The following is a 72,089-nucleotide window of genomic DNA, read 5'->3' as shown; positions in this document are numbered from 1 at the left end:
AATCAGCACCTCACTTACTATTTTATGCAGCAGTGTGAAAACATTTCTCTTTTATTGTGGAAAAAGTAATAAAATTTACCACAAACTAAAACAAAAAAAGTTTCTGTACCACAAAATGGTGCCACGGAAAAATACCACATAACACAACCCCTCATACAGTTAGGTCCTAGCCGTACTTGGTAATTTGGCTTTGGCAAGTTCTATTACACAGAACATGTATGTCCAAAATAGAGAAAAAAAACACTCTCTGCTTTAAGTATAAAACAAAAAATTGGACTGATTCTTACTTGCTATTTTGATATGAGCTTTTCCTGCAGAGCCTGGGATTATAGATTGGAGATGTAAAGAGACACATCTGAGGGCATGAAGACTGTACTGCACAATGAGCTGCTGCAGAACATCACTGTGTTCTAGACTCCCAGCAGCTGTTATGTCATAGGGAAGAATTCTAAGATGTCATCAATAAAGAGAGAGGCCTAGCAGTTGCCTAGCAATATTTATACTTTAGGAGTTCCACTTCAAATACAGGGCCCCATACCAGTGGCGTAAATAGAGTCCACTGGACCCCGGGACAAAATTTGGAACGGGGTCCCCATCCTATTATACCCAATATAAAAACTTATTCCCAGTGGTAAAACCTGTAACGGAAAAAAACGTCCAAATTAATTGCACTTTTTTGCCATTTTGCAACCGAAATTTAAATTAAAAAGTGATCAATGGGGCATATAGGCTGAAAATAAAAATGGCACGTCCTGCAAAAATTACACAGTATATTTAGGTCCACACATCAAATTTAATTTTAAAAAAAATCTATTAAAAATGAATAAAACCTATATACATTTTGTATACCTGTGATGGTACCAACCCAGAGAATAAAGGAGCGGTGTCATTTAGAGCGCACATGGCAAGATGTAAAAACAGAGCCATCAAATTCACCACAGTTAGAATTTTTTTACCACTTCCCAATACACAGCATAGTATATAAATATAAATACCGTCACTAGGAAGGACTATTTGTTACACCGAACAATATGAAAACACCAAAAACTAAAGAGGTCATCTGTGGAAAGTGGTTAATTCGTTCTTAGTAAGAAACCCTTTTTTACATGTGCCCCATTTTTTCCCCTATCTTAGTTAGTGCCTTCTTTTTAAACTCTTTCTTGCCACACTTTCTACATACTTTTTTACCCATACTCTTATTATGTGCCCCTTCTTTTGACTCATTCATAAGTGCCCCTTTTGTCACCCTTCTATTATTATATGGCCATTTTCTTGTCCCCTAAGAGAAGGGGCAAGAAAATGGGCACTTAATAAGAGTCCTCTTAGTGCCCCTCTTCTTGCTTCCCCCTTCTTTTTTAATGCCCCTTTTTGATTGTGGTGGCTACTATAATCCTGCTCCTACAAGAATATAACTATATAATACTAATATATATACTATAATACTGCTCCCGATGTACAAGATTTTTACTACTATAATACTGCCCCCTATATATAAAAATATAACTACTATAATACTGCCCCCTATGTACAAGAATATAACTACTATAATACTGCCCCCTATGTACAAGAATATAACTACTATAATACTGCTCCCCTATGTACAAGAATATAACTACTATAATACTGCCTCCTATTTACAAGAATATAACTACTATAATATTGCCCCCTATGTACAAGAATATAACTACTATAATACTGCCTCCTATTTACAAGAATATAACTACTATAATACTGCCTCCTATGTACAGGGATATAACTACTATAATACTGCCCCCTATGTACAAGAATATAACTACTATAATACTTCCACCTATGTACAAGAATGTAACTACTATAATACTGCTCCTATGTACAAGAATATAACTACTATAATACTGCCCCTATGTACAAGAATATAACTACTATAATACGGCCTCCTATTTACAAGAATATAACTACTATAATACTGCCTCCTATGTACAGGGATATAACTACTATAATACTGCCCCCTATGTACAAGAATATAACTACTATAATACTACCACCTATGTACAAGAATGTAACTACTATAATACAGCTCCTATGTACAAGAATATAACTACTATAATACTGCCCCTATGTACAAGAATATAACTACTATAATACTGCCCCTATGTACAAGAATATAACTACTATAATACTGCCTCCTATGTGCAAGAATATAACTACTATAATACTGCCCCCTATATACAAGAATATAACTACTATAATACTGCCTCCTATGTACAAGAATATAACTACTATAATACTGCCCCCTATGTACAGGGATATAACTACTATAATACTGCCTCCTATGTACAAGAATATAACTACTATAATACAGCTCCTATGTACAAGAATATAACTACTATAATACTGCTTCTATGAACAAGAATATAACTACTATAATACTGCCCCCTATGTACAAGAATATAACTACTATAATACTGCCCCCTATGTACAAAATTATAACTACTATAATACTGCCCCCTATGTACAAGAATACAACTACTATAATGCTGCCCCCTACGTACAAGAATATAACTACTATAATACTGCCTCCTATGTACAAGAATATAGCTACTATAATACTGCCCCTATGTACAAGAATATAACTACTATAATACTGCCTCCTATTTACAAGAATATAACTACTATAATACTGCCTCCTATGTACAGGGATATAACTACTATAATACTGCCCCCTATGTACAAGAATATAACTACTATAATACTGCCCCCTATGTACAAGAATATAGCTACTATAATACTGCCCCCTATGTACAAGAATATAACTACTATAATACTGCCCCTATGTACAAGAATATAACTACTATAATACTGCCCCTATGTACAAGAATATAACTACTATAATACTGCCTCCTATGTGCAAGAATATAACTACTATAATACTGCCCCCTATATACAAGAATATAACTACTATAATACTGCCTCCTATGTACAAGAATATAACTACTATAATACTGCCCCCTATGTACAGGGATATAACTACTATAATACTGCCTCCTATGTACAAGAATATAACTACTATAATACTGCCCCCTATGTACAAGAATATAACTACTATAATACTGCCCCTATGAACAAGAATATAACTACTATAATACTGCCCCCTATGTACAAGAATATAACTACTATAATACTGCCCCCTATGTACAAAATTATAACTACTATAATACTGCCCCCTATGTACAAGAATACAACTACTATAATGCTGCCCCCTACGTACAAGAATATAACTACTATAATACTGCCTCCTATGTACAAGAATATAGCTACTATAATACTGCCCCTATGTACAAGAATATAACTACTATAATACTGCCTCCTATTTACAAGAATATAACTACTATAATACTGCCTCCTATGTACAGGGATATAACTACTATAATACTGCCCCCTATGTACAAGAATATAACTACTATAATACTGCCCCCTATGTACAAGAATATAGCTACTATAATACTGCCCCCTATGTACAAGAATATAACTACTATAATACTGCCCCTATGTACAGGAGTATAACTACTATACCATGATTAAGGGAGATTATTCTCCTGAAACGCGTTGGTCTTTGCTATGGACTTTTTAATTTAAATGAAATAAAGAAGAATGGATTTTTACTACTGATGCTGAGCTATTCCTTGCATTTGAATTATAACTACTATAATGCTGCCCTATATGGCTTATTTAGCACTATATGGTACTGTGTTTTGCCAGTGAACAATGAAAACCACTCTGTGCTCATTCCCAATTACATAACATTTCATTTCATAACACAGTGCATTGTATGAACACAATCTGAGGGCAACTTCACACACTACGCTTGGAGGGTGCGATCACCATATTATCACCATACATACAGGGATAAATATTACCACCATACATACAGGGATAAATATTATTTCCTTACATACAGGGATAAATATTACCGCCATACATACAGTAATAAATACTGTATTATCGCCTTACATACATGGATAAATATTATCACCATATATACAGGGATAAATATTATCACTAGAGATGAGCGAGCACTAAAATGCTCGGGTGCTCGTTACTCGAGCCGAACATTTCCAGATGCTCGAGTGCTCGTTTCGAGTAACGAGCCCCATTGAAGTCAATGGGAGACCCGAGCATTTTTCAAAGGGACCATGGTTCAGGAATAAAATGTGTTATTTAATTGAAAAAGAATGTCTTCTGATAATTTGCAAACATCTGCGATCTATTCTTCACTGTTCCGCGCGTATATTATCTCCCGACAAGTTAGCAGATGTAAAGAACAGTGAAGAATAGAATAAAAACAGTGAACACAGTGAACACAGTGAACACAGGATCATTTAAGATAAAAACACAGTGCAGAACACAGTGCAGAATAGATTACAGATGTTCGGCACATCTGCTTACTTGTCGGGAGATACGCGCGGAACGGCGCGAACAAAATAGCATGTGAAGAACAATATATATGTGTGTGAAGAACACATTGCAGATGTTTAAATACATCTGCAATGTGTTCTTCACACATATATATTGTTCTTCACATGCTATTTTGTTCGCGCCGTTCCGCGCGTATCTCCCGACAAGTAAGCAGATGTGCCGAACATCTGTAATCTATTCTGCACTGTGTTCTGCACTGTGTTTTTATCTTAAATGATCCTGTGTTCACTGTATTTATTCTATTCTTCATTGTTCTTCACTGTGTTTTTTTTAATTAAATGCTCGATCTCGAGCAGGGGAAATACTCGTCCGAGCAACGAGCCGTCTCGAGTACCCTAATGCTCGACCGAGCATCAAGCTCGGACGAGCATGTTCGCTCATCTCTAATTATCACCATATATACCGGGATAAATATTACCACCATATATACAGGGATAAATATTATCACCATATATACAGGGATAAATATTATCGCCTTACATACAGGGATAAATATTACCACCATACATACAGAAATAAATATTACTGCCATATATACAGGGATAAATATTACCGCCATACATACAGGGATAAATATTACTGCCATACATACAGGGATAAATATTACTGCCATACAGTGAATCATCTTCATTGCCTTGAGTAATACACTCCCTGCTTTGCCAATAACACAACGGCTCTGGGAAATAGTGGCAAAGTCACGAATCAGAACCACGCTTACTGTCATTGTTTACTTTTAGCCACAATCACTGCGAAGTATAAAAGGTCCACTGGCTAATGGGTGGTCTCTGCTGGATTGCCCAGGAAAATGGTGGAGTGACTATAGGTTTTTAATTATTTTATATGAAATTCTAAAACAAGTATGAATAAGCTTCCAGCAGCCAGTATTCTTGTGGGCATAACTGCTGTACTCACATGGTGGTCAGCAGTAAAGGAAACTACAATTCCCAGCAGATTCATAGATTCATTAGGGCATGTTGGGAGTTGTAGATACACAGAGGAAAAGAAGAATAATAACCAGATATGGAGTGTCAGCCTCTCCTTTAGGAAGTTACTGTCAGTGCTGCTCCCATAATATTAAAAGTGTATGTGCTGTATGCTGGGAGCAGATACTCAATGTCACAGTAACAGCACTGATACCTGTAGTAATGCTTTGATGGTAGGCATGCTGCGCTGGGAAGGAAGGTCCTGGAGGAAATAAGTCCTTAAAGGAAACCTACCACTTGTAGTGGCAGGTTTCCGATGGCAATACCGAGCACCAGCTCAGGGTGAGCTGGTGCCGGAGCTTATTTTAGTTAGTGTTTTAAACCGCGGTATCGCGGTTTAAAACACTTTTTAAACTTTATAGCCGGCGCAGGCAGGTACGCGCTCGGCGCTTACCATGCGCGCGGCTCTCATTCACTTCCTATGTAGCCGCGCGCACGGTAAGCGCCGAGCGCGTACCTGCCTGCGCCGGCTATAAAGTTTAAAAAGTGTTTTAAACCGCGATACCGCGGTTTAAAACACTAACTAAAATAAGCTCCGGCACCAGCTCACCCTGAGCTGGTGCTCGGTATTGCCATCGGAAACCTGCCACTACAAGTGGTAGGTTTCCTTTAAGTCCTCTCCCCTCTCTGTACTTGTGTCATATGCTGCTGTGAGTAGTAGCAGCGGAGAGAGTGGTGCCACAGGACACCAGAACAGTCAGGGGCATAACTTGAGGGGGTGCAGAGGGTGCGGTCGCAACCGGGCCCAAGAGGCTTAAAGGGCCCATAAGGTGTCACTTTCCCATATGAGAAGACTAGTACTATAAACCAGTGGTGGCGAACCTATGGCACGGGTGCCAGAGGTGGCACTCAGAGCCCTTTCAGTGGGCACCCAGGCCATTGCCCCAGCACCCCAGACTGGATTCAAAGGATCTTTCTGCAGTTCCAAGGAACTTAAAAGATGCTGCCTTCAGTTATTACTTCACTGCTTGCGACTGTAGGAAAAGGGAGAATGAGAAGACAGGGATGAATTATCTTTGAAAGACCTTCTGCTGGACCCACGATTCTCTGTGTGCAGAGGGACACTGGACATCTTGTCCTCAGGAGGCCAATATGATCGAAAGTTGTTGAAGAACAGGGAGCAATACTTGGCCTTAATATTAAGGACATACCTCATACATCCTTGCCACCCTGTCAGGATATTTGAGATAGGTCCTTGGCAGGGAATGGGTTAATGGATGAAGATAAATCCTGGAAAAATACCTCTTGATAAGCTCAGTGTGTGAGGAAGGGCTTCCCCCTCCATTCTGATGCTGATACAGTACAGGAGGATGAGAGGGGAGGCACCAGAAGAAGCCTCATGTGACTTGTAAAGGTCAGAGGGCACAGACTGCTACACCAGAATTCATCATCACAGTGATAAATCTGGCGCAGCAAAATCCTAGTGTTTTCCAGCTAGAGACTGGCGGAACCTGAGACACATTGTTAAGTCTCAGGTTCCGCCAGTCTCTAGCTTGAAAACACTAGGATTTTGCTGTGTCAGATTTATCAATGTGATGATGAATTCTGGTGCTGTATAAGACTGTCGGTTCCTACATGGGACCTACTTTTAGTTGGTCTAAACCAGGTGTCCCGAAACTTTTTACATAGGGGTTACTTATTTTTTCGTGCTTTGTTTTTACGACGTTCACTGATAATAATCAAATCAAAACGGAGGTGAAACTTAGAATGGTCAAATTTTGTCGGTTATACATTTACATTTAGCCCTAAAATTTACACATTTCCAAAAGATAAAAAGAGAATTTCTCCTGAGTACAGAGATCCCCCACATGTGTCCGTTACTTGTTTTATAGGCGCACAGCGAGGCACAGAAGGGAAGGAGCGCCCTGCAGCTGCCAGGATTTTAGTTTTCCCATTGATCCCTTTTGTAGCATATAACATTTTTGCTTTTTCGTTATTGGGGCCATGTGACGGCATTTTGTTTGAGGGATGAGATTCTTTTTCCAGTGTTACCATTTTGGGGTTGTTATCCTCTATTGTTGAAAATTTGGGAACGTTAGGAGGACAGGAGTAGAAAAGCATCAATTCTGTACAGGATTTTTTACTCTTTTTTTTTTTGGTGTTCACCATATAGCCTAATAATCATGTTGTCTTTATTCTATGGGTCGACATAAATATTGTTTCTTACGTTTTACTAAATTTTGCAAATAAAACCCTAATGTGGGAAAAATCTATCATTTTTGCATTGCCTTCTTCATAAGTGGCATAACATTTGAAATTTTTTGGCTATGGAGCTGGTTGATGGCTTGTTTTTTTTTTTTTGGGACATGTTGTACTATGCAACAGCATCATTCTGGAGTACATATGTTTTTTGATTACTTTTTATTGCATTTTTTGTGGGAGTGTGATATAAATCATAATTTTTGGCGGGTTTTTAACGGCGTTCATCATGCGGGATCAATAATGATTTACTTTAGTTCTACAGGTTGTTACAGAGGCGGTGATACAATATATGTGGGGTTTGTGGGTATTTTTATTGATATATTACTTTATTTTTTATTGAATAACATTTTTTTTAAACTTTTTTACTGTTTCCACCATGGGACATGAACAAGCAATCATCTGATTGCTTGTTCATGATAATACTCTGCAATACTGATGCATTGCAGGGTATTAGCAGTGTCAGCCTATGCACATGCAAAGGCTGGCACTGTGCCTTTAAGATGACGTCACAGACGCCATCTTTCAGGCCGTGCCTACAGGCAACTCTGGGTGAAAGACCCCCCAAAGGCAGGTTAAATGCCACGGTCGCACTGACTGCTGCATTTAACGGGTTAAACACCTGCGGTTGGTGTGGGGTTGGATTGCGGGTGTTTAATCCGTTTATACACTGAGGTGTCGGCTATTAGTTACAGCAGGCGCCCAGTGTATCCCGATGCCGGTTCAGCTCAGAGCTCAGTCCCATATATCGGACGCAGAGCGCTAAGGGGTTAAAGTGTTTGTACCTGTGTTTTCTCTGTCTAACTTTGCACTAGAAAGAATGTGCAACCTGCTTATACATGTATTTATAAAGTGTCTGCACCAGTTTTGTTGTGGCTGCAGTGTGTCCAACAAGATAAAAGTGCAATATGCCAGCACAGTGCCGGTGGCGCCAGTTTCATGAAGATAGTGCACCACTATTTATGTATCTGGCACACTCTGTCCACTATACTGGAAATCTGCACACATAAATACATTGAGGAGCATTTATTATTTTTGGCGCTGGGTGGCGCTGGAACCGTGCTATATTTTTCAGTGGGATATAAGTTTGGGGCGCTCGGACTAAAAGGTCTAGAATTCCCTAGACCAGTGATGGCGAACCTTTTAGACACGGAGTGCCCAGACTACAACCAAAATCTACTTATTTATCCCAAAGTGTCAACATTTAAGTACAATTTAAGCAGTAACTTCTTGCTGTTATGGCTTTCAATCGTATCAGTATCGTAAGAACACCAACACAGTAGAAAGAAAGGGTTCCCCTGAATAGGAGGTAATTTCGGGCCTGGAGCTGAAGCTACAATAATATTCCAGATCTATCCACCCCTTCCCATTCCTCCTGTAGTCTCCGGCAGCACTGTCTCTTTAAGATAGCACTGAGCGCAGAAAGTCCTGGGCCTTCTGGGAATCCATGAAAATCCCTTGTGTTCTCTTTGGTGATGGCCTGGGTCAGGGGCGTAACTAGGAGAGGCCGGGCAGATTTTCTCATGGGGCCCCCCTTCCCCTCAAAAAATATACATATTTGTAAAATTACACACATTTATACACTCAAATATACACACATTTATATGCACAAAGTTCTATACTCATACACATATTAAAGGGGTTATCCGGGTTTTAAAAATTTTTTATGGCCGGGCTGGGGAGGGCTAGTTAAACATAATAAACATGGACTTACCTCCTCCGGTGCTGCCGATGTCCCGCGCCGCGGTCCCTTCGATCCGTGCCCCTGTTTGTTTACAGGGGCACAGAAGCCGCGCACGGGGAGATTCCAGTCCGCGATGTGGACGGCTCCTCCCATCCGTCCCTATCTCTCAGCGTTGTAAGCGCTGGGAGATGGTGTCGGATGGGAGCTTCCGGCCGGCCGGAAGCTCCCTGTGCGCACTTGTAATGAAACCGGAGGAGGTAAGTACATGTTTATTGTGTTTAAATAGCCCGGCCAGAAGACATTTTTTAAACCCGGATAACCCCTTTAATACACTCTTACACATGTATAAACTCATACACACATTCTTGTACTGATGTATGTACACATCCAATATATATATAAATCATATACATATATACAAATAAACATAATGGGGCAGATTTTTCAAGGTGTCTGAAAGTCAGAATATTTCTAGTTGCCCATGGCAACCAATTACAGCTCAGCTTTCTTTTTACCAGTGCTCATGAATATTTTAAAGGGGAGCTGTAATTGGTTGCTATGGGCAACTAGAAATATTCTGATTTTCAGACAGCTTGATAAATCTGCCCCAATATTTACACTTATATACGTATATATTATACACACATCATATACACACATTGGGGCATATTTATTGGCAGAGCCCCTGAAATAATCGCAAATGCTAGCCTATTCCTAGCACTTTTGACTACAGAAATTACACACATACATAAAGTATATAGATATTATGAACATATACATATATTATATACACACAATACATCATATATGCCTCATATACACTTATATTGCATATACATAAACGCACACATACAACAGATAGCTATATATAAGATAGATATATAGATTGATGATAGATAGATATGAGATTGATGATAGATAGATAGATATGAGATAGATAGATAGATAGATAGATAGATACATACATACATACATACATACATGGAGGGGAAAAGGCAGCTGCAGACTTACCAGTAGTATCCTCTCTGTGTTGGGGTTCTGCACCTCTCTACTCCAAAATAGCAGATAAGTTGGGCCACTTCTAAACTGGGGGTTTGTGACAGTTGCATCCCACCTGTCACTGCACACTGATTAACCTTTACTTTACATCTTTACTTTCTCTGCTTAATGTCAGGGCACTATTCAGAGGAGAGGGAGTTCAATTAATTGTCAACAAGCAGAGGTCTGTTAAAAATCTGAAGAGAATCTCCTGGCTGATTGTTGCTGTACTCGGGCTCCTCCTCCTAGGACCCAGTTCCTGGGATAGTGCAGCTCCCTGGCCGGCCTGTACTGCATGCTGTGTAGCAGGGGATTCCCGAGGCCCTGGCAGCTCAGGATCGCTGTTTTCAGTCAGTGCAGCAGAACATGGCCCAGGGATCCGTGCTGCTGCAGTGTGGGCTGATGTTCATGGTGGGGATCCTGCAGGGCCCATGCTCCGAGGAGGAGGAGCGGTGGCTAGAGGGAGCGCAGGGCGGACTTCCAGCGCACAGACTCGGTGGCATCATCACCTTTAACAGCCCAGGCACCTGCAGTGCTACCTCCTCCACCGCTCCCTGCAGGACTATGTGTCCGGCCTGGAGGGGACTTTCATCCGAGTATGGAAGCGGCGTGGAAATAAGATAATTAGAACCTGGCTATGGGAGAACAAGTTTGCGCCATCTGGGGGTGGGGGAGAGCATAAAATTATTAAGCAACACTCCCCATCGCCTGTCGGGACCCTGTAATGAAGTAGCCCACCGACAGGGCTCCGAGTGCCACCTCTGGCACCCGTGCCATAGGTTCGCCATCACTGCCCTAGACCATCTTTTAGCTGCTTTCTTTTTTCGCCACAAGTAGTGCCAAACAACATGTTGGAAAAACTGGTGGATTCACAAGCGGCGCCAAAATTTTGCAGCCAAAAATAGAGTCAACTCGGGCTCAAGAGACGCAGAAAGGGAAAAAAACACAGCCAGTTTTCAGTTTAAAAGGACATAATATATGACCCACATTATGTATAGTATGTATGGGGCCCTCTGTGATAATACTGTATTATTGCACACAGCCACATACAAAGGGTATGTACAGGGCCCCAAAAATATCCCAAACTCCATTCTCCACCCGGCCATGCGCAATGCCCATAATATGGTACAGGCAAGCAGGTGGCCAAGAATGAACTCCAAAGTATCTAAATTGGCCCTGTGTGATGGTGTCTGCTGAGCTGCCATTTCTAGGTCTTTCATGTGTGATACTGTCTTTGCAGCGAAATCCAATGCCTGTTTTGAGTGATCTGCATGAAATGTGTAGCCAAGCTCCTTACCTGTGAAACACAGGGGCACATGTATCCAGGCCGGTTTTGTACATCTGGGTTCTTTTCCGCTGGTCAGATGTATCATAGTGGTTTCTCCTTTTTCATACATGTGGCATTTGGCCTTTAGTGCATTTGCAACTTTTTAAAACAAAAGTCCCAAAAAATCTACAAAAGTCGCAATCTAATTTCTAGATTTGTATCAAAATTTGTGAATTTTTTAAAAAGTCGCAACTTTCCCATCTGGATTCAGGTTATAACTCAGGGAACACTGCAGAAAACTAGACAATGGTGAATTTTGAAAGATGAATGTCTTAGGCACAAAAGAATTCATAAATGAGACCACGCACCATGAAAAGTCACAAAAAATAAAGATAAAGGCAAGCATAAAGTTTGGTACATGTGCCCCACTGTAGAATTGGTCTAAAACCTTCAGTCAATGTTGCGCAGGGCATTGCAGGTGCAAATTAGTGCAGTTTTTTTTTTTTTGGTATAGACCGATTGATACATCTCCCCCACTGTATTCTTGCACAAGGGTCCACACATATTGAGAGAGATGTATCATGTATCTATGACTTGGTGACAATAAAAGAAAAGACAGCAACCTCTGTAGATCATAAGAAATAATGTAGGTGGTATACGCAGCCTGAGATGCTGGCGTGCAAAATCCAAAGTCCATACAAAAATAGAAAAGGCCACAGCATCCAGTGAGGTGAAGAAGGCAAAAACCTTTATTCACACAAGCACAAAATAAGCAACTCGCCATGAATCTTTGTCAAAGGGCTGTTCCCCGTAGTCACATGGCTACCTACAATAGTACCAGTCCTGTACCCAGTAGTGAATGCTGCCTCCAGTAATCACATTACTGCCCTCAGTGGCCATTGCTGCCACAGTAATCACAGTGCTGTCCACAGAAGCCAGTGTTGCCCTTAGTAGCCAGCGCTGCCCCAAGTAGCAAGTGCTTTTCATTGCTTCTCATGGAGCACCAGTGTTGGCCTTGCGATCTGGTTAATTTCAAGGGGCCCGCGGCCTTGAGCTCCCATAGTTTCAATTATAATCCAGTCCTGGGTTCAGTGATTGTCTATATGATGCGCATGCAAGCCATTCTATGGACAGCGCTAGCAGTGTCGTATAGTACTTACCCCTAAGCTGTTGGGCATTTTTAAGATGCAGGAGCATGGTGACATCACTGCACCCTTGTGTCATCTACTTGAAGCTGGGCGGGAAGAGGAGAGGACATGGTGGCAAGTGCTGGAGGTGAGTATTAACTTAGGGGGCACCCCTAAATAAATTACTATAGTTGGGGACCATGCCTAATAAATTCATAAGGGGAGTTACTTAATGAATTACTAAAGGCATGGGGGGGCCCTGACTAGTAAAAATAAAAAGGTGGAGAACTGCCTAGGGAATTATTAAGGGGGAGTCTTGGCAATGAATTACTAAATGGAGACCCTGCCTAATAAATTATTAAGAGGGAGCCTTGCCTAACGCATTATTAAAGGGGGACCCTGCCTGGTGAATTATTAAAAGAGAGCCCTTCCTTGTGATTATTAAGGGGTGATCCTGCCAAATAGATTATTAAGGGGGGACCATAGCTAATGGATTATGAGGGAACAGTGTGGTCAGTTGTAGTGTAATAGGTATGTATGATATATATAGGGGTGCATAGTGTGGTCAGTTGTGGTGTGAGGGATATATATGATAATGGGGTGCATAGTGTGGGGGTCAGTTGTGTGGAGTATATAGAATGATGTAACCATGTCAGTTTTATAAACCTTCATGTGTTGTGGATGAAAAAAGTCGCCTGGAAGATCAGACAAAAGGAAAGAGACAAAATCAGGGAGAAAAAGAAAAAATGGCTCACCACCTCCAAAATAGAAGATATGTCCATTATCCAGGCAAAAAATGGAAGCTATAAAATCTACTTTATTGAATAAAACCTTTAATAACATACAGGGACGTCACTATAACATCTTTCTGGCGCGTTTCAGACCAACGAAGGTCCTTGGTCGTAGCCATCAGGGACGTCACCTGTAAGTCATTGGATTACACTGAAGCCTCGGTGCAGGACTGCTGTCTACTACTATATAGTCACAATAAGGATATTGCCCTTTGCATGTGGTGTTTGTTAAATATTTTTTTTTGTATCTTTGTATAGAGTCTTGTGTTCATTATCAGTATGTTGGAATTTTATTTATGTTGTGGTAATTCCGTGGGTTAAAAGGGGTTATTCGAGTGTTATAAAAATTTAGGAGCCGGGCTGGGGAGGGCTTTTAAAAAAAAAATAAAGCTGTACTCACCTCCTCCACTGCTCCGAGTGTCCCACGCCATTGTCTGTCAGAGCAGTGCACCCGTATGTTTACAGGGGCACTGATGCTCAGGTCCAACAACTTCCAAGCGGCTTTACAAATTTAACCGTCTCCTGTCGCAGAGCCTAATACAGACACCTGTTACCTCCAACAATGTGGTTACAGAGCTTGGTGAGTGCCACCTCTGCATTATTGGCCAGTTAAGGCACATTTATGAGCGGCACTCTCCACATCAAATCTTCTGTTTATTACCGTTCCATTAAAATATATTTAACTGGAGGGATATGGAGGCAGGGGATGATGGGCAAAAAGACGTTTTGCGCCGCACGTGAGTTTTCTCTGGCTATTGAGCACCCCAAGATTATTCTTTTTCACCTTAGCCTGCACCAGTCATTACAATGCGACAAGAAGAAAAGGATGGTGCCGCTCTTGTTTTCTATGTGAATGAATATTCATTGATGGACTGCTTACATCTCAGTCCTGTTAAGGGGAACCTTTCATCAGGAGCAGAGATTTAAAAAAAATGGATTAGCTCAACACCTATTCCTTTTAAGCTCTGAAGCCCAGACGTCAAACTATTGTTCTGTATGACTGTTTGTACTCTGTAATGTAACATTATATTTGTATATGTTCACTATGATTTGTAATGCGCTATGGTATTTGATGACGCTACAAACGGGTTGTGTAAACAATTTCATCAGGAGCCCCTTTTTCTGTCTCCCCTATGTCAACACAGAGAATAGTGTGCACATTGCCAAAGAGTTTTTATTAAAAAACTGTCTTTTTCCGATAGATGAAAGTTTACTTTTCTCTCTGCAGAGCAGTGTCCGTCCTGTGTCCCATGGGAATGGCCAGTGGCCATCCTTGAGAAACTGTTCGGTAATGCGCCTATTTGGGCATTTTTTTCTCATTCAAAATAGAAGCATTTTTACATTGCAATAAAGAATACCTCTTTGTTTGACACTAATACATCATCCACTGGCTTTGGATTGTGACTTGTAGACAACAGGGTAAGAATAGAATCAGGAACCATTGGGTGAGCTGGAGAATCTTTTCATCTTTTTCCAACTTGCAAAGTTGGTACAACACCTTTTAAGGTGAATAAGGTTGAGCTGCAATATCGAGCATAACCACTATACTATGTTTGAAAGTTTGGTTGGCTAGAACTGAGGTGACAATGATATAAGAGCATTGCAGTCTCCGTTTTTTTTTGTTTTTTTTTAAATTTCAAAAAACCCTTTAAAGTAAATTTATCTATAAATACTATTATCTTTTAGGGGTATTAACAATTAAAGCTATAACAGATTGGACAACAGCAATATATCTTCTTTTACTGGTCATCAATGGAGTATAAATATATATGAACATATATGTAATGAATACACATGGCATCAACATAAAAAATCTAGAAATAATTATACTCTATAATAATGACAAGATCACGACAGTATTCCAATAATCAAACTGGTGTTGTGACATGAAACAGTATACCATGATGTCATGTGTCATATGAGCAAGTTAAATCGGTCACAGTTAATTATAAAATGAATGGAAAATAGCAGATTGGGTAATAACAACATACAGAAATATACCACTGTAGAAATCCTCCACAAAATTGCAGAATATATATGAAATATGCATGAAAAAATGCAGAATGTCTTATATTAGTTTAACTTCTTGGGTAAAGTTGGAAAAAAAAATTCAGATAAAATTCCATTTATTCAGTTTTAACTATTTAGTTTATAGAAGTATTGAAAGCATTTGGAGCTATAACAGTATAAGTGTGTTTGAAAGTCTGTATCCAAATGTCTATAAAGTGAGACTTCAGTGCTTTAAATACTATCCAAGAAGAATTACTCCATAAATTCAATCCAGCAATTCCTGAAATCTGTTGGCGATGTAGGATAGTGGGAAGCTCGTCATTCTGGACCTATCCCGTTTTGAGGTCATACTGGGATACGGTAAGGAGACTAGCTCGCGACCTCTTGAGAATTGATACTCCCCTAGATCCAGTTATTTACATACTGAATGTACTGCTTAGCACTTTTAAAGTGCTCTTTTTACATATATTGACAGCTGCTTAATGTCTCGCACCGCTCGGCCCCACCCTCATCCATGGATCTTTATTCTCGTATTAAGGATAAAAGGACTATGAAACATCTCACGGCAGCAAGATAAAGTTATTTTGTGCATCACCATGGAGATGACTTTTCAGGCACACTTTTTTCAAGGTCCTGCGTGACCAAATTTTTGCCTGTTGCACAAATCATGTCTCCAAAATTCCTTTTAAATAAAGTTTATTGTTGATTTAAAAAAAAAAAAAGGATGGAGCTATTTGATTCTATTTGGTCTCCTTAGGATGCATCCCATGCTGCACGCTACTCTGATTAGGATTCTTTACAACCAACCTCTCGACTTGCCTTCAGTCTGCATTTTGCATTTTGTTGGTCCAATACTCTTCATACTACATTGTACTGTATTCTGCTTAAATGGTATCTCGGTATCCTTTCCTTATCTGTTATTTCTGCTATTACATATTGATTTTGGACCTAATATGTCCCTGGACTTTTGTATGACTATTTCAAAAATGAAGAAGAAGAAAGAATCTGACATTTACATGTGATATATATAGGCACATACAATATATTTGATAAAACAAGTTCCACTGGAAAGAGTCTGGATATCTACAATAGTATTGCAGGAGGCGTCCTGTCTGGTCACCTGGACTGTAATGGATTATTATAATACTTCACACCAAAGAAAGCCTCATCACAGCAGAAATCTGCGTCAAAGAAGAGCAGACGACAGCACTGGTTTACTGACAGAGTTTATTCAGTACAAGTCCCTCCATATGTTGGTCATTGTGTGTTTGGAAATCGGATGATGTATCCTTGTAGATTGGCTTTCTGAGGGTCTAATTCAGTGTTAATATTATTGCATTATTAATGCATACTGTCGAGGTTTCATTGCTTATCATCATGAAAGGAGCTTCATACTATGTTATTATGAGCCACTGAACCTTTATTTTTCAGTGGTTAAGGTGAACAGGATTTTTTTGAGAATGTTACTAATAGAGCTGTGTGTTTTTTGTGTTTTTTTCTTAGTGTGGTCCAATTAGAAAAAAACTTTTCAAACTATATCAGATAATGCTATACAATATCCAGTGTGAACAGTGACTACAAAATGCGTTCTGCTCTCAATCACCTCAGAAGTCTTAGCCTTCCCTAACCCTACTAGTAACTATCGGCAATGTGTAATTCTTTATATTCTCTATGGAGGTGCTGTAGTGAAAATGTTTAAACTTTCCCCATGGATTAAATTTCATGGGACATTTTTTAATCAATTTATTGTCAATGATCCTTAAAATTTTCACTTTTCTTGTTGTTCTTTGGGAGCTACTCATGTATCTTAGATTACTATGAAGAAATTTAATTGTGAGTTAAAGATTAAGTACCATCAGGGATCTACCTGATAATGTAGATCCAATGGTAGGTTGCTACTATCTGATTTATCCCCATACAGGCCCTGGCTAATCTAAGAGTTGAGCACAAGGTGAGAAAAATAAAATGTATCTTTTATTTATGCGAACTATCGGCCACGGCTACTTGGGCGTAGTGTGGCCTCTTTGTGCAGCAGGAATAAAGGCTACTCCACACCCCAGTAGCTACAGCAGGTCCCACCTACCAGCGAGTCCTTGCCCTGCTCCTTTCTTTACTTCTGCACTATTGAAGCCGGAGTTCTGCAGAGCCGCGGCTACTTGGTTGTGCAGTCGCCTTTGTTCCTGCCTTACACATAGGCTACTTCAAGCCCAAGTAGCTGCGGACGATAATTTGCATAAATAAAATAATAGTTTTTTCAGCTTCTGCTAACCTCTTACACTAGTCAGGACCTACCATCAGATCTACCTTATTAGGTAGATCCCTGATGGTAGGTTTCCGTTAAGCTTACAGAAGGCCTCTCACTTTCTATTACTTTAAGACCAGGACACATTTTTAGTGTATGAAGGGTCTTTCTTCTATTTGGCTCAGGAGCCTGTAAACCTCGTTTGTATGTGTATATGTATGTATTTAATAGATTCATAGATATAATTTATGAGTTTACATATATGTCAGATGATACTCTGTGTGAAAATATCGAATGACCATTATATAAGTCACAAGTATAAGGAAACTCCCATTCTCTAAGCCATTGGTAAATCTTGAGACTCAGAAATTCCAATATTGGACCTGTGCTATCTGTTGGGTCGAGGGAATTTTATATGAGATTTCAAGGCAAGGGTCTTATCAATTTCTTCGGCTGACTGCAGATTATGCCACTGGGCTATTGGTCTTCGTGGGTGTGCAAGCATGTCTGACCAGTGTCTCAAAGCATTTCCTGAAGATCGACATCCTAGAAATAATTTTCCAATCTGTTCATTCTTATTGACTTTGTCATGGTCCCACACAGAGATAATAAGATCCACATTCTGAAATAACAGAAGAGAAACTTAAAGTTAGGCAATGTTCACATTCGGGATTAATCAAATAAATTTCATCCATGATTAGTTTGCAGAGGAGAAAGAGTGAGATTCTTCTCCGAAGCACAAATTTTAAAGAACCAGAGAGCAACATGGAAAGATTAGGGGAATAGAGAAGTTATTATTGGTTAGAAAGTGATATGGGAGCACAGAGAACAATAGGCAAGAAACAGAGAGATATTGGGAAAGAGGTGTAGAGAGAAGGGGGGGCATAAAAAATAAGTGGGGGCAACATAGAAAACTTGTCAATGTAGAGAAGCATAGATGGGGTCATACAAAAGAAAATTAACATTTAAATTGTAAATTTTTTTTTGGTTTAAAAAAAAAAAAAAAAAATATATATATATATATATATATATATATATATATATATATATAAAGAAAAATAAAAAATTTATATATATATATATATATATATATATATATATATATATATATATATATATATATATATATAAAAATTTTTTTTTTTTTTTCAAACAAAAAAAATCACAATTTAAACATATATTTTCAAATTTTAGCCCAAAATGCCTAGCCCGGTTTCATTTCTTTCAGGGGCCTAAGGCCCCTTACATGGACAGTTACATCACTGTGGACTCTTTCAGAGGCGGCCGGGGATGGATGCAATACTTTGTATCCGCCCGCAATAGCCTATAATGGGCTCCCCTGAACGTATGCACGACTCAGCAGGGGGAGCAGGATACAAAGACACAGTTTGTCTTCCTATCCTGTGCTTCCAGCAGAATGCCACATATACTGTGCAGAAGCCTCCATCTGAAAGTCCAAAGGCCTGATGTATACATTAAAGCAGACCTCTGCTGCCCAAACGACCCTATTGAGTATAATGGGGTCCATAGATGGCAAATGTGAACTCTTACATAGTACCTCTATATTGTCTCACATTATAATAAAATATGGATTTGAAATCTGACCGACCTGAATCTGCTCCAGAGTCACATCAAAGGTAAACTCTTCATTAAAGTAAGGGTTCAGCGTGTTTTTCTTCACTGCCGTCTTCTTTCGCTTCCACTTCTTCTTATTCAGAGCAAGCTGTACCTTCACATATGGGTCTATAAGGATAAGGTGCTATTAGTTGATATCATTTTACAATTATAATTGATTTATTTTGGATTAAAACACCATCCAAGAATAAAAGTAAAAATTTAGAAATCTGACAGAACCCATTATAGGTAAATGGAATTCATCAATATTCATCAAAAACTATCGCTGCCGATATTTGTTTATGTATGTTCTTGTTTAGGATGAAATTGTTTGCCCATGACTGTTTATATTGTAAAAATACCTGTAAAAAACTAATAAACGCAAATGTGCAAAAAAAAACCTATTGCTGCCAGATCTGTCAACATATGTGTGAATAGATTCAACCATACCTGATAACCCATCATTGTCCATTTTCTTTAGTTTTCTTGCCTCAAGGATGACAACTATTAGTTTTGAAGTCACGGGGATGTATTTTAATGAGAAGCAAATTTCTCCCAGCCTTTCATACTGTGAAGACATGTGAATAACATATACCAGCTGTCACGTAGTTCCAAGATCAGGGTATGTACACGTTGTGGGTAATTTGTTATATGCCAGCATCTGGCGTTTGAGAAAGGCCACGCCCCCTTGTCCTGCTACTGATGTATCCGTTGAGCCTTGCGGCTGCCAGGCTAAACTATGCCAGGTCCAACCTGGCATAGTTTTGCTTAAAAACTTGCCAATTAAAGTTTGCACGGGGCAGGATCGGCCCATGCCCGCCCACTCCGCCAGTGACCACGTCCCTCTGTGCCCATATAGCATGGAGTGGCATAGTCACGATAATAATCACAAAGTCTTGCAGTGAGCATGAATTTGCAATTATTTCAGTGCAATGATAAATGATAAATTTCCCCCAGGTGGTCATCTTACCAATGATCTCCTACAGCTTATACACTAAAGGCTCCACCTATAGACATAGGGGCCTTACTGCACATATAGACTCTGCAGCCATATTACTGCCACTGCTGTTAGCTATATTTGTCGGTCTTGATACTTTTGGCATATCTGCTTTCTTACCTCCGTGTTTGATGCAGCACTCAGCTCTTTCCACTCCTCAATAACGTGCTGTAGATTTATGTCCCGCAGCTGAAGCCTCACCTCCCCAATGACATCATGCTTCGAGAAACGGTTAAAGTCATAGACCTGCATCACAGCCGACGTGTCCTCCACTTCTGACTTTAGGAGCTGGGACATAGAACACATCAATGACAGATCTGTACCAGTATTTGGAACATAGGTTGCATTTACTTTCTCAACAAGTTTAGAAAAGGTGATTTGTAAAATAAAGGGAATATCAGACCCATGAACAGGCCATTAAGGAGAGTCTACCTACAGTTTTGATCATATAAAGCTACAGCCGGTGTTCAATAGCTGCTATTGTTTGAGTTGTAAGTAGCAGCAAGACTGTGAAAAATGCATTCATATTCCAGGATTATAGTTGGACTTACTCACTGCACATCCCCACCCCAATGCTCTTAGCAAAAGCAGTATCAGGCTTGTAGTCAGCTAATACAGTTGAGGGGAGGCATTGGGAAGCCCTTTAAATTTATAGGTAAAAAAAATAAAAAAAAAGATGAGTGTGAGGAGACTCCCCCCAGTGAGCCAAGTCTAGCTACACTTCTGGAATATAAATTCAGCCCTGCTGCTTTTAACAAAACACACAAGGGTATGATTACAACAATGCTGCTTAAAACTCTCTGTAGCTTTGTGTGGTCAAAACTGCTGGTAAACTTCAATATGAGATGCGTGTGGGTTGTCATTTCTCCTGCTGTAGTCTGGCTTGGTTATTATAACTCAATAAATGAATAATGAGGAGGAATCAAATATCTATCAGTCTGAATATAGTTCAAAGAAATATAAGCTTGAGGCCTATCTGTTTCCAGATGGAAAATGACTCATATACAGATTCATTATATACATAGGTGGGGTACAGGGTGATGCGGAACAATGAAGGGTGCATGGGGTGTGCGGGGTTATAGTTCCATCCATTGATGGTTCAGTGGTAGAATTCACCCAGGGTTATAGCAAACACGGATAAAAGGATTTTAGCAGGATCAGACAAAGAACTCACATTTACATCTCCTAAATTTGTCACAGTAACTAAATAATATTCATCATCCAGCCATTACCTTAATTCTTGTGTGCACATACCTTGAAGGTGAAGGATTCATTAAAAGTTGGGTTCAGTGTCTTGCGGTATACCTTGGTCTCATGTTTCTTGCGGCTATCATTGGTGAGGAAGACTATGACATATGGATCTGATGTTCCTCCACTGTCCATAGCCTTCAGACTAGCGGCTTGCTTCACTTGCACAGTCATCTGTAATGCAAAGGTAACCATGTGACAATATCCAACAATGCTGAAATGTGTAACTCATTTTAAATTTGTAAAATATTCTACCTCTCCATTTCCAAACCAGTGCTGCATACAAATCGGTATGTATTCGGACTACTTGAAAGCCATATAAAGCATAAACAATGCTTGTGTAGATAATGACTACTGAGACTTGAATGTCTACAGTAAATTTGTTCCAGGAAGAAGGAAGTTCTTCGCATGGGAACATATATTTTAGATACCAAGAATATTTTATCTATTGAGAATTTTAAAGGTATTTTCCCACGGAGTCAAAGGGGTTTTCAGTTCTAAAAATACTGAAAACATTGTCATATAAGAGGTCCTCAATATCAGATTGCCAGGGGTACAACACCTGACCCTCTCACAGATAAGCCTCTCCACCCTCTCCTTCCTCTTCCACTCCCTGTTGCTGGGAGTTGAACCCCCAACAATATGATAATGATATTGGATAGCCAGGGGCGTAACTATACTGGTAGCAGCCATTGCAGCTGCTATGGGGTCCACACTAAAGATTGGATGATGTGCACCATTTTATACATATAATACTGCACATTGTACAGCATACTATGTATATAACATATAGTATGCTGTACAATGTGCAGCATTTTATGTATAATCATCATCCAATCTTTGATGTGTCAGGTTAGATGATGGGGCCCCTGGCCCCATTGCAATGGAGAGGTCGCCCCTCCTCCTCTCCATCATAGCAGACGTATGCCCGCCCACCTAAGATGACATTTCAGGATAGGCTTAATTCTTTGTACATGGGGAACAACACTATTTCTGGCCAATACATAACTTGGATCCTGCATTTTTTAGTTTTAGAGACTGTAGATAAAAAACACTAGGATGCTCTGCTCCTTAGTCAAAAGAACTGGTGCGAATAAAGCATTCATATGAGACTGAACCTTAATACCGTATATACTCGAGTATAAGCCGGGACACCTAACTTTACCAACAAAAACTGGGAAAACCTATTGAATCGAGTATAAGCCGAGGGTGTAGTAAACAGCTAGCCAGCCCCCATGTAGTATACAGCTAGCCAGCCCCCATGTAGTATACAGCTAGCCAGCCCCCATGTAGTATACAGCTAGCCAGCCCCCATGTAGTATACAGCCAGCCCCCATGTAGTATACAGCCAGCCCCCATGTAGTATACAGCCAGCCCCCATGTAGTATACAGCCCTGCCAAGCTCATAAAAAAATAAAAAACGTAATACTCACCCTCCGGTGTCCGGATCGTTGGCACGGGTCCCGATCTTTGGCGTGGTTCCTGACGGCTCCTCTTTTCTCTTCTCTAGCCGGCAGAGTCGCGTCCATGTGATCTGCTGGCGAGCGCACACTATGATGTGGCGGTGTTGCCGCATCATATTGTGCGCCGGCGGGGAGATCGCATGGACAGAAGCCGCCGTGGATCGGGAGCCGCCGGGGATCCGGGCACCAGAGGGTGAGTATTACGGGTTTTTTTAATGTGCTTAACATAGTGGGGGCTCGCTGTATACTACTTGGGGCTGGCTGTATACTACATGGGAGCTGGCTGTATAATACATGGGGGCTGGCTGTATACTACATGGGGGCTGGCTGTATACTACATGGGGGCTGGCTGTATACTACAGGGTTGTTGGATGGCTGTATATTACAGGGGGCTGGCTGGCTGTATACTACACGGGGGCTGGCTGGCTGTATACTACACCCTCGGCTTATACTCGAGTCAATAGGTTTTACCAGTTGGCTTATACTCGAGTATATACGCCACTACATGGCTGCACACTGTATGTATTTTATACTACATGGTGGCATGCTGTATGTATTTTATACTACATGGTGGCATGCTGTATGTATTTTATACTACATAGCAGCATACTGTATGCATTTTATACTACATGGCGGTATGCTGTATGCATTTTATACTACATGGTGGTATGTTGTATACATTTTATACTTTATGGCGGCATGCTGTATGTATTTTATACTATATGGCGGCATGCTGTATGTATTATATACTACATGGCGGCACGCTGAATGCACTTTATACTACATGGCGGCACACTGTATGCATTTTATACTACATGAGGGTACGTTGTATGCATTTTATACTACATGGTGGCATTCTTTATGCATTTTATACTACATGAGGGTACGCTGTATGCATTTTATACTACATGGTGGCATGCTGTATGCATTTTATACTACATAACTACATAGATGATGTCATCAGTGGCGACTCCGCCGCATCATAGTGTGCACCTGCCGGCAGATCGCATGGACGCGACTCTGCCGTTTAGAGAAGAAAGAAGAGAGAAGAAAGAAGACAGAAGAGGAGCCGGCTGGAACCGCGCCGAAGATCGGGAGCCTCGCGCCGAAGATCGGGACCCGCACTAACAATCCGGACACCGAGGGTGAGTACTACGTTTTTAATTTTTTAATTGACTCGTGTATAAGCCGAGTTGAGTTTTTTCAGCACATTTTTTGTGCTGAAAAACTCGGCTTATACACGAGTACATACGGTATTTATTTGAAGAACCCAATCTTTGCTTCCCTTTCACCCAGCCCCTTCTTTCCACTCAATAGAGTTCAATGGAAGTATGTAATACAGCCAACTTCACAACCTAGACATATTTAATACACATTTTTACATGTGAATGTAAGATGGAGGGGGTCAGGAATAGAGTCACAAAAGGAGACTTTAAACATAGTTTGTTATATTGAATGGTTCTTCAAAATACACATGGTTCCCCTCAAACCCTTATTCATCCCATCTGTCTAGGCATTAATAGAATCAGAGCATTTATCACCCAGGAAATGCATCTACTGCAAATTACCTTCATTAAAGGATATCTACCATCAGTTTAGTGATGGTACATGTGTCCTAATAAAAAGTTCCTGAGCAATATCGTTCCTCAGGACTTCTTTTATTATAACTCTATATGCCTCAATTGCAGAAATATAGAGTATAAAAGTTACCTTAGTTACCTTGGGGCACTAAGTCACCCGAGTGCCTCAAAAATATTGAAGGGTAATCACGTGACGCCTCAAACTGAAAACGAAAATGTTCATGCAGATATAAAAGTGCATGAGCGGGCGAAATGAGCTCCTGAAAGTCTGTGACCCGCAGTGAATCACTGGCGGCGTAGTTTGAAGATATGGAGGTTTATATAAAAAGTCCAGGATGTATTTTAAAGGCTATATTTTCTTTAAAGGCCTTACGGAATCTCGTATTTTAATTTATGCACTCCCCCCATAGCGGTCTCACCCCCAAGCGCATAGAGCATTTGGATACATTATTATAAGTCTCAACTATTGTACCTCTTCTCTTTGATAGTTATACTCCACAGAATATTGCAGTCGCCCACGATAGTCATTTTCCTGTGATTTTTGTAGTCCTTCTATATCTGGCTGTACCTAGGATGTGACGAGATAAGATTACATAATTAACACATATTTCTTTATAGCTTTCTGTGTGCAGGACAAAATGCTGAGAAAGGTTATTTCTGACCTTAAACTATTGTGACACCCACATTTACACTATGGATAAAGCTGACAACTCTAGTCTGTTCTTCCATAAACACAGTTTCTCTGTTACAAAACCGTAACGTTTTTGCACCTACTGAGTGCACAGGGGTGACTGCACCTTCCACCTCCTCTGGAATCATACACAAAATCATATTGTGAACTCATGTGGTTCAGCTCCAAATTGTGATTCCCATTCATGGGATGATATTACCTGGTCTGGAAATGTATTGGCTGACATTACATCTATGTGAAAATCAGGTTAAATAATGTAAAAGGCTACATTCACACTGCCGCAAGGGGGGACGTATATATGGCCGACGTATATACGGCCGATATACGTCCCCCATAGACAGCAATGGGCGCACGGCGCCCAACGGGAGCGGTACGGTGCAACACACGTGCGGCACCGTACCGCTCCGTACCCCGGAAAAAGATAGGACATGTCCTATCTTTCTCTGTAGTATGGTGCCGTGCTGCGCTCGACTCCTCCTCTCCCCGTGCGCTGCCATTGCAACGGCAGTGTGAATCTAGCCTAAATCTATATTTATATAGCACCAACATATTCTGCAGCACTTAACAGAGGATGGGATACAGATATGGACAAAATAAGACATTACAGAGCAATAACATTGCCAGATGAAACAATATGAATGAGGGCACTGCTCGCAAGAGCTTGCAATCTATAAGATGTTGGCTTTTTTCTTTTACTCAACTATGAAATGGTTCCTTATAAAGACAGGAAAATGTCCGTGGGTTCTTGCACAGAACATTGCCATGTGCTCGAGCCATTACATAACATAAGATGTCGCTCTGGCCTATGGTAATATAAAGAGCAAGACCCACAGCAGGTGCTCATAGTCAAGTGAGGGTATATAAAGAATATTTCAAGCAATCGTCCAGTTGTAATGCTAACAATATGTATATAAAACTTATAAATGGAAACATATACAGGCCGTCCACAGGATAGATACATACAAGATAAGTTAATGGGTTTGTTCTTAAGTTGAATTTGTATGTAAGTCAGAACTGTATATTTTATCATTGTAGATCCAGACTAAAAAAATTTTGTTCCAGTGACAATTGGATTTTCAAAATGTTTTGCTGTAATGTGACCAAGGATTATCAATAAAGCTTCATTACAGACACCTTACAGCTGATCATTGCGGTCTGGGACTAAGCATCCAGAGAGCTTCACCAGAAGTGTCAGTGGTCCATCTGTAACTAGGGGTCGTCTGTAAGTCGGGGACCACCTGTACAGACTTTATTTACAGTAATGCCAGTAGGTGTCCACCAAAAAATTGGCAGCAAAGGAAAACCTTAGTGAATGCAATTCCCCTTCTATTTCTCAAATAAAAAATTTAAAGTGCTGCCTATTTTTTTTATCTACATGTTACACACATGTTTTGCCTTACCAGGCTTGTGGTGAGATTGTTCTTTATTGTCCCAAGCTTGATTTTCTCTTTTTCTTTGTTTTTATTTTTCTTCCGTTTACAGCAGCAGCAACAACAGCAGATTATTAGCAGAAGGATTAAAAAGGCTCCAACAGCAAATATCGTGTAGATGGCCCATCGTGGCACTAGAAGAGATGAAGAAAATATCAACCATGCACAACAGGAAGAAACAGACATCAAGATGACAAAATAAATGATCATTCCTTATATGCCAGTTATTGGGCATGAAGGGGCAGGGGCACCAAGACACTGGCGCCTTATGGCTCAACTGTAAGATACTTCTTTACAGCGCTACCCCAAGTGAAAGTTGTTTAAATAAAGGGTTTGTCCATAAAAAGACGTAGGTCCAGTTCACACCTGAGTGCAGACCTTCGCTATTATCTTGCGACACAAAAACTGAAACCACAATAACAGAAGTCTTACAGATCTGTTAACATAACCATTGTTTTCAATAAACTTTTAATGGCTTCTGTTAGTGTTGGTTTGCACCGCTTCCATTAGGCTCCCGTTAAGTGAGAGGGAAAAAACTGTGCTGCATCTTCAGTCCACATAAGTCTAAGAGAAGTGGTGCAAATGGACACTAATAAAAATCATTAAAAATCCATTGACATCAATGGAAATTTTTTTTACAAATCCATTAGTCTTATGTTATTATCATTTTAGTGACGGAAGATAATACCGTAACGTATGTCAGAACACAGGTATGAACTGGGCTTTATATACTCCTTGTAGCTGCATATAGATGGGGTCCTAAAAATCCTGAAAAAATTAATTCAGGTTTCTTAGAATTTTCATTTAAAAATGATATTTTAAAAAGTACAAAATACACCCCTGCTGCTTTAGTGTCTATTCTTCAGCGATGCTGAGGGTCCACCGGACCTACTGTATAGCTAAAGCCAGTGAGTAACTTTTGGGTTTTTATTGTTTTTTCTTAATCTTTATTTTACAAAATTTACTGCACTTGTAACACTATGTCAGACACAACCCCTCTAAATCTCAATCCACTAATACTGACTAGTAACATTAATACTGCCGCAGAAGGACTTTAGTAGAAGTGTTATTTAGACGCTATATCCTCCCCTCCGCAGTGTCATACTCACAAGGAATGCGGTTTAAAATGCTGTCAATCCAGGAGACAATAGCTGAGCCGGTGGAGTAAGCAGTTGTAGCAGTAGCTGGAGGGGCAGTAGCCGTCGTATTTGTACTTTTAGCCATTATAAGGATTGGATAGAGGAAAAATTCCCCTTCCAATATACACGGCCTGGAACATAAGATTACAGTGTTATTTCAGAGCAGTGCAATAAGATCACCTGGCAAAGAGAAGTCCATGCGGAGTAACTCAAGAGCAGCAGCAATCTTGCAAGATGTTTTATCCAAGTGATGTCCAAGTTGTAAAGTAATAAGTACGTGTTGGAAGTTAAAGGAAGGAAGTCGCTTCCTGACTACATGAAAGGCAGGAACTGTGTATCACTCCCAAACTCCAACTTTATCCAATAGTTTAAAGCGTAATAATATTATGTATCAATGCAATGCATTTTCTACAGTACAGGTAGTCCCCGGGTTACGGACAAGATTCTTTAGGTTTAAGTTGAATTTGTATGTAAGTCGGAACTGTATATTTTATAATTGTATCCCCAGCCAGAATTTGTTTTTGAATCTGTGACAACTGGATTTTAAAAATGTTGGGTTGTCATAAGAACCCGAATTAACAATAAAGCTTTACTGCAGACACCTTTTATAACTCTTTCAGCTAATTATTGTAACCTAGGGCTAAAGTACAGTAAATTACCAATAATCCAGAGGTCCGTAACTAGGGGTCGTCTGTTAGTAAAGTGTTCTTAAGTAGGGGACTGTCTGGAATGGCATTTTAAAGGGAACCTGTCAGTAGAAATTGACCTAATAAGCTACTACCAATATGTTTCCAAGCAGATAAATACCTCCCAGATCATGTTTCATTACCCAGTATGGTGGCATCATCCAGAAAATCAGCTTTGAAGTGAGATGTAAACTGGTTGTATAATGTCAAGGAGGCAAACATTGTACACTAAAGTTAAGATCTCTCTTCCTCAAAAAGCCACCTTCACTTTTATTGATGACCTTTTCCAGATCTCCTGAAGTCCATTGCAAGAAGTTAATCACAGAGTAGGAGGCTTTCAGAGTTCCTGACTTCAGTGTTAAACTCTCCACCTCCTTGACTTTATACAAAAAATTTACAGCTCACTTCAAAGTTGATTTATTGGATGATGTCATCACACTGGGCCATGAAAGAAACAAACTAGAATGTGTTATGCTGTTTGACAATAAACTGGTAGTGGTTTATTAGCACAATTGCTGATGACAGGTTCCCTTTAATACTATGATATAGCCATGATACTGCAGGAATCCAAAATTATTCTTAGTCGGGTTGAACAGGAGCAAGTTTAGTCTGACAACAGGTCAGGAATTCAGTGCAATTCAGCAGACCTCCATTCCCATACACAGGGAGAAAGTTGTTTTTATCTCTTTTCTGTCCTATACTTCAGCTCTGCTCATTTTTATTGACCACTGAATATAGGTCCACCGTGATTATTTAGTGGGAAGACATTCAGTTCATTAAGGAAAGTCTGCCAGGAGTTTTGACAATACAAAGCTGCAGACAGTGTTGCATATTGACCCTGAAAATCTGTGTAACCATATGTTTGTGTGTTGCTGCATCAGGACTGTAAAAATTGATTTATATCCCAAGATTGTAGCTGGACTGTGGTGCAATCCTGTGTGAGATCCCACAATACAGTTGTAATGCATGTTCTTGGAACAGACTAGAACTACCAACAGAAACAATGGGCCCTGAAGCTAAACCAACTTCCTAGCTGCCCCTGCCCGATTTCCTCACATACCCTAGACAGTAAGGGACAACTAGGAGATGTTCCCTCCCTGTGCCAAAGTGCAAAATATAGGACAAGACAATAGACACAAAGGGGAGGAGTCAGCAGAGCCGGGTCAGAACCAAGAGGATTAATGCAGTACAAAATCAGCAGAGCAGATAATAGTCAAAACATGAGCCAAAATATCTGGTTAAATATTGCAGCAAAGAGGAGAGGTACGGGAGAGGTTTGAATGCAGAGATTAAAGAACTGCATAGACATCCAAGTCCAGCTACAGTTGTGGAGTATAAATCCATGGTTACACATCTCTCCAGGGATGCTGCCTTATATTGGTTGCAGCTCTGTATGGTCAAAAGTGTTGGTCAACTCCCTTTAAGTGACAACTAAATTGTTACAGTAGTTCAAACTCAGTCTTATCATTCCTCTCTTATATAATATATTCAGTGATAGCACAGTTCAATTTTAATTTTAAATATATACTAATATGTATACAGCATTTAAAGGTCCATAACATGTGGGGATGATGTAAAGGCAGTATCCAGTGGGCTCTTCCCATTACTAAGAGATCAGCATTATAGACAACACATTTTTGTTGGGGAGCATGGTACAGATTTTACATTAGGGTCCAGCTACTTCTAGTTTAATCTGATTAAAGTTATTCCTTTCATATTTTTAGGCTTGTAATAGGTCAATGTTATATAAATGGAATCCTAACTTTTAATTATGATCATAAGGAGACTTATTATTATTATTATTATTATTATTAATAATTGAGACTTATAATCTCCCCAACAAATAATACATATCCTATGATCATGTATCCTTCAGTAGACCCAGCTGTACCACAATAATTTGCCCCACAGGTATCAGACAAACTTAAGAGCATGTACCAATCATCTGGTAGTAGATGATCTGTCAGATCACTTTCTTTTATGGATGGTAAACCACCCAGAGAAGAGAAGGTCCTGTCTTCTCACATATTTCTATGCATGGTCTGAAGCCACCAGAGGGCGGTCAAAATGTATACTGTGCTGTAACAGCACTAAGGCAACAACTCATTTATAACCTCAACACCAGTAAATGTCTACAGTGAACCTTTACTTTGTTCTCGAGAGATGACTCACTTGTACTAATCTTTCAAGAACCCAATGAACTTCTCAGCCCCATCACAACAGTCAGTTCTGGGCTCAGATGAGCAAGCCTTTCGCTAGGTTTGAGTTGGGCACTATGGTCTGGTGGCCAGGAATTCTGGCAGGGTCTGTACAAAGCGGAAACATGGTAAAAAAAAATGTCAGGGGATCTGCCTTCGTCATACATTTGCCATATGTATTATATGTATTTGACACCAGTAAGTGTTTTTGCCCTGCAGCCCATAAAATAATCCCTGCATGTTTATTGTCATCTCACAACACTCTTCCATCTGGTTTGTTCCGTCACATAATATAGACGTTACCTGTCACCTACATAATGTATAGTATAAGCAGCCATTGTATGATCCCTGATTACTATCATCACCATGGAGCCCTTCCATAAGCAATCAAATATTTATATCCATGATGTACTTTTTGACACAGGACCTTTACAAAATGCCAAACCGGAAAGTCTATAGTGAGTAAATTATTTATGCTCATACTTTGCATAATACTGTATAAAGCAAGATTTCTTATATTTTTCAAACCACAGTTAAAGGAAACCTACCACCAGGATGAAGAATTGTAAACCAAGCACACTTACATACTGGTGTGTGCATCCTCTGGCAGAAGATGCTTTTCTTGTAGCTTTGTATGCCTTTGTTTTTAAGAAAAAGAGGTTAAAAATTATGCAGATGAGCCTTTGGAACTCCAAGCTCCATTGACATCTTTGGAGCCTGGGAGACCCGGAAGCTCATTTGCATAATTTGTGAAACCTTTTTATTGTAAAAACAAGAAGTTAAAAGAAAAGCAGAACCTGCCAAAGGGGGCACTCATCAGTATGTCAGTGTGCTTGGTTTACAATCCTTCTTCCTGGATTTCCTTTAAGCTCAGTCCTGGGTTCGCAGCTCAAGCTGAACATTGTAATGGGGTGTGTATGTTTTCTCCACTGTGTTATACTTTGTAAGGATTCCGACATGTCCTTACAACGTATTGCAGAGACGTATCCCCAGTGGGATCCGTTGCACGGGGATCCGTTGCTCGTTGTCCGGGGATCTGAATGCAAGAGGAGGAGTGTACATCGGCAGCAGCCTGTGACTGGATGCTGACGACTAATGGGGTGTTCCCTCAGTGATGTCACTGTCCTAATATGGACAGTGACATCACCGGGTCCTTCCTTTCTGCCGAGCAACATTTGCGCCCGGTGGGGCTGTGGGGAGAGATGCAATACGCTGCATCTGCTCCCTCTAGACGTCTATGGTGTCTTCTAAGCGCAAGCGTCACTCAGGCGGAGGCTGCAGGATAAAAAAAAGTAGCTTGCTGCTATAGTTCTCTAGTTCTTGTGTAAAGGATAAGAATATTTATGACCTATCCTCAGGAAAGGTAATTAATATCTAATTGGATTATATATTCAGATCTAAGCTTGGACCACGTTGTACAAAACCGGAAACCGGAAAGGCCGTTTGCATTTTTGTAGTGATTGAGAAATGAATCAGTGATTTGTCATTTATAGAGGTAACTGTTGAGACCAGTGACTTGCTTCTGACCATATGTCTTTGGACCCCAGATTCCTTTATATTAAAAAATATTAAAATTCAACACATTGGGGCACATTTACTTACCCGCTCCTGCACGATTCACCAAGATCGTGCTCCCGAGATCCTGCATGTGTCTTCTTCTTCCCGGTGTATGTGAGTGCATGTCTTGCGACACAATTTAACATGTTAAATCCCGTGCGTTGTCCGAATCTGTCGCATCATCTTTCGGCCCGCTCCCCAATTTGCGCCAAAATCCGATCACGCGCGACACAATCCCCGGTGCGATCCCCGAAAATGTCGGAAAACCCAACGGAAATGCGGTCGCAAGACCTTAGTAAATAAGCCCCAATATATGCCTTCTGTGGCTATGGCAATGTGAGCATTGAAAAAAGTTACAGCTAAAAAAAAAAAAAAAGAGGTTAAAACTCATAAAAGTCAACTAGCTGCAGGTTTGGTTGCTTGGGTCACTGGTGGTCCCTAGGCAGGGTTGTATTTACCCATAAAGGACAATTGTCGTCAGGACACCTATACAGTTTTAAGTTATGGCACAGCAGGGGTCAATTCAGAGTGGAGCTGTTCTTCAGGTGGCCCCCAGACAAAAACTTTTGGAGCCCCCAAAATGCTAAATGAACTCCTGGCTTTAGGCACTCCAGCCAAATCGACAATAAACATTATCTTGCCTGGACTTTACTGATACACTGAGACAAATCTGTAGCTGGGTGAAGTGGGATCATCTTGAAGGTGGTAGGGAATATATTATAGTATACTGCATTCTCAGCTTTTCATTACACAATGATTGAGCTTTGTTTACATAAGATGGGGACACCCCTTTAATACATCACCCTACAAAGTCCTAGGGTGTTTCCTTTACTGCCCACACTGGTGACTTTATAGGTTCCCATCCCTTGCACATTTTTTTTTTGTGTTTGCCTTTCATTTATGACACAAGCAGCCGGCCCTACAACTCTCACACCCTACCGCAGTGCTGGTTTTACAGGAATTCTACACATTCCTTTGCCTTTCTGTTATTCGGACTATAAAGCTTTTGTTTACTTTTCCTGTGACAACCAAAGTCGTCCTTCTTCCTGATAACCACTGGCTACTATATACTGAAAGCTGAGAGGGAAAAACATGCACTTACTAGAAGAGGAAATGTTAGGAGCCTTCAGATAACACAGAAATGCTACAACAATCAACCTCTTGCCCAATTACTGTAGATGCCATAAAACGTTGATTGTTGATTTTTCCTATCAGTATTTTTTATTACTTTCTAAATCCAGACTACTTTCATACGTCATAGAATTTTACCATATAGGGGACCAGTCACGTCTCCTGAAATACTTCTAAAACAACAATGAAGCTACATTTTTGGGATGTTCCTCTGCTTTTCCTTCTAGAAATGTATCAATAAATTAAGAACCATGTTTTACCATATCCCCATTACACTCCGATTCTGTCATCAGTGATTGGGACCCCACCAACTGGTTTTAAGTCATACTTCTGGTCTGAAGTGGGTGCTCTGAAAAGGGATCCTAAACCATATGATCACTTAGACTATGTCAGGTACTCCAATGCTTTGAAGTGAAGAAGGCACTCCTTGAGCACAGACTGTTACTCCTGTGCGCTGTACAGCCTTCTGACTTAAAGGGCTTTTCCCACAAAACAAGTTAGATTGGTGGGGGTCTCAGTGATGAGAACTCCACAGATCAAGAGAAAGAGGGGTCTAATGGGGTCTCAGTCGAACCCCTCGCCGCACTGAGCAGATGGCCGCGCATGTCTGTTCTACTCCATTCATCTCTATGGAGCAAACAGAGATTAGTCAGTTAACTCTATTACTCCTAAATGGCAGCTACATATGTTTGATAAAGACTGAGTGCTGTCAGTTGAAACATTAACATATTTTGCACTGCCGGAGAAATATAAAATTTAAAAAATAAAAATAATCCTCACTTCAAAAGCCTGACATTATTCTAAGTGCCTAACTGGTTACAATTCAAATCACTTCCTAATTCTACATACGGGGACAATCTAAAAACCCTCATTTAAAAGTTGTACTTAACGCCCTATTCAATACAGAGCAAGTCCTAGTCCTGCCCCTATTTGTGGTGCGACCACTCATTTCCTATGGATAAAGTTTGGACGAGTGGCGCTCGCCCACTGATGTCCACCGAGCTAGAACAGGACACAAACAGGTGACCACTTTCCACACTCGAAAAAGGCACAAAAAGTTGTAGCCTAAGGAAGGCACTGATATCGAAGTTTGTGCTACACGTTATGCCATTCTAGATTTCTAATGTAAAAATTGTAAAAAAATAAACAAAACTTTTGTCAGTGACTTAAAGGGAACCTGTCAACAAGTTACAATAGCCTACACTGTGCTAGTTTTAAGAATACCTTTGTCAGCATTCTGAATCATTTCCAGGACCAGGATTGGGCAAATGTAGCAGCCCATGTGGTTGTATCTCAGTCTCATTTCCTCCAACTTACAAAAGCTCCCTCCCCCTCTCCCCAGTCCCTCTCAAGCGCATTGATGTAGAATTGAGGAAGAATGCATGAGGAGACTGAGACAGACACACACAGGCTGCAGTTGTCCCTTTCCCTGGACTCACCACACACTGCTGGCAGGGAGCCAGGTAATGTTTTTTTTTTAAGTATTGATATGATCCCAGGCACCGTGTGCCATACTGCAATCGGATTCAGTGATACCTAATGTCTAACGACCATATTGGGTCTGTGAAAAATGGATAGTGCTCGGTCAGGATTTCACAGACCCAATATGGTCGTTAGACATTAGGTATCACTGAATCTGATTGCAGTATCTCTAAAATGCTAAAATATAAAGGCATAATGGAAAGCCTGACATTTTTTGGTAATATATTTGGTCTCTTCACCTCACTATAAAAAGAATACAAAGCTTCAGCTATACAACTTTGTCAATTGAAAAATATGGAAGGGAAACACAAAATAAGAAATAGGAAATACCACAGGAGGAGGAAAACTGAGCTACAACTGTTCTTCTCAAACCAATAATGACAACAGGTCCTTACTATAAGTGCTAAGCCGTCAAAAGGCATCAACTATTTAGAGACGCTGGCGAAACTACTACTACTGTCTAAGCAGCAGCCTTTCCACATAAATAAAATGAACAGAGCAGAGACCCTGCCATAAATGAAATGTCCCCAGCAGAGACACCCCTTCATTAATGAACTGTCCACAGCAAAATCCCCCAATGAAATGTCCCCAGCAGTGCCACCCAATGCAATGTCCGCATCATTGCTCCCCACAATTAAATGTCCACAGCAGAGCCCTTCCCCATTAATGAAATGTCCCCAGCAGAGCCACCCCCAAAGAAATATCCACAGTGGAGGCCCCATAACTTCTCTTCTCAGCTACCTGGCAGTGCAGGTAGAAGCAGATCTATGTGCTCTGACCTTGCGCATCCGCTATGACGTGGCATAGACATGATTTTTGCCCACACTGCCAGGAAGCTGAGAAGAGAAGAAGCTGGAGCCTTGGGATGAATTGGTGTCCCAGAGGCAAGTACAGAGGTTTTTTTTCTTTTCACGTTTAAGTTTTTTGGCCACAACCCATGGTTGTAAATCATTGCCCTAGAATACCTAATTTCCCAAGGGACGGGCTCCATACAGGCTCACAAGAAAACTTGTGGGTAATGGTTTGGTTAAGTCTTTAGTAGCCAGTAAGAGTCTAGTGCATGTTACTGGAAGCACGGTGATACTGGGGCACATTTACTAAGGGTCCAAACACCGCATTTTCGTCTGGTTTCACGATTTTTTTCAGATATGCCCGGAATAGCCCCGGGTTTTTGCGCACGTGATCGGATTGTGGCACATCGGCGCTGGCTTGCATGCGACACATATCGGGGGTGTGGACGTCGGATAACCCGACTGATTCAGACAAACCACAGAATTTAAAAACCAAATTGTGTCGCAAGATCAGCCATCACATGCACTGGGAAGAAGAAGGTGAACTCCAGCAGACCTCAGCGGGGAAAGCGACACATGCAGGAAATTGGACGCACGATCTTAGTGAATCGCGGCAGACCCGAATCCTCGTCGGACATTCCGTATAGGCGGCGTCAAAGGGACGGGTATGTAAATGTGGCACACTGTGTTAATGTCCTTTTGTTTATTGAACTATTTCAAGTTGGAAAAAAATGTATAATAAAAAAATGTGTTTAAAAAGAAAATACCACAGGCGTGGCAAGGAGTTCAAGTTGGCAGGGAATATTTATTGTTCCCGATCCATGTCCAATTACAAAAATGTTACCTCTATTTTAAATTATCTTGATAATAGTCCTGGATGCACTTCATTGCTGAAAAGGGACTTTTCTCCCTGATAATTTTGTCTCATTTCAGTTGAATTAAGATGTGACCATTAGCATTTCTCCAAGTTCAATACCACCTGGGTATTGGAGGAAAATCATTCTAAATAACATTTTTTAAAAAGGTATAAATTAGTAAAAATTGTTCAGTCCTTCTTGAACATGCCCACAGTGGTGCCAAAAATGTGAAAATGTTATTCTTTTGACAGAATCTCATAGAAAGGGACACAAACACTGAGAAAACATTACTAACGTAGATTTCTGGCACAAAATACAGAATTTGTTAGACCATATTAGCAATGACGTGTAAGAAGTCCTCTTGTTTCAGTGTTATAAAGTTATCATGTTACCATCACTGCTCATAACAAGTACAGCTAAATTCTTCTCTGCTTAGTGTACCCAGACAAGGTATTTCCTATGTATTCGGATTACCACACTGTCAATAACAGCGATTGTTGGTTTTCTGCAGACAGTATTATTCTGAATACCAGAAAAAGTGTCAATAGGTAACACTAGGTCAGCAGACTATTAATAAAATCTCTTGGGATTATCATAGTGGGCCTTGTATTAGATGTAATATAGTATAAAGACTTATAGTCTTATAAAATCTTATAGTACCGTATTTTTCGGACAATAAGGCTCACAAAAAATCCTTTGATTTTCTCAGAAATCAAAGGTCCACCTTATAGTCCAGTGCGCCTTATATAGGAACCCTACTTACAGACAACAGCTGCCTTGAACTGTGCACAGGTCTGCCACCTGCTGGTCATTCATCCTTAAAATCAGGTGCGCCTTATAATCCTGTGCATCTTATATATGAACCTAGATGTTTTAGCAAGCATTTATTGACGGTGCGCCTTATAATCCAGTGCTCCTTATAGTACAAAAAATACGGTAAATCATTTGTACCTCAAACAGAAAAGATAATTAACCCGGTCTGGTAAATAATGATAATAACTAATAGGTATATGAAAGCTACACCCCAGGTTCATGTATGATAAAGATCACTCACTTGAATGCTATTCCCAGTATCTTTGTGTGGCTGAGATGGACATGATATTAACCAGACTAATCCAGTCTGGGATGTCAATCTCTACTCTGATTACTTGGAGATTACTTTTTTTACTGGACTACGTTACTCAATTTACAGAAAGAAGTCGCAAGAGGGTTCAATGAAATGGAACTTGTCACCAGGGACCTCATTTTCACTAAAGACAGGTTACAGAAGCCCATTACAGCTGCACTGCAAATATGCCTTTCTGCTTTCTCTACACACCTGGATTACAATATTATGGTGTTTTATAACTTACCTTGCACCCTGACATAATCATCTGTGTAGTCCTAGGGGTTGGGCGTTGGTTTGGATCCATTTCAAAAAACAACATGTGACTTGTCTGTGGTACAGATTCCCCAGCTCTCAGCCCCCACCTTTGTGGTCCTGTACAGCTCCTCCCTTCTGCTCTCTGACATCAGTGGGGGAGGGAGGAGATGTATAGGTGTCCACATCACTCTCCAATCTCCCCACAATGACCTGTCTAAGGACATAAGGATCAAAATTGTAGAACTGCACAAGGCTTAGATGGGCTACAGGACAATAGGCCACCAGCTTGGTGAGGAGAACAACTGATAGCACAATTATTAGAAAATGGGAACAAACACTAGATGACAGTCAATCTTTCTAAGTCTGGGGCTCCATGCAAGATCCCACCTTATGGAGTAAGGTTGATTATGAAAAAGGTGAGGACTACACAGGAAGGACCTAGTCAATGAACTGAAACCAGCTGGGAACACAGCCTTAAACATTACCATTAGTAACACACTACACCATCATGGATTAAAATCATGCTGGGGTTGCAAGGTCCCCCTTCTCATATCAGCACATGTCCAGGCCTACTTGAATTTCCCCACTGCCGATCTGGATAATCCAGAGGCATGGGATAAGTTCATGTGGTCAGATGAGACCAAAGCAGAACTTTTCAGTATCAACTCCACTTGCTGGGTTTGGAGGAAGATGAAGTGAGAGTACAACTTGAAGAACACCGTCCCAAACGTGAAGCATGGGGGTGGAATCATCATACTACGGGGTAGATTTTCTTTAAAGGGGACAGGACGACAGCATCATATTGAAGGGATAATGGATGGAGCCATGTGCCGCAAGATTTTAGACAAAAACCTCCTTCTTTCAGTAAGAGCATTGAAGATAGTTCAAAGTCTGGCATGACAATGACCAAAACATGGCATGGCCATGGCAACTAAGGAGCTCCGTATGAAGTATTTCAAGGTCCTGGAGTGGTCGAGTCAGTCTGCAGACCTGAAACCAATCTGAAATCTTTGGAGGGAGCTGAAACTCAATGTTGCCCAGCGACAGCCTTGAAACCTAAAAGATCTTGAGAAGATCCGTATGGAGGACTGGGGCAAATCTTAGTCAAGAGATACAGGAAACACCTGACCTCTGTAATTTGTTTTGTTTTTCTATGGGATCAAATATGTATTTCATGCAATAAATTGCTAATCAATTATTTAAAAATCATGTAATGTAATTTTCTAGATTTTTTCTTCTTCTAGATTCTATCGCTCACAGTTGAACTGTACCAACAATAACATTTACAGATCTCTCCTGTAGGTGACAAGTAGAAGACTGTAAACAATCTAGTATCCCCCACTGATCATCTGGTACAGGCAGCCTCCTGGAGCCAGAATAACAGCAGAGATTACATTAGGAAGTCCAACTCCATTCCCTCAACAGTTTTTAGGGCTGGGAACGGATGCTAATTCACTGCAAGGGGACCCCCTCCAATTTGATGATAAGTCCTCCATAGCATTAACTGAGAAAAGCCTTTTAACCCCTTAACGCTCTGCGCCGTAGCTCTACGGCGCAGAGGTATAAGGGATGTATGAAGAGGGCTCACGGGCTGAGTCCTCTTCATACAAAGGTGGGGGTTTTTGCATTTTGCACAAAACCCCCACCGCTAATAACCGCGGTCAGTGCTTGCACCGATCGCGGCTATTAACACCTTCTTTGCCGCCGGCAAAGTTGCCAGCGGCGTTTAAAAGACGGCGGCGCGTGGGCGCCGCCATCTTTTTTTCGATCGCCACGCCCCCGAACGTCATCGGGGGGCGGCGATCGGTTGCCATGGTAGCCTCGTGTCTTCTCTTGACACGAGGCTACATGGCAGCTGCAGACTCGTTACAATGAGCCAGTGGCTCATTGTAGTGAATGTGCTGCAAAAATGCCATATATTGCAATACAGAAGTATTGCAGTATATGGTAGCAGCGATCTGACCATCTAGGGTTAATGTACCCTAGATGGTCTAAAAGATAGTGAAAAAAAAAAGAAAAAAAAAAAGTTTAAAAAATAAAAAAAATTAATAAAATATTAAAAGTTCAAATCACCCCCCTTTCCCTAGAACGGATATAAAATATAATAAACAGTAAAAATCACAAACATATTAGGTATCGCCGCGTCCCAAAATGCCCGATCTATCAAAATATAAAAACGGTTACAGGCGGCGGTGACCTCCGAGGCGGGAAATGGCGCCCAAATGTCCAAAATGCGACTTTTACACCTTTTTACATAACATAAAAAATGAAATAAAAAATTATCAAAATGTCGCACAGACCTCAAAATGGTAGCAATGAAAACGTCGCTTCATTTCGCAAAAAATGACTCCTCACACATCTCCGTGCACCAAAGTATGAAAAAGTTATTAGCGTCAGAAGATGGCAAAATTTTTTTTTTCTTTTTTGTACACATTCGTTTTATTTTTGAAAATGTATTAAAACACAATAAAACCTATATAAATTTGGTATCACCGCGATCGCACCGAACCAAAGAATAAAGTAGGCGTGTTATTTGAAGCGAAGAGTGAAAGTCGTAAAAACTGAGCCCACAAGAACATGACGCACGTGCGTTTTTTTTTTCAATTTTTCCACGTTTGGAATTTTTTTTCAGCTTCGCAGTACACGGCATGTTAAAATAAATAACATTACGGGAAAGTAAAATTTGTTACGCACAAAATAAGCCCTCACACAGGTCTGTACACGGAAAAATTAAAAAGTTATGGATTTTTGAAGTTGGAGAGCGAGAAATGAGGCGAAAAACCCTCCGTCCTTAAGGGGTTAACACAGATTAGTAGCTATAGCTGAAAAAATGGGAATGTCCATGCCCTCATAGCTGACACATGAAGTACTCTGAAAATGGATCATAAATGCAGAGTCAAAAAATTTCAGCAAAAGTCCTAAGAATAAATGGTGAGTAAAAACACACTTTATTTTTATTTCTGAAAATGGATGACAAGGTGTTGGTTCTCACACAACTATCTTCTGAAAAGTGAGCAAGGTAATAATACTAGAGAATCAGGCTCTGCAGGTACTATGTAGCTGGTGGAGCAGGAAGCTGCGGCACAGGTTTGACACATCCTCCTTTTTTTTAATAAATGATTTATTCTGGTTACTTTCTAGAGCTTCTGTCATATCAAAGGTTTTATGGTCACTCTGCCTTTTGTTTTCTTTTTACGGGTTAAAAATGTAACTTGATTATTGACGGCATCTGCTCTAGTCCCACTAACAGCAAACACCATACCCCTTTCTACAATTTTTTTTTAATATCAATTTCTGGGTTTCTGGCACTGCTAATTTTGCATCTAAACAATACAAAACGCATGAGGGCAGATTTATCCCTATTTTATTTAGACTTACAGTCTATGAGGATGAGGGAAGACACAAGCGCTTACAGTCTATGAGGATGAGGGGTTACACAAGAGCTTACAGTCTATGAGGATGAGGGGGTGACACAAGAGCTTAGTCTATGAGGATGAGGGGGTGACACAAGAGCTTACAGTCTATGAGGATGAGGGGTGACACAAGAGCTTACAGTCTATGAGGATGAGAGGGTGACACAAGAGCTTACAGTCTATGAGGATGAGAGGGTGACACAAGAGCTTACAGTCTATGAGGATGAGGGGGTGACACAAGAGCTTACAGTCTATGAGGATGAGGGGTTACACAAGAGCTTACAGTCTATGAGGATGAGGGGGTGACACAAGAGCTTAGTCTATGAGGATGAGGGGGTGACACAAGAGCTTACAGTCTATGAGGATGAGGGGGTGACACAAGAGCTTACAGTATGAGGATGAGGGGATGACACAAGAGCTTACAGTCTATGAGGATGAGGGGTGATACAAGAGCTTACAGTCTATGAGGATGAGGGGGTGACACAAGAGCTTACAGTCTATGAGGATGAGGGGTGACACAAGAGCTTACAGTCTATGAGGATGAGGGGTGATACAAGAGCTTACAGTCTATGAGGATGAGGAGGTGACACAAGAGCTTACAGTCTATGAGGATGAGGGGGTGACACAAGAGCTGCAGAGAAAGTGACTGCCGAGAAGCCTGGAGCTTGGTATATATCTAGTATTGCCCCGATAACAGATGGGAGGAGGTCACAAGATAGGTTGGTAGAGTTGACATGTTATACAGTTACCGAGTGTGATAGCCTTGCCTAATGAGATGGGTTTTAACAGCATGTTTGAAACTTTGGAAGTTGGATAGTAGTCTGATGAGTAGTCCGGGGAAGGTCATTCCAAAGAATTGGTGCAGCTCGGGAGAAGTCCGGGAGATGTGCATTAGAGGTTCGAGGTATGGTAGAGGATATTAATCTAATATCACTGAGATCGAAGAGCACGGGTTGTGGGATAGACTCAGATAGGTAGATAGAAGAGAGATAGGAAGGTGCAGCATTATGCAGAGCTTTGTGGATGAGGGTTATTATTTTAAACTGAATTCAGAAGGAGATGGGCAACCCGTGCAGTGATTGGCACAAACTGGAGGCATCCATGTAGCGTTTGGCCTGAAAGACAAGTCTGGCTGCTGCATTAAGAATAGATTGTAGAGGAGGGAGTTTAGGAAGAGCAATAAGTAGAGAGTTACAGTAGTCTAGGCAAGAGTGAATAAGCGCAACAATTAGCATTTTAGCGGTTTCAATTGTAAGAAAGGGTCTGATTCTGGAGATGTTTCTGAGATGCAAGCGGCAAGAGCGATCAACAGATTGAATCTGTGGTGCAAATCAATATACACATGTGGTGCATGTACAATGGATCCAAGAACTGTACACCTCATTTATACGGCTAGTGTATGGTATAAAAAATTGGCTGACAGACTATATGACAGGCTGTAATGTATTGGTTTACTGATTATAGCAAACTATTATATCCGCATTATATTCTTTTCTAAAAGGGTTTGACATGTTACCATCCTAAGAAGTGTATGTTCTTCCTGATAAGAGGATATATTGGGGCACATTTACTTACCCTGTCCAGCGAGTTCCTCGGAAGTGCATTGTTCAACGAAAATGCACTCTGCCGCAAAGATCGTGCGCCCAATATCCTGCATGTGTCGCTTCCTCGTTGAAGTCCGACGGAGTTCACCGTCTTCTTCCTGGTGTATGTATGTGCATTGTCTTGCGACACAATTTGAAAGATAAATCCCACGCTCAGTCCGAATTCATAGAATCGTCCGACAACACACCCACCCCCCATTTCTGTCGCATGGAAGCAGCGCAGCTGCACCACAATGCAATCTCGCGACACAAACCAAGCGCAGACACCTGTTAAATACCTGTCAAAGCCGCACAAAAGCCAAAAACAGCACAAAGTCTGACGATAGTGCAGCACAAGACCTTTAGTAAATAAGCCCCATCACACACTCTGGCTCCAGCCCTGAACGGAAAAGAAAAAACTTTACCACCACCATTACTGGTGAGCTTGGCGTCTTAGGAGCTATACAAAGCAAAAAACTCTTATGTTGACAGTTGAAGCCTGGGGTTAAAATTCTGTAAATTGCCAGCATCCTGAGAGCTTGACTACAGGTCACTATAAAAAACAAGCCTTCTCATGCCTATGTCAACAAAAAAAGTAATGTCTTCTTGATGGCAAGGAAGTTAAAACCAAAATGAATGCTTTGCTTCTAAAAGGAAATCTACCATCAAATTCAAGATACTCATAGATCCAGGTTCTGTGACTGTGATGATATTCCTACATGTGTTGTCCATGACTTCCTTCCTTCTAAAATCACATTTTATAATCATGATTCAGAAGGGTTCTGGGGGGTTTCCAGAGCCCCTCAGTGCTGCAGCTTCACAGGCTGTAACAATTAGTAGAGCGGGTCTCCCCTCCCCATGCACTTCCTTCTGCTGCTAGATTTCACTGGCAGAGGGAAGCGGGAAGAGATTAGAAGGTTGGGTGAGACAGTTCTTCTGATTCATTAGCATAATTCTAAAAGTTGATTTTAGAAGGAAGAAGGCCATGGATGACAAATATAAGAAGAGTCACAGTGCCTGGATCTGTGAGTAAAATTTCCTAGTTTATCATGCTTGATTTTGATGGAAGATATTCTTTAAATGGAACCTGTCATCAGAAATTGGCCTAATAAACCAATACCAGTATGTTGTCAATCAGCTGAGCAGCTTCTAAATTATGTTTCTTTCATGGCCCAGTGTGGTGGCATCATCCAGAAAATCAACTTTGAAGTGGGATCTAAATTGGCTTTATGAAGTCAAGGAGACAGAGAGTTTAACACACAAGTCAAGATCTCCCTGCCTTAAAATACCTCTTTCACAGCAATTGATTGTCCTGCATCAAGGAGGAGGTGTTTAAAGTCAGGGAGAGCTTGACTTCATTGTCAAACTCTCCGCCTCCCTGACTTTACATCTAACTTCAAAATTAGATTTTCTGGATGAAAAAAAAAAAAAAGATTTTCTTGATGATTCCATCATACTGGGTCATGAAAGAAGCATGATCTAGAAGCTGTTCAGCTGCTTGACAACATACTGGTAGTGGTTTATTAGGCCAATTTCTGATGAAAGGTTCCCTTTAAGGCTCCAACAGGCCAGGTCCTTAAAGGGTTAATATTGTATACGCATTTGACAATGAGCATGTACACACATATATGGCATCACTGCATTCAGCCCAAGATTTATGATATAGCTAACAAGTTTTTTAAGCTACACTCTAAGCTATTGGACTGAATGTCTCTTTTTCTTAATTCCCCTTTCCTTGAAAGAAAAAAAATATTAATAAAGTCCTATGAACAGAGCCCCAAAATGGTACCAACTGTGTCTCCCACCACTAAAAAAACAAAGTCACATACAGCAACATGGACAGACACATGAAATGTTATATTTTTGCAAAAAAATTTGTAAAACATAAAAAAATACACATGATGTATCATGGTAATTTTTCTAATTCCTAGAACAAGAATAACATTATTTATGCCTCATGATTGTTGCAAAATGTACAACTCAAAATGTATAGTAGAATTTCATTTACATTTTCCTTACCCTTCTCCGGAAACATTAAAGGTTAGTTAATACCTATAAGTGCCCTCAAGTAATGACACTGCGGAATAAGACTCACAAAAAAAAGTAAAGCCCCTATACAGCTATGTCAATAAAAACTGAATAAATCGTGTGCAATATCATGTGTTTTGGAAATGCTTTACACTTTTATTAAACCACATGTATATATGCAATGATATAAGATTGTGACATCACACTAATGTTACTTTTGGGTAAGAATAATCAACTGGTTATAATCCCATGTGGTTCATTGCAATGATGGTTTTATCATAAAAAGTGCACTGGTCCCAATGGACAACCATGAGAATAGTCTGTCCTTACCATGTAGGAGTTTTTGTTTGAGCCCGGATTTACTATTAACAATGTGCATTTAATAAATATTCGTATAGCAGACGCTCAGGTGTGACTACGGTAACCAATAATATCTGCTAAAACCAGGGCAGGGTAATCTCCAGAGTGAACAAGCTGGGTCTCCGCTACATGGACCCCTTAGTGGGATGTTAAGTTAAATAAAGATTTGGAAGAGTGTGTAGATTTTGGAAGTAGGAACAGCTACTATACACTAGTCTAGTATATAAGCAGAATAGTCATACCATTACTACATCAATATAGTAAATAAGAGAAAATGACAAACTTTCATGAAAGGGTTAACAAACGGTACAATATGACTGTGACCCACCTAACAAGACATAGTAACAGGGGGCTTACCAGAACCATGCAGTCCTCTCCACCGGCACAAAGGCTGGTTCCTTGTCCCTCCTGTCCCCTCAACCAGCTCACACAGAACTGGAAATTCAACTATATTGCAACCTAGAATGACACCACACCCACAGTCACACAAAGACCATTACAGTCACGCACAGAGACAGGTACATAGACTGTCACAAATGAGAGGCTGACTTTCAATGTGTGGAGCTGGGAGAGCTAAAGAACCAGTGGCAATTCTGGCATGGGTTTGGTACAGAATATAGAAGACGTATGAGGAAGCGGTTCTTACAGCGAAGACGTCCTAACAGGCACACAGCATGTGTGAGCTGGCTGATATTGATATTTTATATTCCAATATTTTCTCTTATCCAGCTACTTTGAACATGTCTGTGCATTTTACCCTTAACTACGCAACCAATATTGGCCTAAGGCTACCTATAAATGTAACCAAAATCATCTGTTAACGTCTGTTTTTACGCTCAACTTGCGTCAGTCTGGCATACATATTTAACAGATAATCATAGCCCAGAGTCTATTAGTGAGTTGTTAAAAAGTATGTCCTTGTCAGAGCAATTTTTCGTGTAACAGACAGATCTTCAGTTAAAATAACGGACATGTTAAAATATTGGACATGTGCCTGGATCCGATAAAAAGTATTTTTAGTACCGCATAGGACGGACGGCACACAAACAATTTTCATTTTGTTGTGTGCATCTGCTGTTAAAGGGTTTGACTAGGGGAATGTGATGGGCAGTACTTGTGACCAGAGAGAACAAGTATTGGGGGTGTTTAACTCTTTTTTTTTTAATTTGTGATCAGAGAGAACAAGTATTGGGGGTTTTTAACCCTTTTTTTAAATTTGTGATCAGAGAGAACAAGTATTGGGGGTGTTTAACCCTTTTCTTCTTATTTGTGACCAGAGAGAACAAGTATTGGGCATGTTTAACCCTTTTTTTTATTTGTGATCAGAGAGAACAAGTATTGGGGGTGTTTAACCATTTTCTTCTTATTTGTGACCATAGAGAACAATTATTGGGGGTGTTTAACCCTTTTTTAATTTGTGATCAGAGAGAAGAAGTATTGGGGTTATTTAATCCTTTTTTCACCTTATTTCTACACCACCTTGGGCTAATAGGGGGGATTTATGAAAGCTTGTACACCAGTTTTCTGCCATACAAGCCCTGAAAACTAGGAATTGTGCTTATTTAGTACAGACCACTGCCACCGAGGTCTATGGACCACAGACACAAAGAAAAGAATGGATGTCTGTTTCTTTGTTCTGTATCAGTTTGGATGTTTTAAAGATATTTTATGCTTTTGCACAATATGGGTAAATGTGAAGCCACATAACAGGCTTGGGGTACATGTGATGTAATATGTGCTAATGAAAATGTATCTATTGGAATGGCTTCAAGAAAGTTTATTTAAAAAAAAAAAGAAAAGAATGGACAAAAGGGACCTGGAGACAGTGCTTGGAAATCAACAGAACTCCAAAAGGAGACAAACAGAGCACTGCCCTAGTGTAGTATATAAAGTGTGAGTGTTAGAGCAATAGTGGTAAATTAGATTCTCACCTTGTTGCGCTCATTTAGCGCTCTGTGAATAAAAATCTCATGGGTAGCAGCCAGCGTCCTCTCCCTAGTGGTGATTCGCTCCAGAAGCTCAAACACCGCTATATGAAACTTAGTGGTGTAACAGAAGGAGTGGATCTTACCGGTGATCGTACGTTGGGGCAGATTTACTTACCCGGTCCATTCGCGATCCAGCAGCGCGTTCTCTGCGGAGGATTCGGGTCCAGCTGGGATTCACTAAGGTAGTTCCCCTGATGTCCACTAGGTGTCACTGCTGTGCTGAAGTCCATCGGAGTTCACTGAACTTCACCGTCCTACAATGGGTGCAGGTAAGCGCGTGTCAAGCAACACTTTTTTTTTTTTTTTTTAAATGCGGCGGTTTTTCCCCCGGATTGTTGTCGCGTGCATGCCGGCGCCGATGCGCCACAATCCGATCGCGTGCGCCAAAATCCCGGGGCAATCCAGGGAAAATCGGCGCAAATCGGAAATATTCGGATAACCCATCAGAAAAACGCGATTCGGGCCCTTAGTAAATGACCCCCATTGAGTTTTAAGGAGATGTACATAAAAGACATTTATTGGAGAAAAACTACACGTTTCGGCTCGGAAATCAAGTCTTCGTCAGGAATACTGCTTTGACAAAGTTTTTATGCTTGGTGAAGGCTCAGTACCAGAGCCAAAGCGCGTACTTTTTCTCCAGTAAACGTCTTTTATGTACATCTCCTGAGAACTCAATGGGGCTCATTTACTGACCCGGTAACAGACAGATCTTCAGTTAAAATAACGGACATGTTAAAATATTGGACATGTGCCTGGATCCGATAAAAAGTATTTTTAGTACCGCATAGGACGGACGGCACACAAACAATTTTCATTTTGTTGTGTGCATCTGCTGTTAAAGGGTTTGACTAGGGGAATGTGATGGGCAGTACTTGTGACCAGAGAGAACAAGTATTGGGGGTGTTTAACTCTTTTTTTTTTAATTTGTGATCAGAGAGAACAAGTATTGGGGGTTTTTAACCCTTTTTTTAAATTTGTGATCAGAGAGAACAAGTATTGGGGGTGTTTAACCCTTTTTTTAATTTGTGATCAGAGAGAACAAGTATTGGGGGTGTTTAACCATTTTCTTCTTATTTGTGACCATAGAGAACAATTATTGGGGGTGTTTAACCCTTTTTTAATTTGTGATCAGAGAGAAGAAGTATTGGGGTTATTTAATCCTTTTTTCACCTTATTTCTACACCACCTTGGGCTAATAGGGGGGATTTATGAAAGCTTGTACACCAGTTTTCTGCCATACAAGCCCTGAAAACTAGGAATTGTGCTTATATAGTACAGACCACTGCCACCGAGGTCTATGGACCACAGACACAAAGAAAAGAATGGATGTCTGTTTCTTTGTTCTGTATCAGTTTGGATGTTTTAAAGATATTTTATGCTTTTGCACAATATGGGTAAATGTGAAGCCACATAACAGGCTTGGGGTACATGTGATGTAATATGTGCTAATGAAAATGTATCTATTGGAATGGCTTCAAGAAAGTTTATTTAAAAAAAAAAGAAAAGAATGGACAAAAGGGACCTGGAGACAGTGCTTGGAAATCAACAGAACTCCAAAAGGAGACAAACAGAGCACTGTCCTAGTGTAGTATATAAAGTGTGAGTGTTAGAGCAATAGTGGTAAATTAGATTCTCACCTTGTTGCGCTCATTTAGCGCTCTGTGAATAAAAATCTCATGGGTAGCAGCCAGCGTCCTCTCCCTAGTGGTGATTCGCTCCAGAAGCTCAAACACCGCTATATGAAACTTAGTGGTGTAACAGAAGGAGTGGATCTTACCGGTGATCGTACGTTGGGGCAGATTTACTTACCCGGTCCATTCGCGATCCAGCAGCGCGTTCTCTGCGGAGGATTCGGGTCCAGCTGGGATTCACTAAGGTAGTTCCCCTGATGTCCACTAGGTGTCACTGCTGTGCTGAAGTCCATCGGAGTTCACTGAACTTCACCGTCCTACAATGGGTGCAGGTAAGCGCGTGTCAAGCAACACTTTTTTTTTTTTTTTTAAATGCGGCGGTTTTTCCCCCGGATTGTTGTCGCGTGCATGCCGGCGCCGATGCGCCACAATCCGATCGCGTGCGCCAAAATCCCGGGGCAATCCAGGGAAAATCGGCGCAAATCGGAAATATTCGGATAACCCATCAGAAAAACGCGATTCGGGCCCTTAGTAAATGACCCCCATTGAGTTTTAAGGAGATGTACATAAAAGACATTTATTGGAGAAAAACTACACGTTTCGGCTCGGAAATCAAGTCTTCGGCAGGAATACTGCTTTGACAAAGTTTTTATGCTTGGTGAAGGCTCAGTACCAGAGCCAAAGCGCGTACTTTTTCTCCAGTAAACGTCTTTTATGTACATCTCCTGAGAACTCAATGGGGCTCATTTACTGACCCGGTCCTGTCGCGATCCCTGATCCAGACGGTCCGACGAAGATGAAGACCGGCGCGATTCACGTGGCTCATGCACCCGATTTCCTGCATCTGACGCTTCCCTGCTGAAGTCTGCCGGAGTTCACCTTCTTCTTCCCGGTGCTTGTAAGTGCGTGTCTTGCAACACAATTAGAATTTTAAGTCCCGCGCATAGTCCGAATCCGTCAGGTTGTCCGACGGCCACGCTCTTGATTTGCGTTGCATGAAAGTCGGCACGATTGCGGCAAAATCCGATCGTATGCGCAAAAAACCCTGTTAAATGCGGCGCAAAACAGAAATTGTCGGGAAACCCGACAAAAATGCGGTCTACGGACCGCCACAATGTGCGAGTGCCGGTAAGATCCACTCCTTCAGTTACACCACTGGGTTTTTTTCTACTTCAAAGAAAAGAATGGGCGCACTTCCTAATGTAACAGCGAATATTTATGCAGTGATCATAACAAAGTTAGCAAGACTTGTGTGAGGTCTATAACCATTTGGGAGTGTCAGTATCCATCTTCAGTTACTGAATTGAGATATATGGCATGAGGAACTTCACTGAAGACACTGAAATAACACGTCTTGAATTTTTTCCCCCCCCATCTACAAATACACAGAAAATGTGACTCACCTGTTCTCATGTCATCTGTTTTATTGGTAAATCCTACCTACATCCTTCTTTACAGTGAAGAGCATTGTAAGACTTTACACGTGTAAAGTGGATTATAATATATGCAGTTTGGGCAGTAGCTCGGGCCAAAACCTTCTAGGGGCCTATGGCCATTCAAATCATCCCACCAAATTTTATACTGAAAAGGCCTTCAGCCATGAAATCCTTGTATATATGTTAATGCTTTTAATATATATGCACACAAGAGCCATTTCAGGACCATTGCAGGCCCTCCTAAGGTCCTGAAACCTCAGATTGAAAGCAGACAGGAGGGATGCATCCTTTATTCCCAAGTAAGCTTCATTCTAGTACCATATGCAGGATGTGAATTCCAGACCTGTAGGAGCTATAATATTCATACAGCCCAGGGCCCAACCCACCCGTGGTGAAGACCCAACCATATTGTCAACTGTTGTTGCTTCACTCTCTTTAGAAGTTATTGAAGAGGCTGCCCCAGTCCACAACACTCAACATTTTCATCTAAAGTGGTATTAGAGTGTTCAAAGAAGAAGGATAAAATCATACACAATAGTGGTACAACAAACTCGGGTAAAGGACATCTACCAACAGGATGAAGAATTGTAAACCAAATACATTTACATACTGGTGTGTGCCCCCTCTACCAGGATCTGCTCTTCTTTTAGCTTCTTATGTTCTTGTTTTTACAAAAGTTCTGCTTAAAGATTATGCAAATTAGCCTGAGGGGCTTGGGGCTCCATAGATGTTAATGTAACCTGGAGCCCCTCATGCTTATTTGCATAATTATTAAAACCTTTTTTTGGTAAAAACAAGGCAAGGGCATAAAGAGCTAAAAGACAAGCAGATCCTGCCAGAGAGGCAGTATGTCAGTGTGCTTGGTTTACAATACTTCATCCTGGTGTAGATGTTCTTTAAGGAAAATCTTAACTCCTTACCGACGCGCCGTAATAGTACTGTGTGCGTCGGGTTCTGGTACATGGAGAGGGCTCACGGGCTAAGAGCCCTCTCCATAGCCGGTAAATCTTTGTTGCATATTGCACCAAAGACTTACCAGTAACACCCGCGATCACCGCCGCCAAAGCATAGTAGTATGTCAAAATAGTAAAAATTAAAAAAATTATAATTAAAAAAAACCTAAAAATTAAAATCACCCCCCTTTCACTAGAACTGATATACAGGCGGTCCCCTACTTAAGGACACCCGACTTACAGACAACCCATAGTTACAGACGGACCCCTCTGCCCACTGTGACCTCTGGTGAAGCTCTCTGGATGCTTTACTATAGTCCCAGACTTCAATGATCAGCTGTAGGATGTCTGTAATGAAGCTTTATTGATAATTCTTGGTCCAATTACACCAAAAATTTTGAAACTCCAATTGTCACTGGGGCAAAAGAAAAAAAATTGTCTAGAACTTCCATTATAAAATATACAGTTTCGACCTACATACAAATTCAACTTAAGAACAAACCTCCAGACCCTATCTTGTATGTAACCCGGGGACTGCCTGTAAATGTAAATAAACAATAAAAAATCATAAACACATTAGGTATCACCGCATTCGAAAATGACCGATCTATCAAAATATAATAATGTTTTTTTGACTGTGTTTAACCCTGTAACGGAAAATAGCGCCCAAAGTAAAAAATGGCACTTTTTTGGCATTTTGAAAAAAATAAAAAATTAAATAAAAAGTGAGCAAAAGGTTGTACAGTCATAAAAATGGTAGCCGTGAAAACTCGAAAGTCGCACAAAATGACACCACCAACAGCTCCGTACACCAAAGTATGAAAAAGTAATTAGTGGCAGAAGATGACAAAATCAAAAAAAAAAATTTTTTGTACAGGAGGTTTTAATTTTTGTAAATGTATGAAAACATTCTAAAACCTATAGAAATTTGGTATCCCCGTGATCACACTGACCCAAAGAATAAAGTAGACCTGTCATTTAGGGCATTCAGCGAAAGCTGTAAAATCCAGGCCCACAAGAAAACGACGCAAATGCGTTTTTTCACCATTTTCACAGCATTTGGAATTTTTCAGTACATGGCATGGAATATTCAATACCATCAATATGAAGTGCAATTTGTTACGCAGAAAACAAGCCCTCACAGAGCTCTTTACGTGTAAAAATACAAAAGTTATAGATTTTTGAAGGTGAGGAGTGAAAAACGGAAATGAAAAAACGAAAAAAAGACCAGGTCGTTAAGGGGTTAATGGTGTAAAGACTTTCTGGTTGGAGCTGTAAAGTTCAAATACACTGAAAGTCTCAGTTGTAGTGGAAGCTGTTAATTTCTACTGTTGAACTTGCCCATAGCACTAATGGTGGTAACATTTTCTGAAGGTCAGCAATTCGGTTTCAACAATGTTAAGTATTTCACTGTCCTTCCAGGCCCAAACCTCAACTCCCAAATTTCACCTAAAGAACAAAGCTGTTCTTCCACCCACACGATATGTGTTGATTCTGGCTTCTAGGGCAGCCAGAATTAGAAGATCATTGAGATCATGAGTGCAAAACCCCATCGATCTGATATTGATAACATGGCCTGAGAATAGTTAGTTCATCAATATCAATTAATGACAAAATCTCATTAAGCAGCCTGACAATTTAATAAGCACATCTGAGGAACGACTTGGAGTCCATAACTTGCAAAATCTCACCTATCATAACTCTGTCAAACAAAGTAGACTTTTTCTTGGTCATGGTTCAAACGTGAGGATCTTAATGTAAAGCGAATATTGCTGGTAGAGTCATCATTTACCTTGTTGGACCAAACCCACACTGTATATTTGAACAGCTCAGCTCGCTATAAAAATAGTCAAGGAGCGTCAATAGGTTTTTTCTCACCAGGAGATTATTGTTCCTTTTCATCTCTTGTAGAAATGCTCAAGTGTGATAGGTAGTTTTCTACCTGGTGCCTTGTTAATCATTTCCTAGATCACTATGGAAATCATTTCTATACATTATTCTAGAGAATTTGTAGAGCTGTAGTGGACAACATAAAAAGCCTTTTAAATGATGTTACTAAAGGGAAATGCAGAGAGTTAGACTGTGTCATTTACATGTGGGAGATGAGAAAGAATATAAAAATGAAAGAAAAAAGTGAAAAAAATAAAATTAAGAAATCCTTCTTAAAAAGGAACCCGTCATGAGCAAATGGCCTAATAAACCACTACCAGTATGTTAACAAACAACTGAACAGCTTCTAGATCATGTTTCTTTCATGGCCCAGTGTGGTGGCATCATCCAGAAAATCAACTTTGAAGTGCGGTGTAAATTGTTTTTTTGAAGTCAAGGAGGTGGAGATTTTAACATTGAAATCAGGCTTTCCCTGCATTAAAACACCCTCTTTACTGTAATTGATGGTCCAGCATCCAGGGCCATTATTGATCAGATCTCCTGATTTCCAGCACATGATGTCTATAACATGGGAGGAGGTGTTCAGTGGTGGGGAGAGCTTGACTCCCGTGTTCAACTCTCCACCTCCCTGATTTTATACAGCTAACTTGCATCTCAGTTGTTTTTTGGATGATTCCAGAAAGATGGACCATGAAAGAAACATGATCTGGAAGCTGTTCAACTGCTTGACAACATACTGGTAGTAGTTTATTAGGTTAATTTCTGATAACAGATTCCCTTTAAACATTTTTATATTCTGTGTGTAAATGGCACAGGCTCTGGAGAAGCATCTCAGTTTTGTTTTTAGATTTCCAGCATCACAGGCATATTCTAGAGCAGTAGTTCTCAACCTGTGTTTCGTGACCCCAGCAGGGGTCGAATGACCAAAACACAGGGGTCGCCTAAAGCCATTGGAGCCGCAATTTTATTGTTTTTTTACTGTAAATCGCATGGTTTGGGGTCACCACAACATGAGTAACTGTATTGGGGGGGGGGGGGGGGAGAGGGTCACAGCATTACAAAGGTTGAGAACCACTGTTCTAGAGTGACATCTTGCTCCAAGGATCAATTGTTTCTTGTCCGCTAGAAGAAAGTGAACAAACATCACAACAATCTACATAAAAGTCACATAAGAAATTTAGGAAGTCACATAGCTGTTCACAATTGAAACCCCCATTAGTATCTCCATACAGAAATGGTAACAAATATCACTAATAACCACAATACATACACATAAAATAGGTAGCGTTTCCAAAGGTTGCTGGGATGGTATTTATTGCTGAAAGAATTTGTAAAGCTTAATGGTTTCTCAGTTAAAGATATTCCTATGAAGTACAAGTCTTACCGTGTTTTTTTGGACTATAAGGCGCACCGGATTATAAGGCGCACCATCAATAAATGCCTGCTAAAATGTATAGGTTCATATATAAGGCGCACCAGATTATTAGACGCACCTGATTATAAGGATGAATGACCAGCAGGTGGCAGACCTGTGCACAATTCAAGGCAGCTGTTGTCTGTAAGTATGGTTCATACATAAGGCGCACTGGACTATAAGGCGCACCTTTTGATTTCTGAGAAAATCAAAGGATTTTTTGTGCGCCTTATAGTCCGAAAAATACGGTAATTATGTAAGGACCTGATCCTTGTGTTTTAGTCTGTAGTCAGTGTTACAACTTTCCCTTTGGCTTTAAGATAATTGAAGACAAATATGTAGCTAATCTGAAACTGGATTTTCAGGCTATGCGTAAGTGTATGTACGATATGGGATCTCAAATCTGGTCTTGTCCTGACCAGATTGTCCTGACCGTCAAGCAACTCCCACTTTCTAATTCACCTTCTAAATGCTCTCAAATAGTCTAGATTAAGTAAAGCCCCTGCACCAGTTTTCTGTCTGACTTTGCACTTTCTTTTCAGTGCAAACTGATTGTACAGGTATTTATGAAAGGGGGGTTCTGGTGCACAGTCCGACCAGGCAACACATTTATGATAATTGAAGAATATTATATAAAATTTTAAGTATGTCAGAGAAGTTGCTGACATAATGGTCCTTAAAGGGGTTATCCGGGTATGAAAAGTTACTTAGGGCCGGGCTATTTAAAAACAATAAATGTGTACTTACCTCCTCAGCGCCGCGGTCCGTCTGATCTGTGCGCCGGTTTGTTTTACAAGGTTGCACAGGGAGCTCCCTGCGAGCCGGTTTACAATGTTGAGATATAGGGACGGATGGGAGGAGCCGGCCACCTCCCCAGCTGGAAGCCCTCTGTGCACGGCTTCTGTGCCCCTGTCAACAAACAGGGGCACGGATTAGACGGGACATCAGCAGCGCTGGAGGAGGTAACTTCCCGTTTATTATTTGTCCACTTATGAGCACCACTGACAAGTTTATATGGATATGTTGTTTTATACCCCAGAGCTGTGTTTACAGCTAAATATTTTTGGGAAAAGGCAATTATTTTGCTGTTTCAGGCAAATTTGTAAAAGTTTTTTTGTGGACAAGACTGAAGTCTATTGCACACCCAACCATTCAAGCCAAAGAGTCTTCTAAGCGACCAAAGCTTAGGGTGAGTTCATCATACTCCCCCTTTAATTAAAGTGTACAGTGTCTCTCAAATTATAGTATTGTGCCTGTTATAAATTATTCTACTAGTGATTTACATATATACTTAACCAAACACCATTTTGGAGTTCAATACAAACGTACAGTGCTAGAACCGGGCTGTGTACAGAAACACCGCACCAGGACCAAATTCCTGGTCCCTATATACAGATTTTACATATTTATAGAGTCCTCTCATTTACATGTATACAGTACCCCCATAATGAATGAATACATGCAGGTCCCCCTTTTAATTCATAATGTGCACCCTGTAACAAATATAGATACGGTGTCCCTTGTAATATATACATATATATATATATATATATATATAAATATATTTTATGTATAGCATCTGTATACAAATCATTGACCACCAGGACATCAACCCTGCAGAATAGGAATGCTATGGTGGTAACCCAATAGAGAAAACGAAAGAATAAAGAATCCAAACAATGAATATTCAGAGCAACAGCTTAAAAACAGGATACCCCCCAACACACACACACACAAGTTTATAGGTATCTAACACACTGCCCACCCCCAGTATACAGGGAGCCAGCACACTGCCCCCCCAGTATATAGGGAGCCAGGACACTGAAGTCCTCCCCAGTCTACAGGGAGGCAACACACTACCCTCAGTATATAGGGAGCCAGCACTGTGCCCCCAGTATATAGGGAGCTAGCTAGGGAGCTAGCACACTGCCCCCCCCCAGTATATAGGGAGCCAGTACACTGCAGCCCTCCCAGTATATAGGGAGCCCCAGCAGAATACAATCCCCACACCCCCCAGTATGTAGCGGTCGGAATACTTGCAAAAGACAGAAGAGGAAAAGAGAAACGCCGGAAGGTAAGTACTTAAAGGTTAGGTTATTAACTTAGGTTATTTTACTGGGGTCAGTGGACTGGCAACCCACATTTCTTCCACTGGGTTGCCTCCCTGGCCATCACCCACCAGGGCCAGTGGAAAAAGCGGGCCTGGTCACAAATACAGTAAATAAAGATGTACCCCATGACTAAATTCACAAATTTAATAGGACTAAGATTTACATCAGCTTTGACCTGACATAGAAGTTTGTTAAAATTATGTGTAAGAAATAAATAAAACTATGCTATACCCTTTATGCTAGACTTTTAACCCCTTAAGGACGCAGGGTTTTTCGGCTCATTTCTCGCTCTCCAACTTCAAAAATCCATAACTTTTTCATTTTTCCGTGTACAGACCTGTGTGAGGGCTTATTTTGTGCGTAACAAATTTTACTTTCCCGTAATGTTATTTATTTTAACATGCTGTGTACTGCGAAGCTGAAAAAAATTCCAAATGTGGAAAAATTGAAAAAAAAACGCACGTCACGTTCTTGTGGGCTCAGTTTTTACGACTTTCACTCTTCGCTCCAAATAACACGCCTACTTTATTCTTTGGTTCGCTGCGATCGCGGTGATACCAAATTTATACAGGTTTTATTGTGTTTTAATACATTTTCAAAAATTAAACGAATGTGTACAAAAAAGAAAAAAAATTTTTTGCCATCTTCTGACGCTAATAACTTTTTCATACTTTGGCGCACGGAGATGTGTGAGGGGTCATTTTTGGCGAAATGAGGCGATGTTTTCAATGCTACCATTTTGAGGTCTGTGCGACATTTTGATCATTTTTTATGTTATATAAAAAGGTGTAAAAGTCGCATTTCGGACATTTTGGCGCCATTTCCCGCCTCGGAGGTCACTGCCGCCCGTAACCGTTTTTATATTTTGATAGATCGGGCATTTTGGGACGTGGCGATACCTAATATGTTTGTGATTTTTACTGTTTATTATGTTTTATATCCGTTCTAGGGAAAGGGGGGTGATTTGAATTTTTAATATTTTATTAATTTTTTTTATTTTTTAAACTTTTTTTTTCTTTTTTTTTCCTCTATTTTTTAGACCATCTAGGGTACATTAACCCTAGATGGTCAGATCGTTCCTACCATATACTGCAATACTACAGTAGAGCTACGGCGCAGAGCGTTAAGGGGTTAAGAAGCCTAGTGATATGATTTGGGATAATAGCTAAACAGTCTTTATTAAAACGTATAGAAACCCAACTGTGGACAGCATTGTTTCAATGTCATTGCATTTTGTCAGCATAGTGTTGGAACTGTTTGAATGAATGCTACACTGGGGATTCTGAGAAAGATATAAAGGGATAAGTTTAAAATGTCACTGACCCATCCCTACACTGTACTGACAAGATGCAGTGATAAGACAGCGTCTTGGAAAAGGCTAACTGGTGTGGCTTTTATTCAGCGCAGTGTCATTAGGTTCCTTGAAAATCAGGTTATGTTGGTGAGTGGTGAGGTGGGCGGTGTATGGGGGCCTAAGGCAGTGGATAAGGAGATCCACAAGTTACAGAACAGTGGTGAGGATATATGTGCCAGTAAATTTACTTTAAATCAGACAAATAACTGTGGAAAATTAAATTGTATGTTCACAAATGCCAGAAGTATCACAGGCAAAATGGGTGAGCTTGAGGCCCTGATATTAGTGGAACGATGTTGTTGGTGTAGTAGAGACATGGCTCGATGCATCGCATGATTGGGGTGTTAATATTCAAGGTTTTACACTCTTTCGGAAAGACAGGGCAAATAGGAGGGGAGGTGGTGTATGTCTGTATGTCAGAAGAGACTTAGAAGCGATTGTGAATGAGTCAGTGGTCTCAGAAGAGTGTGAGGAGGCTGAAACTTTGTGGGTTGAGATTCAAAGCCAAGAGAGCTTTGAGAAAATTATTTTTGGTGTCATTTATAGACCCCCTAACATCTCTGAGGAAATAGAGGGTCACCTATATAAACAGATGGAGCGGGCTGCACAGGGGGGGACCGTTGTGATAATGGGAGACTTTAACTTTCCAAATATTCACTGGGGTCAGGGCTCGTCTTCATCTATGAAGGGGAGACATTTTATCAACTTTCTGCAGGATAATTTTTTGTTGCAGCTTGTAGAAGATCCCACAAGAGGTGATGCATTGTTGGACCTTGTGATTTCTAACAATGAGGAGATTATCCAAAATGTCAGTATCAGGGAACCCCTTGGGAACAGCGATCATAATATAATTATGTTCCTCTTAAACTTTAAAAAACAGAAACAGGTGGGAAAATCGAAAACTTTGAATTTTAAGCGGGCTAATTTCCAGAAATTCAGGGCTGCACTACAGGATATAGACTGGGATCAGATACTGTCACATGGTGATACTAATATTAAATGGGAGAAATTCAAATCTATCCTGGGTTTCTATACTTCTAAATTTATTCCAATAGGTAACAAGTATAGACGGGCTAGATTACACCCCTCGTGGCTTACAGCTACAGTTAAAAGGGCAATTAAAGAGAAAAAGAGGGCATTTAAAAAATATAAATCTGATGGGTCACCTGAGGCTTTCAATACTTACAAAAAAACTTACCAAAATCTGTAAAAAGGAAATCAAATCAGCCAAAATACAAAATGAAAGACAGGTGGCCAAAGATAGTAAAACAAATTCCAAGAAATTTTTTAAGTATATCAATGCAAAAAAAAAATGGGTCGGAACAGGTTGGACCCCTTTATTCTGAAAATGGGGCATCGGTGACTGGAGAACAAGAGAAGACGGAGATAATAGGTTTTTTAGTTCCGTTTATATGATAGAAGAAAGAACTTCTGACGTGGGTGGTGCCAGTGCGGGTCATGGATCCTGTGATATACTAGACTGGCTGAATGTAGACATGATCCAATCTAAGCTCAATAAAATCAATGTGTACAAAGCTCCTGGACCAGATGGGTTACACCCCAGAGTTCTTAAAGAACTCGGTTATGTTATTGCTGTACCACTGTCTAAAATCTTCAGGGATTCCGTAATGTCTGGTGTGGTGCCAAGTGACTGGTGCAAGGCAAATGTGGTGCCAATATATAAAAAGGGCTCTAGAACTTCGCCAGGCAATTACAGGCCTGTAAGCTTAACTTCCATTGTGGGGAAAATACTGGAAGGGTTAGTAAAAGACTATATACTGGAGTATGTGACATCAAATAGTATAATAAGTGACAGCCAGCATGGGTTTACTAAGAATAGAAGTTGTCAAACTAACCTTATCTGCTTCTATGAAGAGGTGAGCAGATGCCTGGATGGAGGAGCAGCTGTGGATATTGTGTTCTTGGACTTTGCAAAGGCATTTGAAACTGTCCCTCATAGACGCCTGATGGGTAAAATTAGGGCTATTGGTTTGGCAGAAATCATTTGCAATTGGATTGAAAACTGGCTGAAGGATCGTATCCAGAGAGTTGTGGTCAATGATTCCTACTCGGAATGGTCACCAGTTATGAGTGGTGTACCCCAGGGTTCTGTGCTTGGCCCACTACTATTTAATATATTTATTAATGATATAGAGGTAGGAATTAATAGCACAGTAGAGAGCTTCAAGTAGGGTCTAGATGCCTTTTTAAACCTAAATAACATTGATGGTTATGGTTGGTTCCAATCCCTTCCCTTCCTTGGTTGAACTTGATGGACAAGTGTCTTTTTTCAACCGTATAAACTATGAAACTATGAAGATATGGAATGAGAGGGAGCTGTATTATTTAAAGGGGTTGTCCACCTTTGGCAAATTATTGATATTGTTTGAGTAATGAAAAGTTATACAACTTTACAGTAAACTTTCTGTAGAAATTCCTCTCTATATTATTGATCTTGCTGTCATTAAACAGGAAGTTTCATTGTTTGCTTCCGTGGATTGAAATCAGTCCCTGGTCATGTGATGTCCCACAGGTGCATGGATCATTATAACACACAGCTCTGATTACTCTCTGTGATATAACGAGCTGTGCACCTGTGTGATATCACATGACTAGGGAGAGTTTATTATTTACAGAAAGTAAACAATGGAGCTTCCTGTTGAACATCAGCAAGCGGAGATCTAGAAAACTAGCAGCTACGTGCAGCTTCCTCTTTAGTTACATGGCCAGTTTGCAATATAAAGCACAGCCACTACACAATGTATGGTGCAGTGCTATGTAAGCAATGAAGAGGTTGCACCACTTTCTCATCAAACAGTTGTCCAGAGGGGGTGTCTAGTTTCTGAATCCCCATCGATCTGAAATTGATTGCATACCTTAAGACAATACTTACTCTGCCCCTCTGTTCCTGAACCTGCCCCTCATTTAACACTGCTGGAGGTCCTGTGATACTACTGATTTGTTACATGCCAATAAACAGAAGGTCAATGCCACAGCCAATCACAGGTTTCAGCAGAAGCTTCTACACAAAAGGCACATCATGTATCGACTTCAGCCATGGAGCACCACTAGGTCATTGCAGGATTTCACAGGGTGCAGCAGCATGAACAGGTGCTTGAATGGGTGCTGACCACTTATAGAGTTAAAATGACACACAAAGAGGAGTGGGGGAGGAAAGAAAGCGAAAACATTTCAGAAAAACTGTGCGTTTTTAAAAAACGGATGCGTTTTTTACGATCTGAAAACACACTTAGTAAAAACGGCCCAAAAACGCCACGTGTGTCTTCACCCTTAGGTGAGAACTCAGTGGAGTTTTATCCACAACAGCAATAGCTTCCACTTTACCTCCCACCATGGAAACAATCTTAGGTTAGTAGAAAAGAAAGGTAGATCTGTAAAACAAAAATGTTAGTTTGTAAAGAAGTTGTTTTTATATGTATCTAATTAAATGGCACATGAAATCCCTTGACCCCTATGTACACAAAATACTAATCTGAAGAAGATGTTGTTCTGCTAATCTTCTTTGCTACCCTCGTGCTCAGTCTGGCCGTTACTCACCCGCTACAAGCTTAATCTTCTTTTCCAAGTCAGGCTGAATGGACGTCCTGTGCACATCCCATCATCAACTGTTTACTTGGTTGTGCCAAGATTCCCGGACTAGAGAATTACCTTTAAGCCAACTGGAGCATTCACAGCAGCACAACAAATCACTTGAGATTACATGAGATGACATCATGGAAGTCATATTAGGCCATTCTGTACTTAAAGGAAACCTACCACTTCAAAATGGTCATTTTGACCTAAACATACCTTTACCTTGGGGCATGTAAGCTGATGCTGGAGGTGGTCTTGTGAAGACAGATAAATGCGCAGTTTTGCCAAAAAATCAATTGTTTTCACTAATCAAATAACCCCATTCGGCGCACCAGGACGCTTGGCACTTGGTCACGGTCATGATGATGCACGCGCTTTGCGTGTGTAAAACTGAACCCCCCACCGTCCCTCCCTCGCTCCCAAGAGCCGGTGATGTCACCCAGCTCTCGGAAAACACTGGCGCATGCGCACTGTATCTTCATTTCGCACGGCCGTCCGATTAGTATTGCAGCCGTGCGAAATTAAGAAACGGTGCGCATGTGCCAGTGACGTCACCGGCTCTCAGGAGCAACCGAGGGAGGGTTTTGGGAGCAGTTTCACACACGCAAGGCACATGCATTATCATAATCGTGACCAAGCGCCAAGACTCCTGGTGCGCCGAATGTGGTCATTTGATTAGTGAAAAAATAGATTTTTTGGCAAAACTGCACATTTATCTGCCTTCACAAGACCACCTCCAGCATCAGCTTACATACCCCAAGGTAAAGGTATGTTTAGGTCAAAATGACCTTTTTGAAGTGGTAGGTTTCCTTTAAATGAAACTTGTCCCCAGGAATGTCATTTTTAGCTGGTGACAGGTTCCACTAACCTATGCTATGTTAATTTGAAACATGCCTTTGTCAGCATTCTGAATCATTTCAGTAGTTTATATAAGTTTAATTCACAGTACTTGGCTCCCTGCCAGCAGCCTGTGGTGGGGCCCAAGGGAGGGGGAGCTGCAGCCTGTGTGTGCCTGTATCTCTTAATACCTCCTCTCCTCCACAATTATGCGGCTCCAGCACCCCTCCCCTTTTCTGTTTAGTACATTAAGCAGGCAGGGGAAGGAGGTAAATGGTAGTAAAGGAAGAAAGCATGAGGAGACTGAGACACACACAGGCTGCAGCTGCCCCTCCCGCTGTAGTCTCCCATTGATTACAGGGGTGCTTTACTAGGGTAAGTTTTATATGTGTGACCCAATTAACCCAGTCTTGTACTTTAAATGGTACAATTTCTCAATAGTGGCCAACCCCTTTAAATGGAGTCTTCCAGCTCCTTAAGCATCCCTTAAATAAAATCGGCACTGTGTAGGGCACTTTATAAGCCTTTCAGACATACCTTTTCTGCTTACCAGCAATATGTCATTAAAGAAAATCAAGTCAAGCATGATAAACCATGGACTCCAGACACTGTGCATGTGGTAATCTTGTTGTCCATGGCCTCCTTCCTTCTAAAATCAACTTTTAAAATTATGAATCTGAAGGACCATGCTTAAGCTTCTCAGGCGCTTCCAGCCCACTGTTTGCTGAAACTTCCTCTGCTGCATGGATATTACATCAGACAGAGGGAGGGGGGAGTGCTTTGCATGTTAAATCATAGTATCATAGTATATAAGGCTGGAAGGAGACGCAAGTCCATCAAGTCCAACCTTTAAGAATTAAATAAATGTTTTATCCCCATAACCCATGATATTTTTGTTCTCCAGAAAGGCATCCAGGCCTCTCTTGAACATGTACATAGAGTCCGCCATAACAACCTCCTGCGGCAGAGAGTTCCATAGTCTCACTTCTCTTACAGTAAAGAACCTTTGTCTATGGTGATGGTAGAATCGTCTCTCCTCTAGGCGTAGAGGATGCCCCCTTGTCCTGGTCACAGGCCGAGGTATAAAAAGATCTTTCGAGAGATCCTTGTACTGTCCGTTCAGGTATTTGTACATTGTAATGAGGTCTCCCCTCAGTCGTCTTTTTTCTAAACTGAATAATCCCAAATTTTTTAATCTGTCAGTGTATTCTAGTTCCCCCATTCCCCTAATAATCCTGGTTGCTCTCCTCTGCACCCGTTCCAGCTCTACTATATCCTTTTTATACACTGGTGCCCAAAACTGTACACAATATTCCATGTGTGGCCTGACCAGTGATTTGTATAAGGGCAAAACTATGTCTTTATCATGAGAATCTATTCCTCTCTTGATACATCCCATTATTTTATTTGTTTTAGCAGCAGCCACCTGGCTCTGGTCACTAAAATTAAGTTTACCATCCACCAATACCCCCAAGTCCTTTTCAGCTTCAGTTTTACTAAGTAATTGACCGTTTAGAACATAATTATACTTTTTGTTTCCATGGCCCAAGTGCATAACTTTACATTTATCTACATTAAACCTCATCAACCATTTCTCTGCTGAGGTAGCAGGAGGAGAGGAAACAGTGTAACAGCCTGCGAAGCTGCAGCATGGAGGGGATTTTTTTTGATGGTGAATAAGAGGGTGCTTTAATATGACAGAGAGCTGGGAGCACAATATCAGAGGGGTTACAATGTTAATGGGAGCTGGGGAGAGGAGGGAGACTAAATTAAACTGTGTGTGGGTGGAGCAAGGGTGAAGCAAAAGGTGTAGCTTAGATAAAAATAAATATCTGCAGCGTGCATAGGGACAAAGGGCAGTGCTGCATTTAGTAAATCCATTTGTTTCGTCACCTAGTCATCTTGGTCCTCTGCTGTAATTTTGTGTCATTACAGTTCTTTGTGAGATTACAAGAAGCCATGTCCCTTATATCAAAATCTTGTTCAGTAATCCTTTAAGTGGTCTAAAGTATGAAGGAGATGCCAAAGAAGTCCCTAGCCACAACTCTTGTTAAAGGTACGTTCCAGTTTAGACGAAAACACTAGATGAAATCTTATTATAGAGTCTTAAAAATCCAACTTTTACTTCGTCTACATAAAGTCACAGCAGGGAAATCAGCCCTGAAGTAAAGCTTTCTAAAATAATGGGTAATGATCACCAATTACAAACATGATCCCCATTGGTACTTATATAACAAGTATACAACCACATTAATAGTGTCAGCTTTGTAGAAGTCTAGTGGCCATTCATAGCGCCAACCTCACAGTAAAGCTCATAAATAGCGCCACCCTCATACCAGTGGCCAGGAGAGTAATGACTGTGGTCACAACCAAGCTGTTAAGGGATTAGAGGGTCAGCACCCCATCCTTCTCCAGATAAGCAGCCGCATTCTAGAATCTCATAAAAATACACATGCAGTCATTCTATATACAGGCAGTCCCCGTGTTACGTACAAAATAAGTTCCACAGGTTTGTTCTTAAAGGGAACCTGTCACCAGGAGAGCCATTTTTAGCACTCCCCCAGTCCCCACAGAGCATAGTACATACACTGCCAAAGTGTTTTTGTATAAAAAAATAGGTTTTACAGAAAAAAAGATATGTTATATTGTACCTTTCATTAGCATCTGCTGTGTGACTAGGCAGTTGCCAAAAGGGAGGGTCTGGTAAGGAGCAGTTCCCCCCACCCTTGGGGAACATGTGACCTTTTCAAATATATGAATAACTCCCCTCATTAGGGATTGGCTGTAGAGGAGCAGGGGGCGTCGCTAAGCCCAGTGATGGGTGTTTTCATATATTTGAAAAGGTCACATGGAGTAGCTGAATCCCAAGGGTGGGGGGGAAACTGCTCCTTTCCAGCTCCTCCCAAAAGGCAACTGCCTAGTCACACAGCAGATGCTAATGAAAGGTACAATATAACATATCTTTTTTTCTGTAAAACCAATTTTTAATACAAAAACACTTTGGCAGCGTATGTACTATGCTCTGTGGGGATATTTTTTTTTTTAATTTTCAAATTAACATTAATAAATTCCCTATTTTGTTTTGGTCATTTTGATATATAATATGTATATCTATGTATAGTCTCGGGCAAATGGGGCGACTATGGTGATACTTTTTGTAGTGCAGCGGGGATTTTTTTTTATTATATGGAGAAATGTCATTGTATTTTTATGAATATTTATTAATAATTTATTTTTGTGTTTGTGTTTTTACTTTATATGTCCCCCATGAGGTCATAAAAGACCCCTGGGGACATTTTCACTTTTTTTTTTTTTAATTTTACTTTATTTTTCCTCTTATACAAGATTTCAACTTTAACTGAGGCATCTATAAGAGCCTCAATTACAGTGGAAAAGACCACCTGAGACTGGGGATTGTGATCAGAGCTGGACTGAGTGTAATTAAACCCAGCAGCTCTGATTAACCCCGTTAGACCCAGCAGTCACATGACCACCGAGTCTATGGAGACGGTGGCCGCGCTTGCTCCTCTCCTCCGTGCATCGCACTCATTCAGCGGAAAGCTGTGAGGAGAGGAGAAGGGAGAAGCAGTAACGAACCTCACCTACCTTCTCCCCAGGGTCTCCGGGTGCTTCCTGACACCCGGAGACCGGGTCCTGATCCCGCGTCTGGCATCTAAAGACATCGCTGCCTACTCAGGACCTGCACCCACTGGCGTCTAAAGTCAGCGGGCGGTCCGAATAGATAATAAATATGTAGTAATATTACAAACTGGAGAAATGTAGTAGTACTCACTTACCATAAACTCCAGATTAACCCAAGAAAGGAATAGTGACATCTAGTGTCCACAGCTAGAAACCACAGCCTGATCAGATTATTCCTGCCACTCATGCAATCAGTCAAAGGGGTTATCCAAAAAGAAAGTAATTCATGGCCTAAAAATAGCGACTCTCATTGGTTTGCACTGATAAACACAGTACTTTATGTAGTGGTAGTACAGGGCATTGCAGTATTGTCCCATGCTGCAGAAGAAAAAAAAGATTGAATTATATTGTTGAAAAAATATAAGAAGAGAAGCATTGCATTATGTATTACTATGGTGCAAGAAACCTTATCCTGTGCACTCTGGTTGCTCCATGAAACAGGACACTGCATAATGCAAAACTTGGGGTATATGCAGGTTACACACTGTTATGGGGGGATCTGCGGGTATACCTCCCAACTTTTGGGTGAGAAAAAGAGGGACAAAAAAAAGGATTTTTTTTAAAACCATGCCCTCTTGTCCCACTCATAAGCATAGTATAATGTCGACCTGTCCTTCAGCATCTTCTTGTAGCCTCCTCTCCTCCAGCCTCCTCCTGTAGCCCCCAGTCCTCCAGCCTCCTCCTGTGGCCTCCTCTCCTCCAGCCTCTTCCTGTAGTAATCTATGAAACTCAGGCCACATTCACATGCAGCTTTCTTTTTACTGTTTGTTTTAAAATGCAATTCAAATGCTGCGTGTGTCTGTGTTTCTACAGAATTTAACCCAAATCATCTCAGATGCAGCGACACGTTGATCTGTTCTTATGGCAGTGGTAGTTTGGACATTGCTAAATATTGTCGTCTTTGGCTGACACAGTATTGGGGGACATGTGCGCACAGCTTGAAAGTACAAAACCTCAGAAAGCATCCATGCCACCTATAGAGCAATAGCCTTGAAGCCTACAATTTATTAAAGGGTTCAGTGACCATGTGTACACCATGCAGTTCATGACGATACAGATGGAGAGATCAACAAGATGGACTGAAATCTGCCACTCACAGGTAATGTTACAGCTTCCAGTCACACAACACCACCTAAGGTGCAGGCGGTGGTCTAGATGGCCACCAGTCACATAGCCAAGACTTACCCCGCAATCCTTCCCTTGATTATGGACATGGTCACCTGATGGGACTGGAGTCTGGAATTAGCGAAACATATATATGGACCTTATATATAACAGTTAAGGATAGCGTATTGCATGTTGTGACTTCCCTAAAACTTCCATTTAACACAATAGACAACTGAGCACAGACAGGTCCTATGATAAGTCATTGGGGTCCCCTAGGTACATAATTCTAGAGCAGCCACATGCCGGCATTGGTATCCATGACAGCATAATAAACAGCTACTGTATCATACAAGCACGTACAATATATTGCCACATAAACCTAACTATATATACATATGCCTATACTAACACATACATTATGCACTTACAGTTAACATATGCTAACCCTTCCATTTTGGATGTATCATACAGTCTTCCAGGGCTCTGGAGGACACATAGGAGTTCACCTGTTGCAGAAATTAAGAGGAAGGGAACACAATTTGGGAGAGTACACACCACTTCCTGTTTCTTGCTTACTTACAAAGTGCATGAGTTGTGAGCTTCTGCTTCCTTCTTGACCCCACAGCAGCAGGAAGAGTAGGCAAGAGTGTCTGATGTTCTGCAGGCTTCAAAGTGAGAGCAGTTTTGCTTAATTCTGCCTTCCTTTCCACTTCTCTGCTATAGTCTTAAAGGGATTGTCCAGGATTATCAAAATAGTTTTTGTCTTTACTATGGGTCCCCAGGATCGCAGTATGAAAATAATAAACAGCACAAGCACTGTGGTCTCGCCCCATCACTGCTGAGGCTGCATTCCCCATACTTCCGAACCATCCCTGATTAGGTGGGACAGTACCTGTAGCAGGATTTATGTCCCAGGACCACTAAGTACAGTGGTGAAGCAGAGCGCCAGTAGCTTCCAGCATCACCATTGAGCCCTTGCTATTGCAGAGGCCAGCAGGTACAATGCGATCAGGGCCAGCGCCAACACCTGTCATACTCGGGCAAATGCCATGGCCTGGAGCTTATGGGGGGTCCCGGATGGCTAAATATTAGTTCCCAGCACCCTGGCAGCTGGTGAGGAGGCCTGTATATAATGACTCCATGGGGGTGAGGGGTGCAGGGGGAAGCTTGACCTGATAGCTCTGCATGAACATTGTGTTTACATAGTGTTAACATTTTGTTTACTGAAGCAAATGTTAATGCTATTTGCATGTACTGTACTGCCGTTGAATTGCATTCTGAAATTGAATTCAAATTCTACATGTGACCTCAGCCCATGTCAATCAGATGCTGTGCTGCATTTTTATACCCCCATAACCATAACAAAAAAAAAATGTTATTCCCAGAAAACCGCTTTAAAGGGGAAAAGAACATTTTTCAATTTCATTCCCCTAGTGATGATAACACAATTAAGATCATATTTAACCCTTTACTTTCCACTTTTACTCAGTTTTATTGCTCCTATCACTGTCAGTGTAAGATTCCAGAATGTGGACAGGAACATTATGATCTATCTAGTTCTGTGAGCCGACAGTTTGGTTATCAGGGTACAAGGTTTATATACACTTTAATTTACCTTCTGAACATTAACTAGTATCTGACAAATAGAAAGAGAGATGAGACAGATCAGAGATGAGATATATGATGAGATGCATATTACACACTATGACACTCTCCAGTTCTTGTCCATATCAACTACACACACACACTATCAGATGTGATGTGCCTCCCTATCCCTCCCCGGATAAAGAACTTATCTGCATGTAGCCTATAGCTCCTCCCCCTGCTGCTGTTGTTTGCTGGCAGAAAGTCATGCAGGGGGAAGGGCCCCTGCAGGGAGCAGAGAGAGAGACAAGCTTTGTAAAGCCTCAGACAAGATGGCCGCCAACCCTAAAGTCAGAAGATTCAGAGTCGTGACCAGGGGCAACTGAAATTGTGTACACCAGGACTGATAGAGACAGCTTGGAATTATATTGTTAATAACAATGAATTCAAGAATGTGTTATTTTGTTATCCTGAGTACAGGCGGTTCCCTACTTAAGTACACCCCACTTACATAAAACCCCTAGTTAAAGACGGACACCTTAGCCCACTGTGACCTTTGGTGAAGCTCTCTGGATGTTACTTCAGTCCCAGGTTACAATGATTAGTTGTAAGGTGTCTGTAATGAATCTTTATTGATTCCAATTATAGCAAAAACATTTGAAACTACAAATGGGGCAAAAAATGTTTTGTCTGGATCTACAATTACGAAATATACAGTTTCGACTTGCATACAAATTCAAATTAAGAACAAACTTATGGAACCTATCTTGTACGTAACCCGGGACTGCCTGTACATCTTAGAAACTTGTCTTCGTGGAAATACCCCTTTAATGATTACTTACTGCCTGCTGCCGCTGCAATGGTTATGACAACATACAGGGGTGTAACAAGGAGAGGCTAGGCCCCATAGCACAATTCTGCATGGGGACCCTTCTTCCCTTTAAAAAATAAACATCTTTATATATATATATTGTATATTTATGCACTCATACTCACACATCAATTGTATGTACTCATATTACACATTAACACTATACAGTATATACAACTCATGGAGTATATAAACATATGCAGCATATATACACACATACTTACAACATTCAGACATCTTTGTACACAAACCTTTATACAATCGGTCACATTTATACACTCACATACACACACACACATTTATACACTCTTATGCACATATATATATATATATATATATATACATAAACACTCATATAGCATATAGATACAAACATGCAGCATATACACAGCATATACATAAACACACATACAGCATTTACATACACACATACAGCAGATACATATACACTCACCGGCCACTTCATTAGGTACACCTGTCCAACTGCTCGTTAACACTTAATTTCTAATCAGCCAATCACATGGCTGCAACTCAGTGCATTTAGGCATGTAGACATGGTCAAGACAATCTCCTGCAGTTCAAACCGAGCATCAGTATGGGGAAGAAAGGTGATTTGAGTGCCTTTGAACGTGGCATGGTTGTTGGTGCCAGAAGGGCTGGTCTGAGTATTTCAGAAACTGCTGATCTACTGGGATTTTCACGCACAACCATCTCTAGGGTTTACAGAGAATGGTCCGAAAAAGAAAAAGCATCCAGTGAGCGGCAGTTCTGTGGGCGGAAATGCCTTGTTGATGCCAGAGGTCAGAGGAGAATGGGCAGACTGGTTTGAGCTGATAGAAAGGCAACAGTGACTCAAATCGCCACCCGTTACAACCAAGGTAGGCAGAAGAGCATCTCTGAACGCACAGTACGTCGAACTTTGAGGCAGATGGGCTACAGCAGCAGAAGACCACACCGGGTGCCACTTCTTTCAGCTAAGAACAGGAAACTGAGGCTACAATTTGCACAAGCTCATCGAAATTGGACAGTAGAAGATTGGAAAAACGTTGCCTGGTCTGATGAGTCTCAATTTCTGCTGCGACATTCGGATGGTAGGGTCAGAATTTGGCGTCAACAACATGAAAGCATGGATCCATCCTGCCTTGTATCAACGGTTCAGGCTGGTGGTGGTGGTGTCATGGTGTGGGGGATATTTTCTTGGCACTCTTTGGGCCCCTTGGTACCCATTGAGCATCGTTGCAACGCCACAGCCTACCTGAGTATAGTTGCTGACCATGTCCATCCCTTTATGACCACAATGTACCCAACATCTGATGGCTACTTTCAGCAGGATAATGCGCCATGTCATAAAGCTGGAATCATCTCAGACTGGTTTCTTGAACATGACAATGAGTTCACTGTACTCAAATGGCCTCCACAGTCACCACATCTCAATCCAATAGCAGTCGGGAAGCTTTCTGTGCAGGCTGGCTGTGTGGGCGGTTGGTTGGGAGGCTGGCTGTGGGGGCGGTTGGTCGGTTGGGAAGCGGGCTGTGAAGGCTGGCTGTGTGGGTGGTCAGTAGGCTGGCTATGCGGGCCTGGCTGGTTGTACGGTCAACTGCTGGGCTGAGCGGTAGGGTGGTTTACTATCTGCGCTGCCTGGCTTGGCGGGCAGACAGGGGGGAGTCTGCCAGGCCAGGTGAAAATAATCACGGCTAACTAGCTGTGTGGGTGGGCTTCTGGCGGGCTGCCGGGTGGGCCTGGTCAGAACAGCGATGACAGAGAGGTGGCCTCATTACATTGTGGTCAACAGGCCGCTTATACTGCTGTTCTGCTGCTTCAACTTGATGCCCCTTCTGGCAGAGAGGGATGGGCCCTTGTGCAGAGCGGGCCCCGGAGCAGCCTCTGGCAACAGAGGCACGTTCTGTGACTAGATAATGAGTGGTTTAGATGGTGTTGGGCACAGTCATTGGCAGGATCACAGATTCTTGTAAAATTAGAATTATATAATATATATGAATGGGGATTATAGTGCAACAACCCTGACAACACAGTGTTGCGAATTCAAAACCTCCCTCCATATAAGGCCAGCGGCACACGTGGTGTTTTGAGCCCGTTTTTGGGCTGCTTTTGGGGAGTTTTTGGGACCCATCATTTTTGAAAAACGCATTCGTTTTTGACCAGTTTTAATTAAGATAATTTATAAAACCAGTCAAAAAAAGATGCGTTTG

At 40.9% G+C, this 72,089-nt stretch overlaps 1 protein-coding gene across 6 annotated transcripts; it reads right to left on the bottom strand.

The window, feature by feature from the left end:
• Positions 1-15,212: 15,212 nt before the first annotated feature.
• Positions 15,213-68,025, bottom strand: SYT8 (synaptotagmin 8). Of its 6 annotated transcripts, XM_072118087.1 has the most exons (10): positions 67,853-67,989; positions 66,413-66,635; positions 27,929-28,089; positions 26,790-26,953; positions 25,171-25,266; positions 21,662-21,829; positions 20,528-20,695; positions 19,861-19,978; positions 19,406-19,539; positions 15,213-18,418 (listed from the first exon to the last, which is right to left on the bottom strand). In XM_072118087.1, exons 2-10 carry the CDS (start codon positions 66,502-66,504, stop codon positions 18,185-18,187), a joined length of 1,335 nt encoding a protein of 444 aa, XP_071974188.1. In that variant the 5' UTR covers positions 66,505-66,635; positions 67,853-67,989; the 3' UTR covers positions 15,213-18,184. The 6 variants fall into 6 exon arrangements, with proteins under 6 accessions (XP_071974188.1, XP_071974189.1, XP_071974193.1 ...); XM_072118088.1 differs by lacking the exons at positions 66,413-66,635; positions 67,853-67,989 and adding an exon at positions 66,926-66,954; XM_072118092.1 differs by lacking the exons at positions 66,413-66,635; positions 67,853-67,989 and adding an exon at positions 68,005-68,025 and having other exon boundaries at positions 15,214-18,418.
• Positions 68,026-72,089: the final 4,064 nt, after the last annotated feature.

This window comes from Engystomops pustulosus, chromosome 7 (assembly GCF_040894005.1).
Source record: "Engystomops pustulosus chromosome 7, aEngPut4.maternal, whole genome shotgun sequence".
Taxonomy (NCBI): Eukaryota; Metazoa; Chordata; class Amphibia; order Anura; family Leptodactylidae; genus Engystomops; species Engystomops pustulosus.
Note: the sequence above shows the minus strand (reverse complement) of the source record. Positions and strands in the feature narration are given on the sequence as shown.

Excerpts from the sequence above, each read along its gene's own strand:
- SYT8 (XM_072118087.1), bottom strand. The coding sequence starts at position 66,504 with ATGAGTGGCAGGAATAATCTGATCAGGCTGTGGTTTCTAGCTGTGGAC. Across the intron at positions 25,267-26,789 it reads ACAATCTCACCACAAGCCTG|GTACAGCCAGATATAGAAGG; the intron begins GTAAGGCAAAAC and ends GTCACATCCTAG. Across the intron at positions 20,696-21,661 it reads ATGAATCCTTCACCTTCAAG|CTCCTAAAGTCAGAAGTGGA; the intron begins GTATGTGCACAC and ends TCTATGTCCCAG.